The sequence below is a fragment of the Lampetra fluviatilis genome, chromosome 6 (assembly GCF_964198595.1).
Source record: "Lampetra fluviatilis chromosome 6, kcLamFluv1.1, whole genome shotgun sequence".
In the NCBI taxonomy this organism is placed as follows: Eukaryota; Metazoa; Chordata; class Hyperoartia; order Petromyzontiformes; family Petromyzontidae; genus Lampetra; species Lampetra fluviatilis.
The window spans coordinates 14366977-14421313 of record NC_136280.1 but is presented as its reverse complement, the minus strand read 5'-3'; the positions used below and the strand labels follow the sequence as shown (position 1 = coordinate 14421313).

The following is a 54337-nucleotide window of genomic DNA, read 5'->3' as shown; positions in this document are numbered from 1 at the left end:
GGGCTTGGGGGACCATGTGTGGCCCGCGTTTAACACCCCCTGGCATGAATTAAACACACGGTTAAAACGAGTTGCTACGAAATGACCGACTCGGGGAAATAATAAAAACGAGTGCTCAATACACCAAAAAACTAGGGTTGTCACGATATAACTTTCACGAAACGATCGAAATTTTTGCAACTATAACGATTATCGGTTTCCCATTACTCTAAAAATTTTATTTCTCATTGTTACTGTTTAGCGTTCTTGTGGTTTGCTGTACCTCCGGTCCGAATAAAGATTCCTTACGAAGTTCTTGAGATGCAGCTTGCTCAACATAAGCCCTGCCCATACGCTTTTGAATCATTGTAAGTTTAAAAATAAAATGCTTAAAACTGTAAAGTTATGCAAAAAATTAAGACTTAAATTACATAGGGAAAGTATAACACTGCGCTGTCAATTACTCTACAAAACGTTTCACAAGCAACTAATTTCATGGGTAACAGCTTTAGATTTTTTAAGCATTTTAATGATTCTTTTGTATTGTTAGAAATGTTTTTCTTGAAAATATAATTTCATGGGATAAACCAGCAAATCACGATGTCGTACAACCCCAGTAGAATGACGTCAACCAGGGTAACCCTGTACAACAACAACCCGCCCTGGTGTCACCATGGTTAGAGCACTTGCCTTTCAACGGCGAGACTGGTCCTTGCCATGACAATGTGGAATTACCACCACTCGGCTCAAGACCGTCAATCGAAGTGAAGGCCGCCCAACATGCGATTGAGCAAATGGGCACCGAATTTCGACGGAGATTTGTTCAAATAATCCACGACACATGTTCAGTAGGCTTTCGCAGTACATTATATAAAACAATGCTAAATTCAGGTCAAGTATCGGACACATAAATTACAATGCAGCAACGACAACGCACGTTTTCGTTATTCGACAGGCACACACAGCACATATATTTTTTTGTTATGCCACTCCAAGTGCTTACATTCCTTAGTCAAGACATTAATGTCAACCAAATTACGGGTATTTTAAACTAGGATAAACTCTCATAATGCACTGCAGGAATAAAACATAACAGCACCAAGATAGAAATCCATGATCTTTTGGCAGAACGGGCACTATAACCTCCACACACCCCCATACGGGTGTGTTTGTGCATCTGGTCATGGTGTTGGCCGTACTACACCCCTCCTCCTGTGCTGCTCCGGCCTTAACAGGGCACACGCACATAGACACCAATAACAATTAAAAACACACAACAGCTGTCATTCACCACCAAGTGGTGAAGTCACCGCAGGACTTGTGCCAGGTTAGGTTCACTTTGTGGAAGGCCCAGGCTTACTGAAATGGCTGACCAATACATACAAAGATACCGACATACGGTCAAAGATCTCCCCATACAAGTGCTGCTTTGGGAGCACCTATTAAAGCTGTCACGGAGCCCAATGGGTTGGTGTAGCCAGTACCATGCCTGGCCGTCTTTGTCTCCTAGGGGAAGTCGAGGAGCAGTTCAGCTTCCATTCGCCAATGATGGTGGTTGTAGCCGGGAATCAAACTCAATAGCACAGTAGTTGGTGCACTGTGCTACGATCGTGGCAAACCGGCGTTCAATTACCAGGCATGATACGCATCAATTGCACGTGATATCTGACCCTCTGTGAGCCTTCTATAGATCAACTGAGCCTTAAACGGGTACAACCCACATTGTGCTAAGATCAGGAACGGGAAGACAAAGGCGGGCAGCAATAGTTCTGGCTACCCCACTACCTCGTGTGCACTGAAGGCCTTCTTAGTAGGGGCTCGCAAGCAACACTTTTGCCACGATGATCCAAGGGATTACACGCGTTCACACATAACTGCAGGGGAGTTGTGGTGGAGTGGTTTGTCCTCTGAACCCAAAAACTTGGGTTCAATTCGTGGACATTTTCACCAGTAGCATATAAATATGGCTTGGCTTTCTCCTAGGTAGACTCGGCCTGAAATGAGAATGTGGTGTTTGGTTGCTCAACAAACCCCACTGGGAAGACAAATGGGGCCATGCGTGCATGGTGTGTGCCCCCCCCCCATCCCCCTTTATGTATCACACGTCTCCACGCTCGAACGAGCATCAGACTTAAGCTGGCAGTGGAAATTCCACATTCACATGACAGCGGTTAACTGTAGTAATAGGTTTTTACCCTCTTATCTGGCAGCAAAACTGACACATTTATACAAGGGATCATGTTTGCATTAACCACAACACTTGCAGTCAAAATGCAAACAAAAAGACAACTCTTATAATGTATGCACTGTCCTTGAAATTGTTTGGTCCACATCCGAGACAGCTTTTCTTAGAGCCTAGTCTCACATGGTGTTGTTGGACCAGATGACGCCAAAAGGCACACAACTGAAAAGCGGTTAACTGCTCTGCGAGCAAACGACTGTTGGCTTCCCACAAAGCGCGACTCATTTTTATCACTCGTACACAAGAGGACGACTGATGATAAGCCGAATCGTTTAGCGACCGGGATCCGAGGTTGCGGAGCGCCGAGCATGGTACCACCAAGCTGTCGGTTTGTGTGAATGGAGCGATCAAATATCACGAACGGGGAGGGGGGGGGATCTCAAATGATTGTGAGCACAATAGGATCTCAAGTTACACATGTGCTCCCCCCTTCAGAAGGTGCAATTGTATTCTATCGTACAGCAACATGATCTGGAGACAAGTGCCTATATGTTGAAGTTGGGCAGGAGATGGTAACCTCGCGGTAGCGCGACCCGTCACCTGTTTTTGTTTCACAGTAAAAACACAAATGAACCACAATAACCTTGCTGATATCGTCAATGAGCATAACGCATTACGCAAAACTCCGGTCATCCTCGCAGCAGTGGCTTTTGGCTAGCCATCGAACAAAGATGGTCACTGCATCGCCACACTTTCAGATGCACTTCTGCGGCCGTCTGGAACGCTCTTTCTTTCCTATATTAGGAAGCCACTGGAGCTATGCACTTTTAAATATAGATTGAAAACTCGTTTCTTTAGAACTACTTTTTTGTGTTTAGTTTGTTGTCCTTCCCCCCGCACCTCCTATTAGCATGGTTGGCTACGTACGGTGCGAAATAACTTCAACATACGTACATACAACTGACACCGTCATCTGTGTGACAGATGTCGTGAATTGGAATCCAGATACGCTCAAAAGGTGCAATTATCAGGCACAAAAAAACTCGGGAACAATGATTCGATGTCCAGCGTTACAATTCGAAAACAAAACACTTTGATAAAAAAAATTCAGGCAAAAACACCTAAAATGTTGCAATTTAAATGAAAGTAAAAAATCGATGCCTCTGAAATGTCGCAGTGAAACTAGAAATCACTATTCTAGATTTGAAGTTTTCGTGACTGCAAGGATCCATACTCTTTGGTTCTTTCGGTAAAGTCATGTAGGTGAAAAAAAGAAAAATAAAAAATAAGAATAATTTAGTTATTTCTATTTTTTTTATTCTTATTTTTAATTTTTTCACCTACGTGACTTTACCGAAAGAACCAAAGAGTATATATCACTAATATATATAAACCTTGTTAGTATAGCTTGTGATGCAATGAACATTGTCTATAACCTTAGAGAAACACAACTGTGCTGCAGGGAAATAGGTAAAAGTGCGGGTGTGGTCTTTGATGTGAGTGGTGATAAATAAAACGAGCAGATTTTAACTCAAGCAAACGCTCATCAACTTAACCCAACATCGCATACTCTTGCACGTTTAAGAAACTACCCAAAATGTGCAAGCAACCCGACGCCCTGTAAGCACACAGCACTGACCGTAACGTTGCACCTTTATCCTATTCCAGGAAGGAACTTCAACAAACAAAAACAAGCAGGTGCGATGTAGCAGCTCAACAGCTAGGCCAGCGCCATTGGTGGAGGAACCTATTACTTCCCGGGGCTGAATTGCAACTTCAAATTACAAAGATAAAGCTCCCCCGTATAGCCTTCAACAAACTGATAGGGCGAGTGCTGTCAGCGGAGCACCTATGAAGGTCGGCACGGCACATGATGTGATGGGGTTGGTGGCCAAAAGCACACACGGCCGCCTTTCTCTCCCCAAGTGCTGATGTTTACACACCACACCATGTACTCATTTTAAGGTCGTGTCAACCTAAGCAAGGCCTAGAAGCTGTTCAAACATTAGCCACTGTTATTGATCTTGAGCGTGAGTCCAACTCGGGTTGCCGGGGTCATGGCGCATTTCCGTAATCACTGCCGCACCGCCCTCCCCCACCCACCACTGCAAGGACCTCTTGCATTCGTAGGGGTGACGTGAGCGCACTAGAATTAAAAACACAGCGTTGGCAAGTCAAAAGCATTCCCATCTCGTGCGACGCTTGCAGCGACCTTTGAAGCTAATTAGCGGGTTGTTTATAAAAGGCAGTTCCCATGTGGCCCCGGGCTGCATGAAGTAAAGTCATGTGCCTGATACAGCCCGCAGGCCACATATTTCATTCTTTAGCCCTGATCTAGGTTGTGCTTCAATGGCCGTTCAACGTTAGTTCAGCAGTAGCCGGGCGATAGTGGCTACGCACGTGGCCTGTAATCCAACACTGTGGAGGCAGCGAGGGTTGGTGGATCGCACACAGATGTTGAGAAACTCTCTACCCATAGGCGTCGAGGTGCAATACCCTGGCTCGCCAGGAGAAGTAAAGGTACAGCGAAAATGTGGACTCCCACCTGTTCTGTCTTAGTGTTGCCGCCTTGCACGCGTGGGTTGTTTCCCCGTTGCTCCGGTTTCCTCCCACATGTAACTGCGCATTGTTTGGCCAATAAAACCTTAATATGTAGAGGACCGCAGAGGTTGGCTGCCTTCCCCGTGGTTCCTCCTCGAATCCCTGAGTCATCCGCTCTCTACGAGAGCGAGCGAATAATGGGCGCATTACAAGCTGCCGTTATTATATTATTCACCAGCGAGAGAAGATATTGTTTCGTGTAAAAATGCAACTTTCAGTCAGAAGTCCATTTCGCAGTTTAGGTATAAATATTTTTACTTACCCAGGAAAGGCTTGGGTGAGTCTCCAGATTATTCCTCTTCTGAAGGGTGATGCATGAAGATGTTTGGCCAATTCTGTTTGACTTTGTGTGGGAGGAAACTGTAGAACTACGCATACAAGGGGGTAACACTCAAAGTCTCCGCACCGACCGATTCAAGAATCTGCCGCTGTACTGCCATCTCCTAGCCACCGCACAGCCCTAGCTTATGATATCAACTTTGTATTGCAAGGTGCGTCTCCCATCCAGGAATCAAGCAGGCTCCACTTTGCTTAAGATCCTGATATCCGACGAGGTGAGGCATATTCATGGCGATTTAGTCATAGGCAAATCAGTGAGAGTGCCACGCTTGCCCGAGACCAGGGGTCGGCAATTTGCAGCTCCAGAGCCGCATGCGGCTCTTTAAAGGACCGCTTTGTGACATTGTTTATTAAGGACCACCGTCTAATATTCACATGCATTGCGGCTCTTGAAATAGTTTTTTTACCGAATTCGAACAAAAATGGCTCTTCTCTAAATGTGGTAGCCGACCCCTGCCCTAGACTCATTTGTGCACAATAGCTGCACCGCATAGCTGCACAGTGAAGCATCCGTGGCAGCCTCAATGCTAATCCGCAGCCACACTGCTCGAGTCCCCGCACTTCCATTCACAAGCAGACAGCCCCGTGGACCCCGGTTACAATACACGATTCTGTGGGTGCACGCTTGCGAGCCGCCCCAAATAAACGGAACCCAACACAAGGAAGGGGAATCTGAAGCCTCTAATTGTGATACGTTGCCCTGTAGCCAGGAGCCCGTGTGCCACAGGTGAATTACCAGTGGTTGTGTTTTTGCAGACGCAGAGTTAAAATGTCACATTGCCATGCTTTGTAAAAAAAAAATTCGGAATAAAAATAAAACGGCACCCAATTTACCTCTTGGCAGGTTGTGTTTTCCTTTTATAGGCTGAATGTGTCAACACAGCCTAGTTTTTATAGGTAGCAGCAACCTTCCATGTCTGGCAATGCCCTAAACAAGGCCGTTCGCTTCGTACAAGCACACGAGGCGTGCGTGCCAACAGCTTAAATGGTCGTTCAGTACATTACCGATTGCACCATCACTTTCTCAGTATATTACTGAGCAAGTGATGGTGTAATCGGTAGGATTGCACCATCAGGTCCGTTTCTAAAGCGCAGCATCATTAGCCTGGCTGCTAGCCATGGCTGCTGATGGAATGATACGTGAGGAAGTATTATGGCTGTAGGGTCAGGCAGAGAAAGGCGTTGGGAGCGCAAGGCTCCCTGTCAACGCACGGCAAAGCGGCTATTAAAGGAATTTGCATGAAAAGTCAAGCATTCATGACTCGGATGAAAGCCATTCAAAGGCCTTTGCTACTACATTAAGTTTTCTTAAATACAATGTTACCGATGCTATTCGTTACAAAATATTTTAGCAGTATCATTTTAAATATGCATTTGTCTTGCACATTAACTCTTTACATGTATTTTTTGTTATTTCCACTCTATTCTAATTTACTGCGTCTGCTGAATGCGCGTCCGGTTAGAGCACATGACTCGCAATCGTGAAGAGTTGCAAATTCAAATCCTGGTCATGGTTCAGTCAATTTTGCCCATCATCCCTTGGGACTTGTAAAATGAATACCACTTTGTGGGAAGCTCAAAGACAAAGATCACCCATATAGCCTGAACAGACTGTTGGGGCAAGTGCTGTTAGCGAGTACCTATGAAGGCCAGCACAGCACACAAGGGGGTGGGTGGCCAACACCACGCCCGGTCGCCTTTGTCTCCCGAGTGGATACATTTACACACCGCGCCAGGTACTCATTTGAGACTGCGTCGACCTAGGGAAGACCCAGGACCGGTTCAGACAATCGTCACTGGTGTTGACCATGAGCGAGAATGAAACTCGAGTCCCCCGGTTTGCAGTGCAGCGCGCTAACCGTTCCACAGTGGTCAGCACACGCAGACACTGGTCCCCACCACAGGTGTGTGTGGGATTTCCTCTGCTGGCACAGGGTAGCAGCCGCCAGCACAAAGCGTCCTGTCCGAGGCTTATTCTATTAAGGACCACCATGTAGTATTCACATTCCATTGCAGCTCTTGAAAAAGTTGAGGTTTTGCCCCAAATTCGAGCAAAAATCGCTATTTAAGAGGGATCAGTGGTGAATCTCACCAGACGCAAGTGGTGAAAGGTCAAAGGTGAAACGAACACTTGGGAAATGGTGTACGGTTTGAGCAACAACGCATCACCCTGTCAGTGGCTGTACGACAAAACCATCACAAAAACCATCGCCGACTGGCCACATTACAATGCTACAGGCAGTGTGGTATCTATCGCACAGAGCTGATAATCAGCTACGCAACGACTGCGTAGGTTTTCACGGTTGTGCCGTACAAGCCTCCAAACCTGTAAACACGACAGAGAGCTTATAGCTGTATTGAACGACCCCCTATGCACGCATACACACCCCCACGTACAGCTTTATCCGTGTTTACAATCACCGTCACACACGTGCTCACATTATAAATGTATTTTCCACGACAGAGAAACGCGAGCCATTAAATTGCGGAGGTTGCACGAGCGCTTAGGCGAACGGGTGAACGGATCTGCCGGCTTCAGAGCGGCACAGCAGCCGCCGCCATTGGGCATTGTGGGAAATGAGCGCTCGCTGTTGCGCGACGCTGAACTCCATCTGCAAACTCCACGCTCTAGGCAGCGTGCAGAGTGTGCACTTCTCCTTGTGTGCAAATCTCCTCCGTCTTAACGTCGGTCGACCCTGTGGATAAACAGGTCCCTGCCATATGAATGTGGCTCAGGGGGCACTAGCAGTAAGATATATGAGTGCCATTATATTTCTCGCTTTTCAGCAGGTGAACCATTTAACTTTATTTGTCTGGCTAATGACAGGCATGTTAGCCTTGGCGATCCACTTGTGTCCACAACTGTAATGTCCATGTTTGTCAAATGATGGGAATATTGCCATTGTGTTTTGTTCCCCTGGAAGAAGTAGAACTAAAACAACCCACTAATAACAGGCGGTTTCCATTTGTACACGAAGTGTCAGAGTCAAATTGTCTCCCCGCTCTAACAAGCAATGGGGCTGCCCTCATTTAGTGATGACCATGATTGACCCTTGAATGAAAATTCCATGGCAGACCCCGGTATATCCACAAGACAACCACAATTCACTTCATTTGTTTGAACCTCGCGCGGTGATTATGAACGATGTAGATCTCCCCTAGCAAAAGGAATATGAACTCTCAAACTTTTGAGTCAAATTAACTAATTAAAGCATCATCCATCATGATTCAAATAAAACTGTGAACCATTAACCATAATCTTTCATTATTTTCAGGAGGATCTGCCTCCATTGGATTTTTATTTTAAGATGTTTTCAGCCGTTTAATGAGTGTTTACATGTGAGAGAAAACCAAACCACCCGGAGAAAGCTGTGTGTGTGTGGTGATCAGCAGTGTGTGTGTGTAGTGACCTCTATGTGTTTGTGTCGTGATACCTGCGAGGGGAGGGGCAACGCTCTATCCCCCGTACAAATGTGAACAGATGGAAATTTAGTCCACACTTTGCTGTACCGCGTTCTCCTGGCGAGCCACAGTATGGTTCCACCTCGACACCCATGGGAAGGACGTTTCACAAAATCTGTGTGGTGATCCACCAACCCTGGCTGCTGCCTCCACAGTGCTGGAATACAGGCAGCCATGTGCATAGCCACCACCACCCAGTTAAATACCGGGAGCCACCAAAGTGCCCTTACAAGGGCACCGCATTGGCGAGATGTTAACTGCCTCACCTAGTATACAGGGGGGGCTTGGGTTTGATCCCGACCATGATGCCTGCATATTTGGAATTTGCATGTTCTCCCCGTAGTTACATGGATTTTTCTCCGGGTCCTCCGGTTTTTCCCTCCACATTTGTAAACATGCGTTTAAGAGTAATTGGCCACTATAAATGTCCACGTGATAAGCCGCTTCGTTGGGCTATCATTTGTGATAGCCAGGTCTTACCTGGTAAAATAAAAACATAGTTTTAGTTTCGTTTGACTAAATGAAATTGAATTGTACTCATGTACATATGTTGAAGTTATTTCATTATGAATTAACTGCATTATGAATGACAGTTTAATTTGCATCTGGAATATATCCTTCTTTAATAAAGCGCAGGGTATTTGCTCCTGCAATATTTAAGCAGGCAGCAGAAATGTCACATTTCTATAAAGATCTCTTCATAAAGAATTGTTTTTGCAGCATATTCGCGACAATGCAGACGTGTTGTCTCACACCACCCCTTCCTTCACGAAATCTTCAGGCGAGGCAAACCTGAGCGTCAACTCCTGAGTCTTCGGGGTGTGAGGGAGTTACCGCAATGGAGTTGATGAAATGCTGTGAGGAGAAGCGTCACGACGTTTATGCCTGCCCTCTCCGTGCTGGTGGGTCCACCGGAATGCTCCAGTAGCTGATGCTGTGCCGTCGATAGTTCTCCGAAAGCAGCACCGTGGCGAAAATGCGCAAGGATACTTCACAATCTGTAAAAGCAGAACAGGAAGAGTTGTGGCGTTAAGACAATGAGCTCAGCGGAGAGTTACATGCGCATGGATCCCATAAACGCGTTGGAAGTACCAGAAGATGTATTTATACTGGAGGAATTCGATGAGCTATAAAGCTCTTCTTCACAGATGTCCAGTAGGGGGCGGGTCAGGACATTACAACAACAAAAAATACAAAGACACTATAAGAGTCCAAATTATGGGAAAGGTAAACAAATCACTTTAAAAAATACAAATAAAACGAATCTATTTTTATCTTACCAGATCAAGCCCACTGAGATATTAACTTATTTTTCAGAAGTGGCCTGGCCACAAATTATAGCTCAACAATGTCGCTTATCATGTGGAAATAATCGAAACAATCTAAATGCATGTTGTTAAATGTGGAGAGAAAAACCCGGAGAAAAAAATCCACGCGCCTCCTGCATACCAGGCGAGCACAATAACATCACAACACCGGGTCCCCCCTTAAATAAATAAAAGTAGATAAGTTCAAACCGGCTGTGCCTTCCCTAGCACCAACAGACACCGAACAGTGTGATGAAGTATGGTCAAACCAACCCCATTAATGATATGTGATCGGGAGGGCTTAATTCAGTAGTGGGTTAATATAGGACTGTAAATGATCATTAACGCGTTGTATGTATGTATGCTGCACTTCTTTCGGACCATACGTAGCCAACCTTGCTAACTGGAGATGCGGGGGAAGGTACCTGACAGCGACGCCGACAGCAGCAGCCACTCCTGAAGCCACTGCCTGCACGCCTGGATCCCCAGGGTGTACGGGTTGAGGCCCCTAACGTAGCAGGCCTGACACACACGCGGGGGGCGGGGAAGGGTGGGGGGTTAGAGGGGGGAGATGTACCAACGCGGCATGAGACCACCGCGCACTCTGTGGGCACGGCGTGTCACACGTGCGACGTGGTCGCAGCCGCAGCTTGCTATGCATTCCCAACGTACAGCACTGCTGCACTGCATCACTCGCGACACGTCGCACCCACAGCACATCGTATCCAATCGTGACGTATTTCACGAGCCATGTCCGTAACACCAAACTTACACCTCGCAATTTTTACAACACGACTTGTCCTGTTTGCAATACAAACTGTGTCAACGCAATAAACGATGTACACACCACACGCCGCAGAAACGATCTCCACTTACCACGTGTACAGCTCTGAGCCAACTTGTGGTGAGGTCGCGATGCGTGGTGTGGACAACTTTGTAGTGGTACAGTCAATTAACTACGCCCAGCCAACTGCACATGCAGCCAATCGCGCATGCGAGCGCTGGCCGGCGCGGTCGAGAGTGGTGTGCGACCCCACGGGTTCACGAGCAATGTCGCCGGGAGGGAAGCCGCGCGATCCCCGCCACTCCTTGCTCGGCTGCAGGGAGAGCGGCCAACTCCTCCTCCTACACCTCCTCCTCGTCGCCTATGCTCTCACCTTCCTGACCTCGTCGTCCGTCAGCTGCTGCGGCCCCATCCGAAGGAGTGCGCGGTCCAGGTGGCCGATTTCCGTGGCATGAGAGAGAAGGCGGCGGCGGAGCCACGGCGCCGGCACGCGCGCGGTGAGCGCCATGACGCGGCTCAGGGTCCTCTAAACCCGGCACAATGAGCACACACACACAGAGCCAATCACTACACACACACACAGCCGGTCACTACACACACACACAGCCAGTCACTACACACACACACAGCCAGTCAGTCACTACACACACACAGCCGGTCACTACACACACATACAGTCACTACACACACACATACACAGAGCCAATCACTACACACACACACAGCCAGTCACTACACACACACACACAGCCAGTCACTACACACACACACACAGCCAGTCAGTCACTACACACACACACACACAGCCGGTCACTACACACACACACAGTCACTACACACACACACACATCGTCACTACACACACACACACAGCCAGTCAGTCACTACACACACACACACACAGCCGGTCACTACACACACACACAGTCACTACACACACACACACAGTCACTACACACACACACAGTCACTACACACACACACAGTCACTACATACACACACACAGAACATCACTAGACACACACACACAGAGCCAATCACTAGACACACACACACAGAGACAATCATTACACACACACAGCTGTTCACTACACACACACACACAACCGGTCACTACACACACACAAACACAGCTGGTCGCTACACACACACACACAGCCAGTCAATACACACACACACACAGTCACTACACACACACGCACAGCCAGTCACTACACAGCCACGCACACAGCTAGTTACTACACACACACACACACAGCTGGTTACTACACACACACACAGCCAGTCACTACACACACACACACAGCCAGTCACTACACACACACACACAGCCAGTCACTACACACACACAGCCAGTCGCTACACACACACACACAGCCAGTCACTACACACACACACACAGCTGGTTACTACACACACACAAACACAGCCGGTTCCTACACAGACACGCAGTGGGTTACTACACAAACACAGCCAGTCACTACACACACACACACAGTCACTACACACACACACAGCCAGTCAGTCACTACACACACACACACACAGTCACTACATACACACACAGTCACTACACACACACACACAGTCACTACACACACACACAGTCACTACACACACACACACAGTCACTACATACACACACACATACACAGTAGCTTACCAGCTGATTTGCCTTTAAACTCCAAATGTCTAGGGGAGGCTCAGAGAAGAGGGCCTGCACCGACCGGAGTTCGTTCACGCTGGGCTGCCCGTTGGTCTGCACCTGCAGAGCAAGAGCACAGCCGAGTCAATTAACGTGAAGGAGCCGTTCGCTGCGAGACCAAAACAAGGTAGACAAACCTCGCATGTGAGCGGATTTGAAACTGCTCCCCAACATCCGGTTTGGTCCTCAGAAGTATTTTAATCCGTCGACAACGTTCCACTTCGAGCCGCACGACGAAGGCGACGTCACGAGGCACGATAAGTTGAAGGTTGATTTAGTCAACAATGTGAGAACTCACGAGAGCAAAGTGGTCTCTTTTGCAAGAGTGAGCTGGGTCAATAAATTAGAAAAACAAAATAATGAAATAAAGTACAGCAACAGATTACAGTCGACCTAGCGAAGGCCCAGGACGTGTTCAGATAATCGCCACCAATGTCAGCCGTGACTGGGAATCGAATTTGGGTTGTCGAGTTTGTAGCAGAGGTCGCAACCGGGTACCCGATACCCGCACCCTACCCGATACCCGGCTACCCGTACCCGGCCGGGTACGGGTACCCGTTTGCGACCCTAGTGCGGCCGGGTACGGGTAAGGAATCAAAACCCGTTTGCGACCTCTGGTTTGTAGTTCAGAAGCTCAAACAGCTGTGCTACCGCAACAACAACAAAAACAAAGATCCCCCATATAGCTTAAACAAACTGTTTGGGCAAGTGCTGTAAGTAAACAACTATGACGGCCGGCACGACACACGAAGGTGTAGGTGGCCAGCACCACACCCAATCAACCGCCTTGGTCTCCTCAGTGCTGAGGTTTACACACGGCACAATGCACCATTTATTATTAAATTTTTAACGATTTACTATTTTTATATTTACCAGGTTAATCCCACTGATCTATAAATCTCTTTTTCAGAAGCAACCTGGCCACAAATGATAGCTCAACGAAGTGGCTTATCACGTGGAAATGTATAGCAGCCAAACAGTCTAAACGCATGTTGATTTTAAATGTGGAGGGAAAAAACCGAAGGACCCGGAGAGAAATCAACACGACCACGGGGCGAGAGACTTGTAAACTTCAAATATACAGCAGGCGTCAGGGTCGGGATCGAACCCACGACCTCCTGTATACCAGGCGAGGTAGTTAACATCTCGCCACAGTGGCGAGTCAACCTAGAGAAAGCCCAGGACTGGATTAAATATTCGGCAATATGTTTGGTCACGAGCGGTAATCGAACTTAGGTCGCTCGGCTCGTAGCAGAGTGCACTAACCGATTTGCTAGCGCGCACATACACACAAACATGTAACGCGGTAATGTGGCGAGATGATGCCGCACCGTGTGACGGCGTCACAACTTGCGTCTGACGCGTGTGCGCACCTTGTGGCAGATCTCGAGCAGCGTCCTCTGCTTGTAGGTGTCGGGCAGCTCCTGGGCCTGGGTGAGCAGTAACGGGATGACGTGCGCATACGAAGCAGCACGGAGGTCGTGGTAAACCTGCAGGAACTCCCGCTCCTGCTGCTCGCTCCAGAACTGGCGGATCAGGAACTGCCTTGGGTAGATGTACCTGCGGAGCGCGCGGCACGGCTCACGAGTTACGGATGGGGATGGCCGACGACGGAAGCATTGAGGCTCAAGGCCGGGAGGGCATCACGAGCAGGAATGACGGTAAAAAAAAAGCTACCAAGTCGGCCCATCAAGGCAGTGGCGCAGCGTGGTTGGGACAGGCCCCACTGCAATGAAGGAAATGCTGCTCCCTGTTTAATTCGTAGCCCGGCGCCTGGGCCCCTCTGGCAAGTGGGCCCAAATTGCACTCGATAGCTATGCCAATGCATCAAGGCAGCCTTCACTCTGCTAGCGGCCCAAGATTACACCCACGTGTTCACGCTCTAACACAGGTGTTCACCTTCGAACGCGACGATGCTCACTCTGGCAGCGTGTGGCATGCCGTCACATTTAAAAACACATAAGACCTTTTTGTTGCCAGTCTTGCCCGTCAAATTCGCGTATGTGACGTCACGACAACAGAGTTTTCACGTGATTCTCTCGATTGGCGAGGAGCTAGGAGATTCCCAAGGTGACGTGTGCTCCGAAAAAGGTTGCACAGCCCTAGTTTTAACAATGCTCATGGGCTACATTGATCTGAGAGACCAAACTGCCACTTGCAAAGGAAACCCTTGTTTTTTCAATTCGGTGATTAAAGCAAAGCCTATCACAAGTTAATTTACGACAACGCAAGATGTTACAAGAACCCATGGTGAAATCGCCGAGGAATGCATCATAACATGGAAGCTAAACCGGGCTGAGCCTGGACAGTGTTTGAAATGGGTGATCACAATGCACGTAACAGGTGCTGCTGCCAGGCTAAGTTATTGGTGGAGGGCAGTGCAGGAAAATTCACTGTTGTACTGTACCATGGTCCAACGTCTATGCTCCCTGTCTTCACCAACTCGTACTGACCAGCGTGGCGAATTATGATTTTAAAAAACCCAGAAAGGTTTTCGGGCGGCCCTCATCCGACAGTGGATTGACAAAAGGGCTGTTTGTGTACATGACGTTAAAGAGCGGGGTGTCGTCGTACGGGGACTCACATGAGCGCAAACACCGCGTAATTGGCAAACGGAGGAATGGACAGCAGCACGAGAGGAATCGCCTTGATGATGTCCCTGCGGAACTGTCAGACGGTGACACAGAGGAGACACAAAACATGCCCGTGTTGAGGATTCGGTCTATTACACTGATCGCTTTGTCTCATCCGTACTGTGTTCAACCGCCGCAAACCGCAGGTCAAAACGCTTTTCTTTAAGCATCTTTCATTGCACTGCCCCACTTTGACATGACCTCACATTGTTATAACATTTCTCAGTTTCAGTGCTATTTGTTGCTGGTTTCTTGGCGCTGCGGGGCCTTTGGGCCTGTGCTTAGCAACCGTGAGTAGATGGGCGGGACACCGCAACACTGCAGGGCCTGTATCTCAATGCCTTGCAGCGCGAGGCATTTAGGTCACCACCGACACCGAGTGCTGTTGATCGGAGTCAATGGCGACTAGCGGTGGCTGAAAAAAGGTATGACGCCATGCCAGACAGGATGGTGCAGATTGGTATAAACATTTGTAGATGAGCTTGCATTTTTCCTGGTGTGTGCCTGAGTATTTTCTGTCATGTGTGAGTTTTATCAAGGTACTCTACTTTCTGGGCGATGGTGGCTATGCATATGGCCTGTGATCCAGGAGGCATTGAGGGCTGGTAGATCGCAGACAGGTGTTGTGAAACTCCCTTTATGTGGGTGTCGAGGTGCCATACACTGGCTCGCCTAAAGGTGGCGGTACAGAAAGTAGACTAATCGCCACCTGTTTCCATCTGCACAGGGATTGTGTTGCTCCCTCGTGCAAGGCGTGGGGTTTCTCCGGGTGCGCTAGGATAGGCTGAAAACATCTTACAATAAAAACCCAATGTTAAAAAAGAGTCCAACAACTCTGTGTGGCTTTCCTAGATAAGGACGAATAAGTAAAACAATGTATTCTGACATGGAAACACACACTTGTTAAAACTATAGCCGATGCGTAACTATAATCAAGTGCTTTGGTGGTGGGAGTTAGTGGACCACACAGAGATGTCGGGTTCAGACAATTGGGCTGTCGAGGCAGTACAGCAAGTAAGATACTGACCTATCAGTACATATCTTTCAGTGGCGTTGTTCTTCACAGTACTTTATCACGGAGTAGATGGTGGCTCTTATACAATATGGAGCAGTAAGTGTTGGTTATTGAATATAGGTTTGCCCCCCCATCCATAAATAGTATGGAGAGCACGCATGTCAGCTGGGTCTCCTTAGCTGTCTCTTTAAATAGATTTTGTGATTTGAGACTATTGTTCCAAACACCTGCTTGCCTGGACATATATTCGACCTTGAAGCACAGCAATAATTGTACACGATCTCTATCCATACGTTCTTGAATTCAAAAGTAGCAATCCTCATGCTCTGCCTTTGTACGTGTGGGTTTTTTCTAGGTACTGGGATGCAGAAGCCTGCTGAAAGAGGCTTGGGACTGTGAGGCTCTTCCAGATGAAGAACTACACTGTTCTGTTATTGTTGTACAATGATTTGTTCCATACCTCTCTGAGTTTGTCCATATCTCTGTAGGTGAGGTTTTCATAACCAAATCCTTGGGAACTCAACTTCCTCTTGATTAAAAACACTTCTTTTGCATCCACCATCAGCAAACGGAAACCTTGAATGATTTCAACCAAAACAAAACATAAGCAGACAACACTTAGAACAAATTCGAGGTGCCAGAAAAAGTTAGGTACATGTGTTAGTAATATTCTTTGGGTATTTTGGTAAAGTCACGTAGACAAATTCAAAGAAAATAACTAAAAACTACGACATTTCGATCACAACACGAGCGATCGTCATTAGGAGGAAAAAAGAGAAGGGGTAAGTTGCCGAGGCAGACTGTTTTAAAGGTTTAAAATGGGTGTAGCCCAAGGGTCATAAACGAAGTGGACGGGGCTAGTGATGTTAATGTGAGAAATGAGCATGTTAATGTAAGATCGGAGAATGGCCTCCAAGAGGGCGCGGAGGTGGCTGTGTTAATGTGAGAGATTAGCAAGTTCATGGAAGATCGCAGAGCAGCAACGTCGAGCTCGGCGAGCGAGGTGGCTGTGTGAGTGTTGGAAATTTTACTTGTTAATGTAAAATCAGAGAGCCGAAAATAACAACTAACATCGGAAGGTGGTAGGATGGGAACATCGCAGCCAGTTATGACTTAAACTGATTGAGAATGTCTTTCCAATGATTTCTCAGTTTATACCCATCTTCTCGATTGAAATTGTGTCTGTGTCTGTATATGTGGATGGCTTCATGAACTAATCTTTGTTGATAGCCAGTGGATTTGCAAAATACCTTCGTCTTAGAGAAATCATTTTCGTGTGAGCCCACCACATTAAAACAATGATCAGCCACGGCCGAGGTATTGGTACTACCGTGTTTCAGATCTGCCTTATGTTCACGGACATGGTTCGAGACATGTCGCTTAGTTTCCCCAATGTAACTATTGCTGCAGACACAGCTTAGTTTGCATGTCAGGGATCACATCTTTCACAGATGGGATCAGATCACAAATTTTATGTACTGTGTTAAATCGAACCTGGATCTTGTGTTTACTCATGATTTTGGAGATTTTTTTTGGTGACCCCTGCTATGTATGGCAAGGTGATGGTTTTGATTGGGTCCTCAGATGGTTCTTTCCCAACGGTTGAGGTGATAGCTTTACGGATTGTGTAGTCTGAATATCCATCATCTTGAAAGCTTGGTGTACGTGTTCCAGTTCACTGGCTAGGTGGCGATGGTCAGCAATACATCGAGCTCGATGGTGTCGAGTTTTGATGAGGGAATTCTTCTGGGATGGATGGTGGTGGGAGTCAGGTTTTAGATATGCATCCGTATGGGTGGCTTTCCTGTAGACAGTGTGTCCCATTGAGCCATCTGGTCTCCTTTTGGTTAAAACATCCAAGAATGGTAGCTTGCCATCCATTTTCCACCTCCATGGTGAATTTGATGGCTGGGTGTATGGAATTGATGTGGTTGAGGAATTGGTTCAGAGCTGGTCGGCCATGTGGCCAGATGACGAACGTGTCATCTATGTACCCCTTCCACAAGGACGGACGTAGAGTGGATGCCTGGATGGCATCTGTCTCAAATTTTTCCATGAAAACATTGGCTACAACTGGATAAGGGAGAACCCATTGGGGTACCTTCAACTTGTTTGTAGAAAGTTCCATTACAGGTGAAGTAAGTGTTGGTGAAGCAATGTCTCACCAGGGCCGGTACATCAGCATTGTTCTTGTTGGACCAAGTCTTCAATGATTGCAATGGTGTCATGCACAGGAACTTTGGTAAACAAAGAGACTACATAGGAACTAATGAGCAAATCACTTGGAGATAGTGAGATGTCCTTAATTAACGATACCAAGTGAGCTGAGTTAAGTACAGCTGAGGTGGTCTTACCAGTGAATGGTTGTAAGGTCTCAAGACAGAAATCGGGCCAGTTTGTAGGTGGGTGAGTCAATGGTGGAGACGATAGGACGAAGGGGTGTACCCTCTTTCTGGATTTTTGGTAAGCCATACGATCTGGGTGGTCTAGCAGCAGAGGTTTTAAGGAGAACCGCTTGGTTGGTTCGATTAAAGATGTCGAATCGGTGATGATGTTGGTTTTCGTAACGAGGCTGTTGGTGAGATCTCTTAAAAAATGGGTATAGCTACCATCATTAAGTAGGTCCTGAATTTTGTTATTGTATGTAGTTTTATATTCTTGGTTCTTTCGATAAAGTCACGTAGAAGAAAAATAATAAAATAATAACAATAAAACAATTAAATGTGGTTTTGTCCATGATTAGTTAGTAATCTCTGTGTTTTGGTCTGATAAGGAAATAAAAAGTGAAGGGAGGTAACCAAGCTTGATATGCGGTGGCAAGGGTATTCCAGAAACGTGGAGCAGCAACGCAGAAATCCTTTTCCTTTAGTTTTATCAAATGGTAGGTAAATAAAATTATGCGATGGCACTTACCTCTCATGAAGGTGGAATAGAGTTTGTAGAAGTTGGGGAAATTGCGGAGCAGGAAATCCTCATATCTGGTGTTCGCTTTCTTGGTCTTGGACATGACGGCACTGGCGAGGTCCTTGTCAGCTGATGTGATGCTCCTCGAAGGCACCGAGAAGCCCGGTCTGCTTAAACATCAACATAATTGTAAATTAATCTGGAGCTGGGAAGACTGGTTCATTCAGTCAATTAACCGAGTAAAAATGTACTCATTTTTTTCGTGAATTATTTGGACACTTTTTTTTAATAGTGGGCTTCCCTGCATTGAAAGCAGGGAAACCCCTACAAGCCAAGACCAGAGTGACGTGGCTGACGATGTCACAAAGCCCTGCCCATCACCTCCTTGTCCAGCAGAACACGTGGGAGCAGAGATTTGTTTTCTCAGACTACTTTCAAGTTGTCTGATTAGTAGAGTAATCGAACTGATAATTGGCCATTGATTACTTGAATCACGGGAGAGTCCAGCTCTATACAAGTCACACGATGAGACACAATCTCCAGATGCAATCCAACATCTGCCCAGGTGTGATGGAGATGGTTGCCACCTGACCTACTTGTGCAGTAATCCACCACTCAAGCCAATACATTTAAACGCCGTTCCACCCGTAGTTGACACCTTGGGGTTGCAAGCTTAGCAGCCGCACACACCTGCACACCGGCACCTTGGGAGGTGGGGTTCTTGGATCACCCCGAGATCAATTACGTAAGAAGCCCAACCGACTGGGCCGTAAGGTGGCAAGCAGATGGCGGTACAGCAAGTAGGATGCTGATCTACGTGTATGGATTGTTGTTTGTGCGTCGTTCCCCAGTACGCGCGTGGGGTTTCTTGGGCTACTCAGTTGCCCTTCCTCGCTATTTAAAGAGTCCAGGTCAGCGAGGGGGCCTGTTGATGACAGCACAACAAGTAGGTTGATCATCTGATTACCTTTACGACCGTTTTAGTTTGAGACCTTTTTATTTGAGTATCAAAAGGGCTGCCGTGCAGTGACAACTGTACACGATCTATATCCAGTACACATTTCGCTCTGAGATCTGCCGACAGCACAATGGCTCAACTGTACGCGGTATAGGGTGCACAAACAATACACATTGCATTTTGACTTAGAACTTTTGTGACTGCAGGAATTCATATTATTGGTTCTTTCAGTAAAGTGACGTAGATAGAAAAAGTAATAATACAATTTTTAATTTGAAAATAATAAAAGCAAAAAACCCACGACGTTTCGATCGCAACACAAGCGGTCTTCATCAGGTGGAGAAAAAAGAGAGGGGCAAGCCTCCAAATGCGACTGCTAATAAGGGCTTTCAAAGTGGGCAAAGCTGATTTGAAGCTTTCGTGACTACAGGAATCCATTCTCTTTGGTTCTTTCGGTAAAGTCACGTAGGTAGAAAAATTATAGAACACGACGTTTCGATCGCGACACAAGCAATCGTCATCAGGTGGGACAATCACAGGAGCAGTTTTTCTTGCTGTGGTTGTGAGCAAAGGGGCCCTCCATAAATGACGTCACGCACCTAGGGGGGGGCAGACATTTGTGACGATGTGTGACGATGGGGGGGGGGGTGTTGAGAAATGTGACGTCACATCAAAATGCGCAACTTTAAATAAATATATACAACACGTTCTACTTAATTAAATAGACTTTTTAATAAATGTTTTCTCCAAAAGCATCAGAGTGCAGCGCCACATTAAATACGCACTACAATGACAATAGTTTAAAGCGATGTGAAGCATATTTTATTTGTTGGAGGGAGGGGGGGCAGAGCTTTGTGACGTCATATTTGAGGGGGGGAGGTCTGATTTTTTGTGACGCCGTGTGACGACGGGGGGGGGGGGTCAAAAATCGTCAAAAATCGCGTGACGTCATTTATGGACGGCCCCAAAGCTGGGCGGGGCAGCCAACGCCAATGTAGGAGCAAAGCACCACAAGTACACAAGTAGTACAAATAAAGTGAGTGCGTTAGACAATGGGGGGAGGGGGCAGAGACAGGGGGAGAGAGAGTGGGGGGGAGAGATGGGGGGGGGCTGAAAGGCGACGGGGAAGGGAGTTTCGCAACATTCGTGTGTGACCCACCAACCCTCGCTGCTACCTTCACAGCGCTGGATTACAGGCAGCCACGTGTGTGTGTGTGCGATTTGTACCGTACACACCACCACACACACACACACGTGGTGTACACACCACGTGGTGTACACACCACGTGTGTGTGTGTGCGGTGATTACCATACACGCGTGTGTGTGGTGTGTGTGTACCGTACACACCGTACACACACCACACACACACGCGTGTGTGTGTGGTGTGTGTGTGTGTACCGTACACACTGTACACATACACGTGTGTGTGGTGTGTGTGTGTGGTATGTGTGTGTACCGTACACACTGCATACTGCACACACGTGTGTGTGTGGTGTGTGTGTACCGTACACACTGTACACATACACGTGTGTGTGGTGTGTGTGTGTGTGGTATGTGTGTGTACCGTACACACTGCATACTGCACACACGTGTGTGTGTGTGGTGTGTGTGTACCGTACACACTGTACACATACACGTGTGTGTGGTGTGTGTGTACTGTACACACTGCACACACACACACGCGCGCGCACGTGGACGTCTCCAATGCCACCTTGAACTCGTGGCCAGCGCGCGTCGCCTCGCACGGAACCCCTCCTCGAGGCGGTTGTCGCTGCCCCGAGGGAGTCGGGGGGGGGCACAGCCAGGTACCTGGGCAGACGAGGGCAGCGCGGCCCGGGCGAGGATACGAGGAGGAGAGGGAGGAGACGGCGGGGAGAGCAGCGGCAGCAGCAGCCGCCGCGGCGGAGCGCGGAGCGGGCGGCGTGGGCGGCCATCGCCTTCCCGGGGGCCGCTTCCGTGTGGGCGATGACGTCACGACGCGCGTGGCCAGACAGAGGCGCAGCCCTGCAATTGATCGCTCGGGTGTCCGCTGCCCCCCCCACCCACCCACAGTGCCCCCCCCCCACCCACCGTGCCCCCCCCACCCACCGTGCCCCCCCCCACCCACCGTGCCCCCCCCCCCCACCCACCGTGCCCCCCCCCCACCCACCGTGCCCCCCCCCACCCACCGTGCCCCCCCCCCCACCCACCGTGCCCCGCCCCCCCTCTGCCCCACAACCCATACCCCCCATGCCCCACCCCCATGCCCTACCCTCATGCCCCACCCTCATGCCCCACCCCCATGCCCCCCCCCATGCCCCACCGCCATGCCCCCCCCCCATACCCCCCATGCCCCACCCTCATGCCCCCCCATGCCCCACCGCCATGCCCCCCCCCATGCCCCCCCATGCCCCACCGCCATGCCCCCCCATACCCCATGCCCCACAACCCATACCCCCCATGCCCCACCCCCATGCCCCACCCCCATGCCCAACCCTCATGCCCCCACCCCATGTCCCACCCCCATGCCCCACCGCCATGCCCCCCCATACCCCCCATGCCCCACCCCCATGCCCCACCCCCATGCCCCACCCCCATGCCCCACCCCCATGCCCCACCCCCATGCCCCACCCCCATGCCCCACCCTCATGCCCCCCCAATACCCCCCATGCCCCACAACCCATGCCCCCCCCACCATGCCCCCCTCATGCCCCCCCCATGCCCCCCCATGTCCCACCCCCATGCTCCCGCCATGCCCCCCCCCATACCCCTCATGCCCCACAACCCATGCCCCCCCATGCCCCCCCCGGCTATGCGGTTCATGGGGGTTAATTCGCCAAAGTTATTTGTTCATTGCATCGCAATATATATTAACAAGGTCTATATATACTCTATATGTAACAGCGGGAAGTACCCGGCGTTGCCCGGGCGAGAAATATATTTAAAAACTTATCTTAAAAACCTTACATATACATACACAGATACTAAGCTATTGTGAAAGCCCGCTGGGCCGTTTGTCCATTTCTCCAACAAATACAATTATAAGAGGCTTGTAGAAGTCCAAAAAGTTATAGAAAGTGGGAGGGTAAATAGTTTATGTAAATGGTTTCCGAAAATTGTCGACCCCCGTCCCCCTCAAAAAAATCTTTACCCCCGTGTAGGTATATATACCTACACACCCTACATACAACTGAGTAAGTAGTATCTGTGTACTCTATAGTTGTATCACCTTGTAGGGGTGTCAGGGGAAGGATTCCCACCAATAGATGGGTTAGGGGGAGGGGTGATCGAGGTGATATAAGGAGAGAACGGGCGGGAAAGGGGGGCCTTTGGCGGGAACGGGATTGGGACGGCTGGCGACAGGTGTGAATGGAAGGAAAGGAATAAAGGACGAGACCCCTGCAATCTCGTGTCGGCTCTTCTCTACATTTGGTGGCAGCGGTGGGATCCTAATGGCTACAAAGAAGAATCCTCGCGGGAGGGAGCCGAGGGAGGAGGAAGCAGGGGCCGGGGATCCTTCACATCCTGGGCAACAAGGGGGCCTGCTGTCAGAAGCAGCAGAAGGGGGCCCGGATCGCCTGGAGGATCGCATGGAGGACCGCATGGCCCGCGTGGAGAGGGCGCTCCAGGAGCTCTTGCAGAGGCTCCCTATGGGGGGCCCGCCGGCACCGGGACCCCCACCCCCACGCGTACTACGGGAGGAGAGGCCACGGGAACCGGACGCCGACCAGCCGGCCGGGCAGGAGCCGCAACCAACCTCGTCACGCCAGCCGCCGCCGCTCCCGCCAAAACCCCCAGGGCTAAACACCCAACACGGAGAGCAGGTGGCCGGACGGCCGCGTCGGCTGGGGCCCGTCGACAAGTTTGTGGCTGAGGAAGAAGATTGGGAGGAGTTTGTCCGCCGATTCGAGGCTGCCTTCCACGCTCTCGAGTGGACAGACGAAGAGGCCCTACGAGCGCTGCCATCTGTTCTGGGCAAAGAAGCACTCTCCTCTTACACCTCCCTTCCCTCGCACAGCAAGTCCACGCTACAGGCGGCCTACGAGGCTTTGGGGGAGATCTATTGCCCGGCGGAAGGAGCCTTTAAACGGTTCCAGGATCGCCAGCGAGGGGCTAAAGAATCCCCTTTAGCCTACAGGGGGGCGCTGCTCGTGTTGGCGAGGAGAGCTTTCCCTCGCCTGGCTGAAGAAGCGCTCGAGGACCTCGTGGTCGAGCACCTCATCGCCTACGCTTGCCGCGCCGGCGTTGTAATGCCCGTAGTGACGCCGGAAGAACGCACCTCGCTGTGGGCTGCCCGGACCATCCAAGCCCACGAGCAGGTCATGGGCCGGGCGCCACCCGTGGGCCCGGTGGCTGGCGCGGCGGGGGGGAACAGCCGAGCCGTTGCCACGGCGCTACTTGGTCCAGCGACACTAACCGCCGAACCTGCACCGTCACCACAGGCTGCCGGTGGGGCATCTGGGGACGGACCGCCGACGTCTGAGACGGAGCCATCGCTACGGGAGGTGTACGCGGCGATCCGGGGACTGGCGGAGCAGAGGGACCAGCCGCCGCGTCGCTGGCAGCCGCCTCTACAACATCGCGCCGAGCCCCCCCGACGCAACGCCCCGTGGGTCTGCCACCGTTGTGGTCGCGAGGGGCATGTGGCGAGGGGGTGCTGCACGGAGCCGGAGGCCGCCAACGTCACCTGGAACCTGCCGGGGCCGAACGCCGACAGGAGCCAGGCGAGTGACGCCGTCCCACCCGGCCTCTCGGGCGGGCCGGGTAATTACAATTCCGACGCCGCGAACTCACCGGGAGTCTCCTCGGGGTGGGCGCCGGTGGTGTCGTTTCCCGGTCCCCGCTGTTCTGGTCGGGGGAAGGGGATAGCGCCGGGGCCTGTGGTCGCATCGCGACCCGGAGTGGCGTCGCGAACGGACGTGACGTTGCGTCCGGAAGTGACGTCGCGGTCGGAAGTGGTGTCGCGGATCGCGCCGGGAATTGCGCCGGGGCCGTGGACCGCGCCTGGAATCGCGCCGGGGCCAGGGACCGCGTCGGGGATCGCGCCGAGGCCGGGGACCACGCCGGGAGTCGCGCCGACGCCGGGAGGGACGTCGCGGACGGAGGTGACGTCGCGGGCGGAGGTGACGTCGCGGGCGGAAGTGACGTCGCGGCCGGCAGCGACGTCGATGCCGGGCGTGACGTCGCGCGCGGGCGGGGTTTCGCGGGCGGGCGTGACGTCGCGGGCGGGCGTGGTTTCGCGGGCGGGCGGGGTTTCGCGGGCGGGCGTGACGTCGCGGGTGGGCGTGGTTTCGCGGGCGGGCGGGGTTTCGCGGGCGGGCGTGACGTCGCGGGTGGGCGTGGTTTCGCGGGCGGGCGTGGGTTCGCGGGCGGGCGTGACGTCACCGGCGGGCGTGACGTCGCCGGCGGGCGTGACGTCACCAGTTACCTGCAACGCCGGCGAGTTGCCAGGGGCAACGGCCCGGGGGCGGAGGCAGCCCACACGATTGACATTGCGCCCTGGAGCAATTCCACGACCCGCCTCACCACCGCTTTGCGACAGAGCGAGACGGAACCAGGGGGACCACGCCCCCGTGACAAAGGAAAGGGAGGGGCTCACGGGAAGGCCCACCCCCCAGTCCCCACCGCCCCCTACAATGGGGGGGCCCCCCCACACCACAAGGGGGGCCCATCCTACGTCACCTAGGGGGGGCAATTTGCACTACATAGAGAGCCCAGCCCGCAACCCAGGGGTAAGCCCACACTATGTAACAAGGGCGTGTTCACCCTGCTGTGACGCACTCCAAAGGGAGGAACCCCATCTTCAGTCCATCCACACCCATCCCCCATCATTTCACCATGCACCACAGGATAACGAGACGCCGCCTGGTCAGTGGCCGGACTCAGCCACACAATGGAGGAAGCTGGCAAGGCGGGTGGTAGCGGCCACGTCAGGAACCTCGGTCCTGGTCGGTGAAATCGCGGGAGTGTCGGCACGTATCTTGGTCGATACGGGGGCATCAGCCACGATCATCTCGAGCACCATGCATGAGATGCTGCCGGATAAAATCCGACCTTTAGTCCCCGTCAAGACAACGTTCATTGCAGCAAATGGAGGCAGCATGGGCTTCCTGGGCCAGGTTGAAGCCCCGATACAGATTGGGCAGCTTTCGGTAGCAGGACCCATCCTTGTCTCCGCAACGTTGCCCGTACCCTGCCTGTTGGGGACGGACTTTCTGAGGCGGATGCCAATGAAAATCGATCTGGCCAATGGGCGGGTGGAAGTCCAGGGAACGCATCTCCATTTCCTAAAGGCGGAGGGGGCCAGCCGGGGTGTACCCTACGTGCAGGCTCTGGTCAGTAAGTCTGTCTCCATTCCCCCGGCAGCCCAGATGCTGGTTCCGCTGCAATATCGGTCCCCCCTCGTGACAGCCCGACCAGACTCACCCATCCTGGTGTCTCCGGCGTCAGCGGCCATGGATCGTCATGCGCTGGTGGGGGCCGAAACTATTGTACAGAGGAACCAGCATCTGTTCATTCAGGTGCTGAACACCTCCGATAGAACAGCGACGGTGCAGGAGGGAACAGTTCTGGCCCACGTTAGTCCCTTGTCACTAGGAGCCCCAGGGACAGAGCCCGAGCTTGTAGGCAGCATCAGCCAGTCCGAGGACAGAGGGGCCAAATCGTGGATGGACCAGCTGGCGGGGCCTGAGCCGGGATTGCCGCCCGACCAGAAACAGCAGCTGCACTCGTTATTGCAGGAGTTCTCGGACGTGTTCAGCCGGGGACCGTTCGACCTAGGGCGCACAAATCTGTCACAGCACCACATCAACACGGGAGATGCCGCACCCCTGCGCCAAAACACATATAGAATGAGCCCAATGGAAAAAGGGCACATTCAACAAGCGGTGCAGGAGATGCTGCGGGCCGACATAATTTCTCCATCCTCGAGTCCCTGGGGGGCACCGGTGGTCCTAGTCAAGAAGTCAGATGGGTCACTGAGATTCTGTGTGGACTTCCGACGCCTCAATGCCGTCACGCTGGCCGACGCATATCCCCTACCACGTATCGACGACTCATTGGATGCACTGGCGGGAGCAAAATTTTTCAGTACGCTGGATTTGTTGTCCGGGTTCTGGCAGGTCCCACTAGACGCGGACTCCCGGCCTAAAACAGCATTCCGGACACCACAGGGCCTGTTCGAGTTCAACTGCCTGCCTATGGGCCTCCAGACGGCGCCGGCAACGTTCCAACGCATAATGGAGTTGGCCTTGGCAGGCCTCCAATGGGAAACGTGCCTCATCTACCTGGACGACGTCATTGTTTTCAGCCGATCATTCGAGGAACACATTGACCGATTGCGTCAGGTGTTCCTGCGGTTCCGGAACGCGAACTTGAAGCTCAAGCCGTCGAAGTGCCACCTTATGCAGTCGTCGGTACGCTACTTGGGCCACGTCGTCAGTGAGTCGGGAGTGGCTACAGACCCGGAAAAGACGGCCTGCGTGAGGGCCTGGGCTGTTCCCACAACGGTTCCGGAGGTACGCCGGTTTGTGGGTTTCGTTTCTTACTACCGCCGGTTTGTGCCCAACTTCGCAACCATTGCCAAGCCCTTGCACGTGTTGACGGCGAAGAACCAGAGGTTTTATTGGGGCCCTCTGGAGGAAGAGGCATTCCAGCAGCTGCGCTCACGTCTGACAGATGCACCACCATTGGCCTTTCCGGATTTTGGCCTCCCCTTTATCCTGGACACGGACGCCAGCGATGTGGGCATCGGCAGTGTTTTGTCGCAAGTCCAGCAGGGTCGGGAGGTGGTTATCGCCTATGGTAGTCGCGTGCTTTCATCAGCGGAGCAGCGCTACTGCGTCACACGTAGGGAACTCCTGGCAGTCGTTCACTTTGTGCAGCAATTCCGACCCTACCTGTATGGTCGCAAATTTACGGTCCGCACTGACCACGCGGCCTTGCAGTATTCGCTCCGCATCGACCAGCCTTCGGGCCAGCTGGCCAGATGGATAGAACGCCTGCAGGAGTACAGGTACCAAGTAGTGCATCGCAAAGGGACCAGACATGCCAACGCAGACGCATTGTCCCGACTGGTGCCCCAGGGCCCTTGTGCATGCACCACAGGCGGGGCACGCTGCAAGGAGGCGAGGCCGGAGGGGACGGTCATCGCTCCCGTACGCACGGCGGAGGGCGCACAGGGTGAGGTCCAGCTGACTGACCACGACCTGGGGCTGACCTTGGACGATTGGAGACGGCTACAGCTGGAGGAAGCCCCACTGCGAACACTACGCGCCTCAGCAGAGGCAGGGGGGGAGGAGTACATCGTATGGGAGGATCTCCTCATGCGATGGGACCCGACAGGGCGCCGGCGATGCCTGGTAGTTCCGGAGTCGCTGCGTCAACAATTGGTTATGGACGTACACGGCCGCCAGCTGCTGCACCTGGCAGGGTGGAAGACACTGCACACATTACAGGGTCGGTACTTTTGGCCAGGTATGACCGCTGACGTGCATCGATGGGTCGCTACCTGCGTCGAATGTGCGCGGCAAAAGCCGCCACCCCGGGTAAGCCGGGCGCCCCTACAGCCCATCACGGTGACCAGGGTCAACGAATTGGTTGCGTTGGACATCTTGGGACCGCTGCCGGTCACGCCACGGGGAAATAAATACCTGTTGGTCGGAGTCGAGTACTGCACGAGGTGGCCGATGGCGTGGGCCCTCCCGGACCAAACGGCACAGACCATCGCCGATGCCTTCGTGGGAGGCTATGTCCTTGATAAGGGGGCACCGGAGCGGTTGCTCACGGATCAGGGCAGGAATTTCTCCTCACAGCTATTGAAGGACGTCTGCTCTATCCTGGGCACTAAAAAGGTCCGAACATCTCCATATCATCCCCAGACCGATGGGATGGTAGAGCGGCTTAACCGCACCATAGCGGCCATGCTGTCCCAAGTGGTGGACGAAAACCATTCCGACTGGGACCTCCACATTCCATCGGTCTTAGCGGCGTACAGGGTGGCCCCACACGCGGCGACGGGGTTCTCGCCGTTTTTCCTGATGTACGGACGGGATCCCGTTCCGCCTATTGAGGTGCAGCTGACGGACATTCCGGCAAGAGCCGACGCATGGCCGAAGGCACTAAAGACCTCCCTCATTTATTTGAGAGAGGCCCGCCAAGCAGCCGAGGCCGCATCGGCCGCGAGCCAAGAGAGTAATGTACGGATACGGGAGAGGACAGTGACAGCCAAGCCCTTTAAAGTCGGGGACCAGGCATGGCTACACTGTCCTCAGGTGCCGGTTGGCCTCTCACCAAAGCTGCACCGACCCTGGAAAGGGCCGGTCGAGGTCATCAAAGCACTCCGACCGCAGTGCGTCCAGGTCCAACTGGGTAAGCGACGATGGTTTGTACACCCCACCCGCCTTAAGCCATACATCTCTCCACCGTCATCTTCACCAACATCACCACCAACATCACTGCCAACATCATCATCATCCCTACCCAGGCCAAGGTCGCCGACCACCACGCGCCGACCGGCAGGGGGTTCGGTGCCCTGTGTTCCCTTGTCACCTACAGCACCCCATGTGAGGCCTGACGGAGCGGCGGCACGAGCGGGGGCCGGAGAGACAGCGGCGCCAGGCAAGGCGACACCGGCATCACCGAACCAGGGACCGCGACGAGAGGGCCTTCGAAGGAGGGGGCCGCCACGGTCATCTGCTGCCTGTGGATGTCCGGGCTGTTACGGGATGCTGGCTGGAGACCTGGGCAGGCCGCGCAATTGATTTGTTGTGTTATATTGCATTGTATGGTTGTGGGGGGGGGGTAAGGGCTGTCGTCACTGTCAGTGGTGGGAGGCATGGGGAGACTTAAATGGTCCATGGGGGAGGCAGAACCGAGGACGGTTATTTTTTCTCCGGGGGGGGGGGGGGTGATGTAGGGGTGTCAGGGGAAGGATTCCCACCAATAGATGGGTTAGGGGGAGGGGTGATCGAGGTGATATAAGGAGAGAACGGGCGGGAAAGGGGGGCCTTTGGCGGGAACGGGATTGGGACGGCTGGCGACAGGTGTGAATGGAAGGAAAGGAATAAAGGACGAGACCCCTGCAATCTCGTGTCAGCTCTTCTCTACATACTGACTATACAGTAGTATCTACTGAGCCAGTAGTAGCTACTGACTCTTTAGTAGTATTTACTGACAGTAGCAGTAACGAATGACCGTAGTAGTATTTACTGGCCCTACAGTAGTATTTACCGACTCTAAAGTAGAATTTTATACCTACGTGACTTTACCGAAAGAACCAAAGAGTATGGATTCCTATAATGTCACGAAAGCTTCAAATCAAGATAGTAACTACCAGAGGTGGGACAAAGTCATTGTTATGCAAGTCCAAGTCGAGTCGCAAGTCATCAAATTCATGACTCGAGTCTGACTCGAGTCCAAGTCACATGACTCGAGTCCACATCTCATAGGTGGGACAAAGTCATTGTTATGCAAGTCCAAGTCGAGTCGCAAGTCATCAAATTCATGACTCGAGTCTGACTCGAGTCCAAGTCACATGACTCGAGTCCACACCTCTGGTAACTACTAACTTTATAGTAGTATCTGCTGACTATAGTAGTATCCACTGACTATAGTAGTAACTACTAACTCTATAGCAGTATCTACTGACTCTAGTACCTACTGACTGTAGTAGTATCTACCAGAGGTGGGACAAAGTCATTGTTATGCAAGTCCAAGTCGAGTCGCAAGTCATCAAATTCATGACTCGAGTCTGACTCGAGTCCAAGTCACATGACTCGAGTCCACATCTCATAGGTGGGACAAAGTCATTGTTATGCAAGTCCAAGTCGAGTCGCAAGTCATCAAATTCATGACTCGAGTCTGACTCGAGTCCAAGTCACATGACTCGAGTCCACACCTCTGGTATCTACTGACTGTAGCAGTATTGACTGACTGGAGTGGTATATACTGACTGTTTTATAATCTACTAACTCTATATAGCAGTATCTACCAACTCAATAGCATTATCTACTATCACTACGGCAGTGCTTACCGACTCTGGTGGTACCTACTTTAACTACAGCAGTGCATACCGACTGTGATGGTTCCTGCTATCACTACAGCAGTGCCTACTGACTGTGGTGGTACTTGCTATCACTACAGCAGTGCATACTGACTGTGGTGGCACCTGCTATGACTACAGCAGTGCATACCAAGTTTGCTGGTACCTGCTTTAACTACAGCATTGCATACCGACTGTGGTTCCTGCTATCACTACAGCAGTGCATACCGCTTGTGGTGGTACCTGCTATGATTACAGCGTTGCATACCAACTGTGGTGGATCCTGCTATCACTACAGCAGTGCATACCAACTTTGAAACACAGATTGACAAAAAATGTTGCCCTTATTGAGACGGCTGTACGCCGTACGGACCAGAAAACTAAATGTCCCTGTACAAGTGTAATGGTTCGATCGAGGCGCACACACTCGTGTGGAGGCAACACTTTATTTAACACAACTGCAACACAACTGCAACACACCCTACGCATATAGTAGTGACCACCGTCCTACTCTCGTTAACACTCGGGTACTACTTGGCGTGGCCAAGCCAGGAGGCCTTCTGCTTGGCCACGATGACTGGAGACTTCTTCTTTCAAAGTCTTCACAATCCAGCTCTCTGCGCTGAGCCCGCTTATAGGCCTCTCTGGAGCCTTTTCGTGGGTTCGAGAAGGGGGGCGTGGCCAGGATGTAGCCGACCACGCCCCCCTTCTCGAACCCACGAAAAGGCTCCACTTCCCTACCACGTGACCCCCAGGGTCCCCCAGGGCCCCTGGCCCCGTGTCCAGCCGGGGTCACTCGGAGTGCCACAGCCTGACACAATCCCCGTGGCACCCATCAACAGCCTCCATACCGAACAGGCAGTGACGCGGCCAGGGCGGAGCCAGGCCGCGCTGAGGAGAATAAAATCAGCTGAGAGCGAGAGCTCCCGGCTGCAGATTTTGGGAGTGGACTCGTCTCGTTGTCGCTGTCGTCTTCGCCACCTTCGTCGCTGCCGCCTTCGCCCGATCATTGCACGGCCGGACAGTTGTTGCCTGTCTTGGTTGATGCCATTGGTGCAACGCGGTCAGGGTTGTGTCTAGGCCGGGCTGTACGGCAATGTGCTTGAGAGAGGAGGCGATCCTGTGAGTGTGAACGGCCGGAGTGGTGTAATGGAATAAAATAAAAGGTGCCTCCTGAAACTACCTCGTCTCCGACTGTGTGCTACACACACACACCGAGGAGGACACTAATAGAGCGGTTGTCTTCTTGAATAATACAGTCGAACCTCGGAGATCGAACGCACCAGAACTCGAACAAATCGGTGTTCGAACGATATTTATGAACATTTTTTGCCCTGGAAACCAAACGAAATTCGCAAGTCGAACAGGCAATCGCGACTTGAAAGAACCTACGGCTGAGAAGCGTATGGCCAACGTGCATGACGCTTGCACAGACAAAGGTTTTACCACCTCCTCACCACCTTCCACTGAAGCCACCAACTCTCCTTACTACAGGTAAAGTGAAGTTCAATGTTCATTTATTTAATTTATTCCATATATTTATTCCATTTATTTACTGTGTTTCTTGTTTTTTATGATTTTATGCATGTAATTACTGTAAACTTCGCGTAAAAATGCTTTATAATGAGAGATTACTTGTGTCTGGAACCAATTAATGTAATTTACATTCATTCTTGATGCATCACTTGATGCAGCAAATCTGGCTGTGACGGTCCCACCTGATGACGGAGACTTGTGTTGCCTCCGAAACGTCGTGATTTTTATTGTTTTATTTTTATTAATTTCATTTTTTACCTACGTGACTTTACCGAAAGAACTAAGAGTATGAATCCTTGCAGTCACGAAAGCTTCAAATCTAGATTGGATAATGTTTATAATGGTGCCTGTACCCGTGCTTCCCTTTTCCAACCAGTAGATGTCACTATCTCATTACACGAGCAAGAGAATCTTAAAACCAATACGGGTATGGGCAGGGATTCAGTGATAAGGACAGGAGCACAGGTGTGATGTGATCCAATTATCACCCTGGTGACCGTCAGGGTGCTAACTACTGCAGCCTGTTTAGGAGCTTGCTCGGGGTTCCAAAAAGCAGGGCATTACAGTAGTCAATGCGGGAGAACATTTTTCATTTTCTCCAGTTGCTCGAGTTTCATTCTCACATCGCAAAACACCCTTAACACATAATTGGTCACACATCTCGACGCAGGGCCATCGTAAAAACGAGTGAAACTTAAATGATTGAATACAACGTAATTATTTATTTCCATTAGATATTTTTAAGTCATGCATGCAATATAATTTAGAGCTCTTTGTCAATCCACTGCTGAGTGAAGGCACCTTCCCGTTCTGCATTGGTTGTGGGGGTTATTTGAGAAGGGGAGAAGCCAATGATTGGTGCAGACCTCATTCACCACTGATGTCAGCCATGGCTGGGACTCAAATCGAGGTGATGGGTTCAGAGTGCGGTGCGCAAATGACTCCCCATTCTATGACAATGCAACTAAATAGTACAAATGGGTGGTGCGGTAGTGCAGGGTTTAGCAAACTGCACTAGCCACCTAAGTTAAGCGACAAACAACCAGCTGCGATTGATATCTGAAACGGTCCTTGGAGTTACCTTCTCACGTGAGTGTGATCACACAACTCACATTGACTGACATGGCGTGGGGAGGCCTCCATCCAGCAGTGGATTGACAAGGGGCTGTAAATTACGACATAAAGTACATTATTATTTAACACGTGGCCTTTCAAGACCAATACGATTCATAATAGATTTTTAAATCAAAGTTTGCGTGATGAAGATGTGTGTTGTACACTCTGGATTGTGGATCGCCCTCCGACATACCAGCCAGTGGTGCTGAATAATACACTGGGATGCTTGATCACCTGTCAACTTTATTAATTGGATATGGGGCCGTCCATAAATGACGTCACGCGATTTTGGACGATTTCTGACCCCCCCCCCCCCATCGTCACACGGCGTCACAAAAAGTCAGACCCCCCCCTCAAATATGACGTCACAAAGCTCTGCCCCCCCCCCCAAAATAAAACATGCTTCAAATCGCTTTAAGCCATTGTCATTGTAGTGCGTATTTAATGTGGCGCTGCACTCTAATGTTGTAGGAGAAACATTTATTAAAAAGTCTATTTAATTAAGTAGAACGTGTTGTCTATATTTATTTAAAGTTGCGCATTTTGATGTGACGTCACATTTCTCACCCCCCCCCCCTCGTCACATCGTCACAAATATCTGACCCCCCTCCCCCTAGGTGCGTGACGTCATTTATGGACGGTCCCTATGTCGAGTGTATGTATGTGTGTTGAACTTCTTTTGCACCGTACGTGGCCAATCGCGCTAATCCGAGATGCGGGGTAAGGGTGGAGGATGGTGTACGACATACATTTTATTTCTGCAATCTGACCCAAAAATGTATTACGAAATACCTTATTGCTATACTTTATAATCAACTGGACACGACTTTAGTTTATTCTTCGGCATCACTCGGACCGGAAATGCCAACCATGATTGTATACACCTGATGTACCAGTAATGTCGCCCAGTAATCACTTTTGTATGAATATTCGGGCTAGTATACCACGTCCACGTGAGAGCTAGCATCCCTCACGTCGAGCTTAACCTGACACAGACTCAGCGAGTCCATCCTCCCAGGGATGACGATGAAGACGTATTGGCCCTGCTGTGAGGGACACGTGAAGCGCGCCGATTGGCCCGGAGACACAAAGATGTCTTCTGCGCACCTGCAAGACAGCGCAGCGGTGCGACAGCGATCAGAGCAACGCGCGACCCAGGAGCACCCAGCACGAGTGAACACGTGGCAGCAAGACGCTTCAGAATTCGCCAAAAGCCGCAGTTTTGTCTCCACTCCGAAAAGCATTTGAATCTTAAAAATCAGAAGCATTGCTTTTGTGGCCACTCTCATACAAAAAACCCTTAAGTTTAAACAGTGTAGGTGGCACATTCAGCAGTGACAATTCTATAAATTAACCTATGGGGCTTGTACCCCCTCCCCCACCTCGTAATGGCTGAAGTAACAATTACATTCACGTGAAAGAGGTAATTATGACCAATACCACCATGACTCACCATCGCTTTCTTACTTCTTCCAGATCCCGCAGGTGGTGACAAGTGACAGCTGAGGATAAGGGTTCGCACTTATTGGGTGTTTAGTGCCCCAGTATTTCAAAAGTGCCTCACATCATACTCTTAGGTTTTTTCTGGTAAAGTCACGTAGGTAAAAATAAATAATAAAAATAAATAATAAACATATAATGCCTCACATCACTTTACATTATGGGAACCTCATTTGCCAGTAAAAATATGATAATTGTTTTTTTTACCCTTCTATCTGGCAACAAAACTTACACCTTTTTACAAGGAGTCATGTTTGCATAGACCGCAATACCTGCAGTCATAATACAAACAAAAGACATAACTCTGACAATGTGCACTGTCCTTGAAGTTGATTGGTCCACACCCGAGACAGCTTTCCTTAGAGCCTAGCCAAGAGGCGTCATCTGGTCCAACCCATGTGAGACTAGGCTCTAAGGAAAGCTGTCTCGGGTGTGGACCAATCAACTTCAAGAACAGTGCACATTGTCAGAGTTATGTCTTTTGTTTGTATTATGACTGCAGGTATTGCGGTCTATGCAAACATGACTCCTTGTAAAAAGGTGTCAGTTTTGTTGCCAGATAGAAGGGTAAAAAAACAATTATCATCACTTTACATCTCAAACATTTCAATGCCCGCCTGTAGTTGTGTATATCTCTAGCCTGGGGGGCAGCTGACCTCCAAGATCTCATCCCACTGCTGGAAGTGTTACACTGGTTGTGGATGTGGGAACCATCCCTCCCATACTTGCGGCCCCCTGTTTCCTGTGTCGTGGGATCTCCACTGGTTAGGGGCTTGTATCGGGGAAACCTGCACAATGTAGTGAGTCATCAACTACGAGTTGTCAGACCCCAGAAACCAAGCCTGGTTACTACTTGGAATGGATGATCACTAACACGTGCCCAGGTAATACAGATGTGGGGTCGTGATGTGACTAGGAGTTCATAATAGAGGTTTTTGGGTTAGATTGCATAGAAAAAATGTGTCGTTAAAACCCGCCACCACCCGACACAGCCAACTAGTAAGGGTTGTTACGTAAACAGAACGTGGCCAATTCGTCACTAGTACAGCACACCGGTGTGTTGGAGAGCCAAGCCACAACATTTAGAATCTGAGTATGGATGATATTGGTCGCGAAAGCCTACGTGTTAAACTAACTGTTCAGTGTCACCCCCTCGTATGTGGCTCTTCTCCAGGTACTACCCACTTGCCTGCATTACTACCCACATGCCTTCGATTATCACGGTTGGCGACATGCAGGTGCGAAAGAAGTTCAACATGCCAAATGCTTCATACTCTTAGGCTTTTTCGGTAAAGTCACGTAGGTAAAAAATAAAATTAATAGAAGTAATAATAGAAATACAATAATAAATCACGACGGTTCGGAGGCAACACAAGTCTCCGTCATCAGGTGGGACCGTCACAGCTAAAATTACTGCATCAAGTGAGAAATTTTAGCTGTGACGGTCCCACCTGATGACGGAGACTTGTGTTGCCTCCGAAACGTCGTGATTTATTATTTTATTTCTATTATTACTTCTATTAATTTTATTTAAAAATTTAACCTACGTCACTTTACCGAAAAAGCCTAAGAGCATGAATCCTTGCAGTCACGAAAGCTTCAAATCTAGAATGCCAAATGCTCATCAATGGAAGATACCCAATGCAGGACGCTTCTATTTGTGTGACCAGGCGAGGCTTTGCTGGGGAAATAATCGGTATTGGTGTTGTTACTTACAGGGCATTATCGTTGTGATTGGACGATTCTCCCACTTTAATGTGCGCTCCAAAGAGACGAATGCCCTCCGCGTCGTTTCGATTAGTGATGCTGACGGCGTCCACCGTGTACACGTCGTCAAGCGCGATGCAGAACCAGGGCTCCCACTCGTAGCTGGTGGCGCTGCACATCCCACTGCAGAAGTTGGTGCCGTTTGTACCGTCGATGGCTTTGGACGCGTTGTGGTCGGGCCCGACTGTGCTCGACTGCATCGCCTCCCCGTACGCCACGCTCACTGGTCAAAGAAAATGTTCATGACAAGGAGTCGGCGGCGGCTCATGACTCCAGGTTGAGGAGACTACAAATTCTACCCCCGGTTTTCGAATCTCAGGCGCCATGTATGCAGGTAGATTTGTTGAGTGACCGGAATGCAATGGCCGAGGTGGCCTCGTCAGAGCTTTCTCCACCGGATGGACACGCGGCAGCCCGTGCAGCTTACCCAGCAGAACCGTTCTGGTGGGAGCGCAGCATTCATTGATTCATGATTATCTCACAATTCCCACACATTCCGATTTGAATAAAGCGATCTGCATGCATCGCCTGAGACTGGAAAAGGTCGTCAAGTTAGAGTGTGTTATGCCATCGCTTGATAGGGCAATAACAATCTCCGAATACAAAAAAAAAACATCGTTAATCAAAACCTTATTACTCTCGCTAAATAACTACAACGGTTAATAAAAAAGAACCTTATTGAAGACCTGAGGAAGGAACATCCCTGGTTTATCTCTGCCCCGACAATTGAGGACTACTCTGAACTGTCTGAACAACACGTGGAAGGCGTGCAATATTTCCTCCGTAAATGAAAAACCGGGAATGTGGTGAGGTGCAAACCATCGTCCGCACATCACTGATGACCGCCCAAAACAACACGCGTATTCTGGTGAAACGAGCGGAATCCGCTCAGCTACCCCGGATGCTGTGTAATGGCTTATAAATTAAATATACACAAACAGCAAAAGCTCTGTTATTCGGCACTTTACCATCGGGAATGCTCTTATTAACGGGCATCTGTCATAGACGCCAATATGAATCTTCCTTCGTTATTCATGTATTAATCTTTCAGTTTTGGATTTGCTAAGTAGTGGGGGGTTTGTGTTTGCATCATCAATTGATGTGCAGTGTTGTGGGATGGCAATTGCATGAATGACGCTCTATTAAATGTAACAATTATTACTTGTTGTTGTGTACAGGAGCTTCAGAACGCTGCCGAGTGATGCCACTAGCGGCAGTCTATACAAATAATTCTCTACCACTGTATTGTGTACTCTAAACGGGCCCCACTGCTTCTCTACAATTAACTTAGAATGTTCTACAACTCACCGGTGAGTACCTCTGTCAAAGAGCATATTACTTCTTATGTCATCATTAAAATGTAGGGCTTAGGTTTTTTTCTTGAAAAGTTTTATGTAACTTGGAAAATGTGGTGAACCATAAGTATAACTCCTAGATAACCGGCATATTTAATTAACCAGCACCCTTAATTCCCCATGGATTCTGGATAACAGATGTGTTGTTGTTGTTGCTGTATATCCTTTCTCCCCCCCACAAACACCATACGAAACAAGAAAAATATTGACAAAGATCCTAATTATATTCCAATTGAGTGAAACAAGTCTCGCGATCGATTGCGAGAGTGGCCCCGGTAGATGCTGTTCCTGAGTGACTTCTGAAGTCACCACTATGCCCTGCAAAGTGTTCATTGCATGACAACACTCACAACCTCAAATTTCGATTTAAAGCTTTCGTGACTGCAGGGATTCATCTTCTTGGTTCTTTCGGTAAAGTCACGTAGAAGGGAAATAATAAAATAATAAAACATAAAACATTATAAAATACAATTCTCACGACGTTTCGGCCACAACGCAAGCAGCCGTCCTCAGGTGAAGAACAGGGCTGTCGGAAAGACGCTGTCTTCACCTGAGGACGGCTGCTTGCGTTGTGGCCGAAACGTCGTGAGGATTGTATTTTATTATGCTTTATTATTTTATTATTTCCCTTCTACGTGACTTTACCGAAAGAACCAAGAAGACTCACAACCTCAGTTCACAGACCTGGTGTATGTATAGCTATCCATAATCTAAATGTGAAATAAGGAGAATTGATTCACATACTTTCATTTTGCGAGAGGGGAGTAGTGGAGACGTTAACCTCGCTTAAACTCAACGGCGCATTGAGTGTGGAGTGGATGAAGATGTAGCTTCCTTTCATTCCTTTACAGTTAAATGTCACCACAGTGCTTTGGGCAGTCTTCTTGAGAGTGTTGCACCTGCAAAAAATATAGAACCGTTGCAATTACGAACATCAACTTTGTTTATGCCCTTCATCTGCACACAGCAGCCAGATGCTTACTTAGACGTTTAGTCATTGTGTTGTTCCGGTGTCACCATGTCCTGGTCAAATTCAGCTGGAAGGTACTGGGAAAAAAACATTCGATTCACAGTCGAAAGACTGAAATTTCAAATCGTGGTCAGGATTCAGTTAAATCCATCATCCTTCTGCAGCCAATAAAATAAGCACCACTTCGTGAGAATTCAACAGTGTTTATATTATTGGGAGATTGGCCCCTACATTGGCAATGTATAATTTGCACCACTGACAATAATGAGTGCCACTCCAGTCGTGGCCCTGAGTAAATTTCTAATTTGAGCCAGAAAATATCTGAAATGTCAGCCATAGGACTTGTGGTACGATTCGGGAACACCATGACCTACTCTTGTCACAGAGTCACTGATGGTGATCAGTGCAGACAGCACAACTTTTGTACATCCCCGCAGAGAAGAACTGTGTTCTGAACACACTATCGTGATGCTCCTATGAGGCCCCCACAAATCCACCCGCATGTGACCTTAACTCAGTTCAGGGCATGACCAAATATTTGTGACTAGCCTTTTGCCCGTCCAAGGACGGGTGTATTGCAGTAAATCTGAAACTTGCAAGCGAAAAGCAGACCGCGACGTGATATTCATTACATCCATTCGTGTGCAATTTGTAAGGCCGCGGTGACACAGACTTATTTAATTTAAAGGTTATAATCCCTTGTTCATCACGACGTCCTTTTAACTTCTATGTCTCAATAGCGCTACGGAGATCACGTGACGTGAGGGTTCTGCCTTTGTATTGAGGGTTATAAGTTGACTTGACGCTGAGGAGGGGGGAGGAGGCGCCTCGCCCCCCCCCATGTGGAGTGACGTCACCCGCTATTTATTATTAATGGAGGTGGGGTGTCCATTTGGAGGACGTCATCTGTTCATGATTATTAATGAGGGGCGCTGTTCGATGTGGAGTGACGTCACCCACGCATGATTATTAATGAGGGGAGGGAGTCCATTTGGAGGACATCACCTGTTCATGATTACATTTTGACTTAAAACTTTAGTGACTGCAGGAAATCATATTCTTTGGTTCTTTCGGTAAAGTCACGTAGATAAAAAAAAAATAAAGTGAATAAAAATGTTAAGAATACAATTAAAATAGAAAACAAAAAAACACTAATGTAGACTGTAGCCTGGGTTCTTAATCGGAGTGAGTGTACTGGCAGTCTATAATGTAGACTGTGGCCTGGTCATTAAGTTTGGTGAATGTACTGGCAGTCTATAATGTAGACTGTAACAATGGTTAAGCTGGGTGAGTGTACTGGCAGTCTATAATGTAGACTGTAGCCTGGTTCTTAACCTCGGTGAGCGTTCTGGCAGTCTATAATGTAGACTTATTCTTGGTTCTTTCAGTAATACAAATAAAATACAAATAAATATAAAAAATACAAATAAAAACAAAAAACCACGACGTTTCGATCCCAACACAAGCGATCGTCATCAGGAAAAGGGGGGTTAGCCTCTAAAGGCAAACTGTTTATAAAGTATTAAAGATGGGCGTAGCCCAAGTGTGTCAGCAGCATGCGCAGGGCAGCTAATGTTAATGTAGGAGAAAGCAACGCCAACAGTGGGTCTACACCAATCAAAGGGCCTCCAGGCAATCATTGCACCGAGCTCCAAATACCCACACTACTGACGGTGGAGGTTGACAAGAAAACACAAATCATGTCAAGACCCAAAGTGGTTGATGACATCTTTCCAATGATTTCTGAGTTTATAACCATCCTCTCGGTTGAAATTGTGTCTGTGTCTGTATATGTGGATGGCTTCATGAACGAATATTTGTTGATAGCCAGTAGGCTTGCAAGGTACCATAGTCTTAGAGAAATCAATTTCGTGTGAACATTGAAATAATGATCAGCCACGGCAGAAGTATTGGTCCTACCGTGTTTCAAATATGCCTTATGCTCATGAACATGGTCCGAGACATGTCGCTTAGTTTCCCCAATGTAACTGCTGTAGCACTGGTTCGGTATTAGTTAGTTTCTTTGTTCACCAAAGTTCCTGTGCCCAGTACCATTGCAATCATTCAAGATTTGGTCCAATAAGGATTGAATGCTGATGTACTGGCCCTGGTGAGACACTGCCTCATCAATACATACTTCACCTGGAATGGAACATTCTACAAACAAACTGAAGGCACCCCAATGGATTCTCCCTTATTATCCGGTTGTAGCCAATATTTTAATGGAAAAATTTGAGATGGACGCCGTCAAGGCATCCACTCTACGCCTGTTCTTGTGGAAAAGGTACGTGGATGACACGTTTGTCATCTGGTCACATGGCTGACCGGCTCTGAACCAATTCCTCACCCACATCAATTCCATACACCCAGCCATCAAATTCACCATGGAGGTAGAAAAGGATGGCAAGCTACCTTTCTTGGATGTCTGAATCACAAAGTGACCTGATGGCTCAATGCGACATTCTGTCTACAGGAAAGTAACCCATACTGACGCCTATCTAAAACCTGATTCCCACCACCATCCATCCCAGAAGAATTCCCTCATCTAAACGTACACCATGGAGCTCAATGTATCTCCGACCATGAACACCTAACCAGTGAACTCAAACACGTACACCAAGCTCTCAAGGCGAATGTATATTCTGACTACACAATCTGCAAAGCCTACACCCCAACCGTGAAGAAGGAGCCATCTGAGTATCCAATCAAAACCATCACCTTGCCATACATAGCAGGGGTAACTAAAAAGATTTCCAAACTCATGAACAAACACAAGATCTAGGTCCGATTTAACAAAGTACATAAAATTTGTGATCTGATCCCATCTGTGAAGGACAAGATTCCTGAAATGCAATATGCCGGCATCTACAAACAAACTAAGCTGTATCTGCGGCAGCAGTTACATTGGGGAAACTAAGTGACATGTCTCGGACCGTGTTCGTGAGCAGATTTGAAACACAGTAGGACCAATACTTCTGTCGTGGCTGATCATTATTTTAATGCGGCTGGTTCACATGACATTGATTTCTCTAAGACGATGGTACTTTGCAAGCTTACTGGCTATCAGCAAAGATTCGTTCATGATGCCATCCATATATACAGACACAGACACAATTTCAATCGAGAGGATGGTTATAAATTCAGCAATCATTGTAAATATAACATCAACCACTTTGGGTCATAACTTGATTTGTGTGTTTCTTGTCAATTTCCACCGTCAGCAGTGTGGGTATGTGGAGCGAGGTGTAATGATTGCCTGGCGGCCCTTTGATTGCTGTAGACCCACTGCGTTGGCGTTGCTTTCTCCTACATTAACATTAGCTGCCCCGCCCATGCTGTTGACACACTTGGGATACGCCCATCTTTAAACCTTTATAAACAGTTTGCCTTTAGAGGCTAACCCCCCTTTTCCTGATGACGACCGCTTGTGTTGGGATCGAAACGTCGTGGTTTAAAATTTTCATGTTTATTTTATTTTCATTTAATATTAATTACTGAAAGAACCAAGAATAAATCTAGATTATAGACTGCCAGTATGCTCACTCAGGTTAAGAACCAGGCTACAGTCTACATTATAGAATGCCAATACGCTCATTTAGTTTAATAACCATTACTACAGTCTACACCATAGACTGCCAATACGCTCACCACCTTGAAAACAGGCTACAGTCTACATTATAGACTGCCAGTACACTCACTCCGATTAAGAACCACAGTCTGCATGCGCGTTTTTTAGTTATTTTTTATTAAATATGTATTATTTGTATTCACTTTCTTTTTTCTATCTACGTGACTTTACCGAAAGGACCAAATAAAAGTATTCATAATTATTAATGAGGGTGGCTAGTCGACGTGGATTGACGTCACGCGTGGGACACACATACATTCTCGGCTCATTATAGGAGTAAATGGCTATTTTGTGCAGTCATTGGTGACCAGACAGAGACCATCATATTCACTCCACGGAATATTTTGTGTTTTGGGTCAAAGGCTGGTATTCTAACCTAAATGTCCAGGTTTCTGGCTTAGAATTCCCACTGCGAATTGCATTGGCCTCCTGTGTTTCACAGGAAATCAGCCTATTTTTTGGAGAAATACTCATATCAAGAGGTCATCATGGACATGTCGTTGATGCCACTGCAGCTCACCATTTCTTCCTTCTGTCACACGCCAAAACGATTGCGCAGTCAACACCCAACCTCCGAGGACTGCTCTTATCGTCTCAATATAATCAACATCTGACTTTACGTCTTCCCAAATAATTCCCAAACTCTGGGTGTCCCCAGTGCTTGTTTAAGTAACCTGCCCTTCCCAATTTTGTGCATATGCTCTATCACAACCTCTTCATCCTGATTACAACTATTACACTCTTCTCCCATGTTTTATTTGGAAATTACATCTTGTTTACCCCCTCCTGCCATGAACATCCTTGCATCTTCTATATGTAACTGTAGTCCTAGGCCAGAAGTCTTTTTCTAGCAGATTTGTTCAGGGTCCAGTGGCAGGTGGTCAGCTAACATTTTTGGTGTTGGCCTTTTTCTGGCCACTGAACACAGACCACTGCCCAAACGGTTAGTCTACTCTATAATTTCCTGTAATAAGCCAGTACTAATGATGGTGTAGATTTCTATGAAGGCTGAGAATGTAAAATGGAGGAACAGCAGACATAATGCACATATTTCAATTGGGATATACTTGCTTCGTATACTTGGTCAAGTCGTTGAAATGCATTCCAATGTGGACTTGAGTAGTAAATTTGTGTTTGTATATATTATCGCTCTGGAACGTTATATTCACAGCGTAGACTTGGACCTCCTGATACATGTCCAGTTTCCACCAAATTTTATCATGACCACCCTTCGAGCTCGTGCATTTGCTCAGGTTGTAGTTCATCTTCAGGTTCCCGTCAATGTTGCAGGGAAACGAACTGTCTTCACATTTGGTGCTGGCCCCGTTATTGCCTAGAAGGTGAAGGAGAATGAGAGCACTTGTGTATAATCTGCAGTTTGTAGGGGATTGATACATAGAGCGGTGCTTAAGTCGGGTATAGGGCAGTCACATATCCGCCCTCACCAATTTAACCAATAAGCAAATAAATCGGCCACACCCAATGCAGTCTAACTAAACACAGTGTAACTGCCACTTTCGATAAATATTCACTTATGCAACCTTATCACATGTTGGCCTATACCTCATTCCTCAGTGAGTCGGATATGCGATATGCGATGTGCCATATATTATAGCAATGACAAGGGTGAAGTATGTTAAAGCAGGGTTTTAAATTATATCGTGAAACAACAAGTATGAGTCCACATGATGGAAGTCTTTTTGGTACGGATGTATTATATTCTTTCTCTTTCCCCAAACTTTCTGGAACTCTCCCGAAGCTCCTCTCGGCTCTCCTCTCTCCTTATTTCCCGCCATATATATCCCCTTCAGGTTTCCTCCAAACTCCTGTCTTTTGTTTCACGGCTTGATTCCGTCACCTGCCTTTACTTCTCTTAGGTGTGGTCCCGCATCCTTGCGTGACCCTCACTTCACCTTGGGTGTTGGTCCCGTGTTCTTAACATCAGCTTGTCCCCGCACGACCTTTGCAACGAGTATGCTTGCGATTTAGTTACTGGAATTTGAGGTGGCATACATACTACAAGTGAAAGGAAAGCGGAGAAAAACTGGAACACTCGTATGGTTAGATCAACAACCGAGTCTCTAGGTTGTAAAGGCAGCATGGACTATAAAGAACTAAACTAGACTTTTCAACAATTTTTTCTTTGAACAGGTAAGGCCCATTGTGCAATATAGCTCTTTTTCAGAAGCGACCTGGCCACAAATGATAGCTCAACGAAGTGGCTTATCATGTGGAAATATATAGCAGCCAAATATTCTAAATGCATGTTTCTAAATGTGGAGGGAAAAACCGAAGCACCCAGAGAAAAATCCACACAACGACGGGGAGTGAGACATGCAAACTCCAAATATACAGGTGTCAGAGTCGAGATCAAACCCACGACCTCCTGTACACCAGGTAAGGGAGTTAATATATTGCCATGGTGGCATCCCAAGTTCAATCGTCACAGCCAAAGCTGTTGATGCCACCATGTCTCATTGCCAATGATTTGTCCAAAATTACATAGCTGCTACACAGTAGACACAGTGATCAAGAAGAAGAATGATTATTGGATAAAAAGTAATTATTCTAATCTTATACCATCACAGGAAGAATGGCGATATTATGAGTTGGCCTTCCTCCAGTATTGTGTGGACAATTGTATTATATGACTTTCTTATGGCAGCAATATGTTTCGGAGCTATGTGCCAATGCTGAGGTCTACTAGTCACAACGGGAGGGCTTCAGGAGAGAGTTTGTGTAGTTTTTCTGTTTCTCTTCCTCCGCTGAAGGAGTGCAGACAGCAGCGGTTTACTGTATGTATGTGTAATGGTGGACAGCAGCAGTAACTGTGCTGGACAGACAGTACACACGCCGGTGAGCGTGTGCACGGTGTGTTGGCAGGGCGGAGGAACTGGGGCGAGGGTCACGGAGGACCCCGTCTGGGAGCCCCTGGAACCCGCTAGTGGGTTCGAGAAGGGAGGCGTGGCCAGGGTGGAGCCAGGCCACGCTGGTAGGATAACAGGAGCCAAGAGCGGAAGCTTGAGGCTGCCGGTTCTGGGATTGGACTCGTCTCGTCGTTGCTGTCGTCTCGTCGCCGTTGTCACTGCCGTCCTCGCTCGATATTGCACTGCCAGATAGTTATTGGCTGTGTCAGTCAGCACCATCAATGTTAGATGGCTAGTGTTGTGTATAGGCTAGGCTAAGCGACTGTAGAGAGTGTGCAGGCGAGCCTCCTACAAACCTCGTCTCCAAATCACTGACACTACATATGTATGCTGAACTTCTTTCACACCGTACGTAGCCAACCGTGCTAATCGGAGATGCAGGGGATGGACAACAAACTGAACACAAAAATCAGTTCTAAAGAATATTGTTTTAGGTTTAGATTTAAAAGTGCATAGCTCGAGTGGCTTCCTAATATCAGAAGCAAGAACGTTCCAGACGGCCACAGAAGCGCCTCTGAAAGTGCGTGATGCAGTGACTGTCTTTGTTTGATAGTCACTGCATGGGCCATAGTTTGGGTTGCAGTCACATGCCTATGCCTTGTCTTTAACTTCCCATTTATGAAGGATATTCATTCACATTGGCCTGTTGATGTTCTGATGCCCTTGAAAGTTTCATCAGTGGTGAGTGGGGAAGTGGGTGTGTGAATGAGTGGGTGGATAAGTGTTCCACCTGTATCTTCAAGGAGGAATGTCAAAGCCAGGAAGCTAATGTTGATGCGTACATTTTTATGAGGGTTCTCTTAAACTCTTAAAGCATCTCTCTGAAAATGTCTTCAGTATTTTGCATGTGGGCGGAAAAATGTTTGCCGTACTCGCAGAAAACCCAAGCAGGCATGGGGATGAAACAAAACAAAAACCCAGGAGGGTCAAACACTTATTTGGTGTACTGCCTTCGACTGGATACCTCTCATAGCCCTGCAGGTAGAGTGTCTCACGCACATCATCATCACCGCTCTCATCCTTGCATGATTTACCAACGCTACACACCTACAAGTCGCTGGTTTACAAGAGTGCATGGCCTGCACGCCAGGTAATAACACATGTGTATGGAAAAGAGGCAGGCTCGATGAAGTGAGGAATTGTGTTCAATATTCACGTATCGTGTTGTTTGTTTGTTTGTGTTGGCTCACATTCCCCAAGCTGCACCAGCGCCACCAGCACGAGCACGAGCTTCATTGTCCTGAAACACAAAACGGCACCATCAGCCTGCGTGACGGGCACAGGCAGCTTTGACCTGGAGCAAGTGGGCACTCGACCTGTAGGCAGGGCAACATTTCCCACTCGATATATCCTGGATCGCTGCGAGGCTGGCTGGCTTGGAATACTGATAATTGTCGTGTAAGGCACGACCACTCGAGTACAAGCGTGCAAGCGAGTGGTGAAGGTGAAAGAGGTTTAGTAGTAGGGTTTTACCCTTTTAAACTGGTACAAAACTGACACCTTTATTACACGTTAAAGGTGTCAGTTTTGTACCAGTTTAAAAGGGTAAAAACCTACTACTATATTTTGCCACTGGTAAAAGAGATCTCATAGTGTGAGAGAGGTTGTTGCGTCTGTCGCCCGGAGGAAGAGGGGGGACGGTGGGCTGAGCCACTCCTACCTACCAACCAACCCCTCCCCCTCACCATCATCTCATCGTTAATATTACAGATGTAAAGTCAATGCAATGTTTATGTTTTGTCGTGCTATTGTGCAATGTACTGTGCTTTGACGTTGAGTTCGTAGACGGGCAACTCAGTTCAGCTATGACGAGCCTGACCGCTGCAGGTACTTTGCCTACCGCGGCATTTCCCAGGATGTTCGGCCCCGTGGGTTTGTGAAGGATTTGCTCTGTGCGGTTGGACGCGGCTAAGATTCTCATCTTTGCATTGACGAGTGGTGCCGCGGATGCAGCACTCTCTTGCGAGTACGATTTTGTTACGTTTTCGTGTGACCAATGCGGCGCTCAACGTGCACAATGGCACTACGCGACTTTTCACGCATCGCCACTTGCATCTAGCCATCAAGCCATTGACGTTAGTCACACAGACGCCTAGCTGGCGAATAATTAATTTTCAAGTTACAATGTTAGCGACGAGCCTGGGGCGAGCATTGGGCGTAGGTGAAGCGATGCGGTTCAGAGTAATAGAGACGGCGGTTTTGTGCCGAGGTGAAATTTAACAAGTAATATTAAAAACAATTTTTTTTAAACACTAGTACCGTACATTTTAATTAAATGTGCCGTACTAGTAATGGAAGAACTCCACGACTCCGGGAAGTGGCCCCGACGCTTGCCATAACGTAAGGGGCCGTGGGCAATTACAGCCAACGTCAGTTGAGCGTGGACAATTAGACCCAAGCCGAAACATAACATATAAAAAAATATTGTTAAAACATTTTTTTTTTAATGATAGAATATAGTCTTGTCATCAGTATGACATAAGTATACCAAGTTTGCAGTCGATACCACATTGGGAAGTGGGTTAAAATTGAGTTACAAGATTTGAGGATGCAACAAAGACAACAACAACGACACCAGACAGAGTGAGTTAAATAAAAGCGTGTACTGTAATAATAAAAAATAGAGTACACAGACCATAAATAGAGAGCGAATCAGCATCCTTGAGTACAATAACAGTGGCGGAAATAATATAGAACTAGTTCTATATAAAGAGGGAGGGGTGATCATTTTGGACCCCGGAACGCAAGCCTATTTTCTCATAAGGTCTATTATTTGTCGAACACGGTTTTGTCCAACACAGAATTTTCCAGGAACGTAACCCCAACATTCAACGAGGTGTGCCTGTACAAGATACGCCTATCCACAATAATAATATTTCTATGTAATTAGCCCCTATGAAGGAGCATTCCGTATCAAACCAATGTATAAACCGTTGCTCATGAAGCCACGGTGAATTATCAGTCCATTACACATTGTGGTCATTGAACTCTCAGATGCAAACACTGAGATATTTTTATTACTTTGCAAAAAACAACAACGCACTTTTATATCAAGAATGTTGTACTACAATCACAAAGTTACAAGTTCAACTCCAGGCCGGGGTTTGACAGCCCATCATCCTTCCTCGGTCGATAAAATAAGTGCCACTTTATGGGAAGTCAATGGCGGATGTCCTAATACAGACTTTAGCGCTGTACCATGTGAATGTGTAATCTCCACCGCTGGCTCGGGGCAGACTACACAAGTGCCACCATCCCACTGCGTTCAAGCAAGGCGGCACTTGGGTATTTAAACATAGAACACGCTACGAGAGATGCCACATTCGTGTTTCAGATATACAAGCCCTGCTGCTGCTTGGGTATATTTCACGATCTACAGATGGAGACATCAGCATGTGAATGTATCTGCATCCTTATGACTAAAATCCGAATACCCTTTTAGTTTCACCATTCATTTGTGGCTCAGATCGCATAACTGAAACGTGTGTCCTAAACTCTCCACCTGAAGTTGTCACGTGAAAAAAACGCGTCAATGTATTACTGTATCATGGGACCTCCTTTGCCAGTACCAAAATATACTAATAGGGGTTTTCCCCTTTTTCTGGCAACAAAACTGATACCTTTTGCAAGGAATCATGCTTACATTAACCACAATACTTGCAGTCAAATGCAAACAAAAAACAATACTCTGATAATTTATGCATTATCTTTGAAACTGATTGGTCCACACCAGAGACAACTTTCTTTGGAGCCTCGTCTCATATGGTGTTCGACCAGATGACGCCAAAAGGCGCACAGTTCCAAGACAACGCACTACCAGAGTAATGAGGGCTCGGGGTGAGCAGCTACATCATGGGACCTCCTTTGCAAGTACCGAAATATACTAATAGGGGTTTTCCCCTGTTTTCTGGCAACAAAACTGATACCTTTTGCAAGGAATCATGCTTACATTAACCTCAATACTTGCAGTCAAATGCAAACAAAAAACAATACTCTGATAATTTATGCATTGTCTTGTTTGCGTTTGACTGCAAGTATTGTGGTTTTGCACAAGCATGATTCCTTGCAAAAGGTATCAGTATTACATTTACCTCATTGAACCTCCTTTGCCAGTACCAAAATATGAGAATAGGTTTTTCCCCGTTTTTCTGGCAAGTATTTTTTTGTTTGCATTCTGACCACAAGTATTGTGGTTAATGCAGACATGATTCTTTGTAAAAGGTTTCAGTTTGGTGTTTTAACGTCTTAAACACCTGTTTGTTGCCAGATAAAAGGGGAACAACCTATTCTCATTACATTTACCCATGTTGTTGTGTTATAGTACAACATTGAGGTACACTTACTTGGTAGTCCGTCAATCCTGCAGTCTGCTGACGGTATGTCGAATGGGTGTTGCATCCTTTTTATTCTTAACCTCAACCAAATAACGCTTTAAAATGGTGTTTGTGATTGGACATAGAGTACGTCTTGAATACAACGTGCCATTGTTTTCTCACATAAAGCTAAACAATGACACAATTCACTTCTCGATTCAAGAACAATATTTGCTGGGTGTTTGGTAACATGCTCACAGCTGCTTCTGTGCATCAAAGTACAAGGTAAATATTGACCAAACGTAACCTTTCATTTCAAAATGCAGCTGAAGCCGTAATCATCATTGCAATGAATGTGCTAAAATGTACGGTATTAGCAATTGCCAATTATTTAGCTATTTCGAATTACAATTTTTTTCGTAACATAACTTGTTCCAGTGGATAAAGCTGGCTGCTGCGAATGATGATCAGGACAAATCCTTACCAGATTTCGATATTGGTGGGTTGACGTTGATGATGTGGCAACGATTTGCAAGCAGTTTGTGTGTTACATCTTTGCAGTACTATTCATGGTTTAGATTTATCACTCTCCGCTAATGTTCGTCATGGCTATGTATAGGAATCGAACTCAAGACGCCAGATGTATAAGACACGCGTTCGATAACATGAGTGAAAGATGGCAGCCTTCACGGGGTCCACTCTTTTAAGTGAAAAATCACGAGTCATGCCATTATCGACCTGGTGACTAAACATCAGTCAATGATCTCTCCGTCTCCAGAGCATCAACTCATCTAATAATGTAGCCACTAAACCTACAAGATGACTTCACAACCATTCAAAATAACACCATAGGCTTGAAACTCCTCCTGAATGTAAACAAGGCGCAATGTTCGACTTTCCCTTTAGCACTGCTACATATCAGAGCCACTGCAATAGGTCTGTAATAAGTGGCTCCGACACCATAAGAACTGAAGTCGTTTATTAATAAATCTTCGGTACAGCTTGGTTGTCTCTCGTCTCTCTCTCTCACTATGGAATGATTGCCGCCCAAGCGGGTTCACTGCCCCGCGCCGCTGGCTGACGGCGTGCCAGAGGTCGCAAACGGGTTTTGATTCCTTACCCGTACCCGGCCGCACCAGGGTCGCAAATGGGTACCCGTACCTGGCCGGGTACGGGTAGCCGGGTATCGGGTAGGGTACGGGTATCGGGTACCCGGTTGCGACCTCTGCGGCGTGCTAGGGAGCGGTGGAGCGGCTGGAGGTCGAGCCGCCACGTGGCCGATGGAGATAGCGCTCTCATTACACCCCCCCCCCCTCGTGATAAAATATAAATCATGAAGTGCAACACAATTAGACTAGAGAGGAACGGAACATGAACAGAACAATGCAATATAACTATCAGCACGCAATAAGGGACCCAAACTGCTTCAGGAAAAACGAGACGTTTTAGAGCGGGTGTGCATAGCCGGCCCATCCGCCAAGGGCGGAAGAAGAACAGGAACTCTGGCCGGTGGAAGCAGATGTCCAGCAGGGGGCAACACCGCCGGATTCAGCACAGGTGGACCAGACGGAACAGTGGTCTCCTCCCCTCTCGACGTGTCCATCAGGGGCGCTGTGGGCAGAAAAGAAACAGACTCCGGAAGATCACCCTGCACAGGAGCAGCAGGCCCTGTTGGCCACGTCAGGCACCGGGATTCCAGGAATTGGGGATGACGATGGCCCCACGGGAGCAACGAACGGTTTCAATCATGACGGGTGAACGTACCAACGCCGGCAAGCATGACGAACCCGGACACACTGAGGGCGAAACACTTCAACGATCGTAACGGGCCCCTGCCGTGGTTTGTGGAGCTTAGGAGAGGTGCCAATAGGCACCTGTGGGCAATGAAGCCACCCACTGACCATGGCATGTCCGACTTAGACCTCCGTGCACAACGCTCGTTCCGGGCCTGGGTCTTAGAAGTATTCACCCTGGCAGCCTCCCGAGCCTCGGAAACACGTCAAAGGGGCTCGCGGATGTGATCCGGAAGAGTCGGCTTAGGAGACAGCACAGGGGAACTCAATTGGACATCAACAGGTGGCACGTTTTCCCTCCCATACATGAGGAAGAACGGCGAATATCCTGTAGAAGCTTGAGGCGCCATCCGGTAGGCAGAGAGGACCCTGGGTATCTGCAGATCCCAGTTGACCTGTCGCTCATTAACGGTCTGGCACAACGTGGCGGACAAGGTACGATTTAGACGATCGACCATACCATCCGTCTGAGGGTGGTAGGGAGACGTCGACATTTGCTTGGTACCCAGCATAGTGCAGACGTCACGCAACAATTTAGAAGTGAAATTTCTACCCTGATCGGTAAGCAACTTTTCCGGAGCCCCCTTATCCATCACATAGCCATTCACGACGGCGTCCACGATGGACAAAGCGGATTGATCTGGCAGGGGCCATGCCACTGGCCAACGGGAAAAATATTCGACGCCAACGAGAATAAATGTATTACTCTTTGGTTTTTTCGGTAAGAACCAAAGAGTATGGATCCTCGCAGTCACGAAAACTTTAAATCTAGAATACATTTATTCCCACGAGGTGTCACGGGGAATGGTCCCAACACATCCGATCATGAGGTTGTGTGGATGATGAGGCTGTGTGGGTGATGAGGCTGTGTGGATGGTGAGGCTGTGTGGATGGTGAGGCTGTGTGGATAGTGAGGCTGTGTGGATAGTGAGGCTGTGTGGATGGTGAGGCTGTGTGGATGGTGAGGCTGTGTGGGTGATGAGGCTGTGTGGATGGTGAGGCTGTGTGGATGGTGAGGCTGTGTGGATGGTGAGGCTGTGTGGGTGGTGAGGCTGTGTGGATGGTGAGGCTGTGTGGATGGTGAGGCTGTGTGGATGGTGAGGCTGTGTGGATGGTAACCGATCCCGGAGGGTTCGAAACGCCAACTGTTCCTCGGATCCCCATCTGAACTTCTGATTTTTACCCGTTCATACGTGCAGGGGCTTAGCGATGGTTGCAAAATGTGGAACGAAGCGACGGTAGTAGGATGCGAACCCAGCCCTCCCGTCACCACCACAGACCTTGCTCTGCCCCACCCCCAACCCCCCACCTCTCCCTCCCCCCAGCCCTCCCGTCGCCGGTAAAAAAAGTGCGCCCACTTCAAACATTGTCGTTTAATTGTAGAAACAATTCGAATCATTTAAAACGTGATACCATATGCAATTTTAGTGCGAGTGGTTTATTCAGCAGTGCTTTAGTCAAAGGTAAGTTTTGCATAGTGGATAGTCCGACCATGAAAACATTATACGAGTTATGACATGTCACACGTGTAAAAAAAATTGGGATATCCCGCACCTCCATATACTCCGCAGGGTCTTGTTTTGTTTGTAAAAGTGGTATACCCCGCGGGTTATATGCGGGAAAATACGGTACATCGTTTCCATACTCGATTCATTCACAACTTCTAACAGATTATAGCACTCTCACGGAACAACTTTTTTACGCGGAGATAAAAAATCTTAGCAACGTAAAACCGCGTATAGCCAATACATCACTCCCGTGTTGTGAAAAACAGACCTCATTAGGTAAACCCTTTAAAGCCAAAACATGCGTTCAGGGAAACCGCGTTGGGCATGGTTTTCCTGTGACCAGCAAATTGGCTGCAGTGAGATAGCCAGAAGACAATCGGTAATTAAATGCGTCATAGTTTCCTTCACGAGTAGCTAAACACCATTCTTTGTGGAGTGTTTGGTAACAGCTGCTTACGTGCGTAAAGGTCAAACAATACAAGTTAAATATTTACCAACGAAATATTTCATTAATAAATCCACTGAAGGTGTGATTATTTGAATTATTGTTTGCCAATGTAAAACCTCTTCATTTGGGGATTTTACTTTTGTGAAATAAAATTATTTGCGATTTCATATTTGTATGCCGATTCAACTTTCGTTCCTTTGACTATTCACGATTTGTCAACATCGCACGGTTGGGGAGGGGTACTTGCGCAGTCCAGTGCCAGGTTTTTTTTTCATTTCGATCACGGAGGCTAAGCGTCAAGTGAGTGGAGAAAGTGAGAGCATGAGTGAAAGGCAGAAAAAGTTATTTTTAGCTCAAAATGTAGAGATGTGGGATATTCTGGTGGTAAAAGTGCATCTGCTGACAATTATCTTCACACCCCCATCATCATCCAAGGTAAATACAACTTCCAAATTTACAGTTTAATTTAGATTTGTTTTTAATTTAAACTATTTTGTTGTATTATTTGTGTTGTGATCTATTTTTTTGTACAATTTTATATATTTCATGTGAGAAATAAATGACGGCTTCATTGGGAAATCTGTA

The 54337-nt window shown here is 48.7% G+C and overlaps 3 protein-coding genes across 4 annotated transcripts; 1 reads left to right on the top strand and 2 right to left on the bottom strand.

Moving 5' to 3' along the window:
• Positions 1–3480: 3480 nt before the first annotated feature.
• Positions 3481–21912, bottom strand: LETMD1 (LETM1 domain containing 1). 2 transcript variants are annotated; one of them, XM_078857815.1, is made up of 9 exons: positions 21681–21912; positions 18922–19082; positions 16469–16584; positions 14945–15027; positions 13734–13920; positions 12319–12420; positions 11028–11180; positions 10296–10392; positions 3481–9561 (listed from the first exon to the last, which is right to left on the bottom strand). In XM_078857815.1, the coding sequence occupies exons 1-9, from the start codon at positions 21803–21805 to the stop codon at positions 9443–9445; spliced, it is 1143 nt and encodes a 380-aa protein (XP_078713941.1). In that variant the 5' UTR covers positions 21806–21912; the 3' UTR covers positions 3481–9442. The 2 variants fall into 2 exon arrangements, with proteins under 2 accessions (XP_078713941.1, XP_078713942.1); XM_078857816.1 differs by having other exon boundaries at positions 18922–19079.
• Positions 21913–23098: 1186 nt separating this feature from the next.
• Positions 23099–31756, top strand: LOC144932962 (uncharacterized). Its single transcript, XM_078857363.1, has 3 exons — positions 23099–24169; positions 24293–24404; positions 31647–31756. The coding sequence occupies exons 1-3, from the start codon at positions 23303–23305 to the stop codon at positions 31754–31756; spliced, it is 1089 nt and encodes a 362-aa protein (XP_078713489.1). The 5' UTR covers positions 23099–23302.
• A 2722-nt stretch (positions 31757–34478) lies between these two features.
• Positions 34479–46926, bottom strand: LOC144932961 (fucolectin-like). The gene is made up of 4 exons (XM_078857362.1): positions 46881–46926; positions 43992–44096; positions 36760–37033; positions 34479–34650 (listed from the first exon to the last, which is right to left on the bottom strand). The coding sequence occupies exons 1-4, from the start codon at positions 46924–46926 to the stop codon at positions 34479–34481; spliced, it is 597 nt and encodes a 198-aa protein (XP_078713488.1).
• Between the last annotated feature and the right edge of the window lie 7411 nt (positions 46927–54337).

Coding starts and splice junctions, on each gene's coding strand:
- LOC144932962 (XM_078857363.1), top strand. CDS start 23,303: ATGGCTACAAAGAAGAATCCTCGCGGGAGGGAGCCGAGGGAGGAGGAA. Junction 24,170..24,292: donor CCATCCAAGCCCACGAGCAG/GTCATGGGCCGG, acceptor CCGTCACCACAG/GCTGCCGGTGGGGCATCTGG. Junction 24,405..31,646: donor GCAGAGGGACCAGCCGCCGC/GTCGCTGGCAGC, acceptor CGTGACCCCCAG/GGTCCCCCAGGGCCCCTGGC.
- LETMD1 (XM_078857815.1), bottom strand. CDS start 21,805: ATGGCCGCCCACGCCGCCCGCTCCGCGCTCCGCCGCGGCGGCTGCTGC. Junction 15,028..16,468: donor ATATGGACAAACTCAGAGAG/GTATGGAACAAA, acceptor ACCGTCTGACAG/TTCCGCAGGGACATCATCAA. Junction 11,181..12,318: donor GTTTAAAGGCAAATCAGCTG/GTAAGCTACTGT, acceptor TGCCGGGTTTAG/AGGACCCTGAGCCGCGTCAT.
- LOC144932961 (XM_078857362.1), bottom strand. CDS start 46,926: ATGAAGCTCGTGCTCGTGCTGGTGGCGCTGGTGCAGCTTGGGGAAT. Junction 44,097..46,880: donor GCTGGTGCAGCTTGGGGAAT/GTGAGCCAACAC, acceptor TTCACCTTCTAG/GCAATAACGGGGCCAGCACC. Junction 37,034..43,991: donor CAAATGCACGAGCTCGAAGG/GTGGTCATGATA, acceptor TTCTTTGACCAG/TGAGCGTGGCGTACGGGGAG.